Source organism: Channa argus, chromosome 20, assembly GCF_033026475.1.
Source record: "Channa argus isolate prfri chromosome 20, Channa argus male v1.0, whole genome shotgun sequence".
Classification (NCBI taxonomy): domain Eukaryota; kingdom Metazoa; phylum Chordata; class Actinopteri; order Anabantiformes; family Channidae; genus Channa; species Channa argus.
The window spans coordinates 11,992,065-12,053,012 of record NC_090216.1 but is presented as its reverse complement, the minus strand read 5'-3'; the positions used below and the strand labels follow the sequence as shown (position 1 = coordinate 12,053,012).

Sequence of the window (60,948 nt, the reverse complement as noted above, 5' to 3'; positions counted from 1 at the left end):
GCAGTACAGTTTTTAGATCTGTTGGCAAACAGTTACTGGGGAGCCACAGAACATAACAGAAAGAAAAATCTCAAGAATTTACTCAAGTAAAAACATAAACAGGCTTATCACACAATGATGGGGTTTCCCCTAACCCCACACTGTACACTGTGCTTTAGCCATTGCAAACTCATGAGCATGTGACTCCACCTACTGGCTGTAATGGGCCATAAACATACAGCCATAAACAAAAAAGGAAATAAAGTCTCAATTACATTAGTTGATTAACCATACGTTATGTGCTTTGAATGTACAGTTAGAGTTCAACAATTAAATCTTTAAAAAAAAAAAAAAAAGAAGTGCACTCTACATTCTCTCTTTCAGGTTTTTTGCTGTTAACTAAAACACCGGACATTGTTGTACTATGTACTGAAATGTACCTTTCCTTAACACTTGATGCCCTGCACAATTAATGTCCCTCCCTGAAAACACTTGTTTTGATGATCTATCCAATAAGATAAACTAGACTGTGATAAGAAATTAAAAAAATAAAAATGGTACAATGGAATCAGTTAACACAGCAAAGATTACAGATTTTTATTTTTGCTGTTGTGGCAGTGTAAAATTAATTTCCTTCTTCAAGTAGATTGTTTGAAGCTTTAAACATACAGATAAAGACATTTCAGTTTCATTAGAAAGAAATTGATTTAAAAAACAAAAACACATATGTCACATCAGTTTTTACATGACACTAAAATTATGTATAATGCTATGGTCCAAATGCTTTTAGGGTGTTTTTAATCTTTTCCCCTACTTAGCCGCATTACTTAAAAACTTAAAGGCTTAGTGCACATTTACTATAATGTGTAGATACTGTTTTGGTGTAATTACAGTATAACAAGGATTTAGCCTCATCCATTAAATTACACTGTAATGAGCTCTGGTACAAAAACATATCAAATTTTGGGCAAAGTAAGTGGGAATAAAACAAAAATGACAAAACTCATGAGTTGATGGAACGAGATCGCAGGGCCTGATCATCCTCTTCCTCATTTTGCTCTTCCTCTCCCTGGTTGAGTGGCTCTCTGTCCGAGTCTACGTCCTCCTGCCTTGACCTCTTGGTTGTCTTGTTTAGGGTCCCACCCTGTAGAAAAACAAATATTAACCGAACACACTGTAAAGTGTGAGACATTCAGCTTATGAAAGACACACAAAAAGTATTTATAAAATATTAGTTTGTGAGACATCTGACCTGTCTGTGGTCAACAATATTGAGCAGCACTGTGGTCACGATGCAGCCGATTGTGTTGGCCAACATAAAGATCATCATCCTCTGCCAGCGCCACAATGGTATCTTAGTTTCACTGGCCAATGGAGAAACAGTAAAAGAAAGCGAAGATATACAAAATAGAGCATGAATCATCAATGTACAGCAACGTGACCCTGAAGTGACAAATTATCTACCTATTCTTAGTGCCTAAGATCTGCCCAACAATCAGATTGGACAACCCAATCCCGACCATCTGTATGGAGGTGGCCAGGCCCATGGCTGTTCCCAGAGTTGCCTGAGGGACCACAAGGGGAATAGATGGCCACATGCTTGCCTGAAATGCAGGACAGGCAGGAAGAAGTCAGATGCAATACATGCACTGGCAAAACATATGCAAACACAGTGTAATTAAATTGACATTTTGTTTTTTGGGGGGGAGGGGTTGAGTCATTAGAGAGACTGGAATCAACAGAAACGATATAAATAAATCTCGTCATAATAAAGCGACCATTGAAATAAAAATATCAACAGTCAGTTTAAACCAACTTACAGCAGCAAAAGAATAGGTGATTCCCAGCCATATGGTGGAGACCAGCGGAGGGACGAAGGTGAAGGCCAGAAGTCCAAACACAGGCAGCGTGAAGACAGCACAGGCAAATGCAAAAACGCCCCGCAAACCCACATAATCCTGGAGCACAGCCACATAAGAGAATCTCGCATGTTACACCAATTTTATTTTATATTTATTCAAATGTCAACCTTTTGGGCCAATTAGAAACAGTAAAAAAGGTGTAAGATACTTACAATAAGAATGCCGACACTGGCTGAGAGGACGAGTGAGCTGTCATAAACTGCACCTGCAATATAGGCCGCCTCCTTCTGGCTGTAATCACTGTACTTATCCTGTATGAACTTACTGCACAGCGAAAATACAGCAATGTGTCAAAATTCAATGATGCTTTTATATGAGCACAGGTCAGAAAAAGCAGAAGTCAAAATGACTCTACCTGGCATCTGCTATGAACGGGAAGATACCATTGTAGAAGAACATGATGGTAAGAACCAGCAGCCAGTATCTTAGCGACAGAAGCTTTACATCCTGAATCCTCTACACGTACACACAAAGAAACAAATGATTTAATGCACACACTCACTTCATGACACACTGCAATCTATTACATAAAGGTTATTTTAAGAATCCCATTCATACCACTTTGCGGGACTCATCTTGAATGGCTCCATCAAGACCCAGCTGCCTCATACCAACTTTGTCCAAGGCACTTACGATGATGGCAGATACAAAGCCCAACACACACAATACTGCACCTAAAAGACAAACCAGTGTCTCATAAGACAATACTTTACTTTTGTTATTTGCCATAAACCTTGAAATTAGCTTACCACCCCAGAGTGTCCACTGCATGCCATATTTTTCTTCAAATTTTTGGGTGAGAAAGAAGTTTAGGACTGAACCCAGGCGAGAGAAAGCTAGGGTCAAACCAAAGGCCAAAGCCAGCTCCTTTCCTTTGAACCAGAAGGCCGTGATGCGGTTCTGGACAACTGAAAGCAAGAGGTGAATATCATTTACTTTGGAGTAAACCCTGAAAAACACAATAGTTTTTCAATTGGAAACAGTAATATGGGACGAGTAAAATGAATCCACCACAATGTGGTCTTACTGGTCAGGGATCCATTGCCCGATCCAAACAGCAGTCGGCCTGTGAGCATTAACGGCAGCAGATAAGAAGTTCCTTTGAAGTGAGAACCCAGTGCAAACAAGGATGAGCCCAAAACACACAGGAAAGAGAATAGAAACACCCCAACTGTATAAGAGAAAAGTGTAAACAGATATCAGTTTAGTGTGATGTTTTAATGTTTTGCTTGTTTTCTGAAATTTGCAATACGACAGGAAAAAAAAAAAAAAAAAAAAAAAAAAAACTTACAGCGGTTTCCTAATTTATCTATAAGGAATCCAGCCAGGATCACCACTACTGCATTCCTGTTAATATGAGAAAAAAGCACCAACTCTATCTTTTTCCTGATTAATATCCGTACATGTACAATGGAATCAATGTGTAAGTTAGTGTCCTTACGTCCAAGCATAGATGGCATAGAGAAGATTGTACTGCTGAGGGCTCATTCCAAGTCCCTCTACACAATCCACTGTCCCATTGATCACTGTTACATTGGGACAGGTCAGGTTCTGTCAGATGACAGGAAACCAATATCTAAAGTTATTATCTTATCCAGCTACAAACAAAGGACAGACTTTGGAATTTTGACACTAAACCGCAATTGTCTTTAAGCTGGTCTGCATTCCATCTCATACTTACTCCCTGGAACTGGTCCTGCAAAACACTGGGGATGTCAAAGCAAAAATAGGAGCCAAATGTCAGCAGACAGTTGAAGAACAGTACCACGAAGCGATAATACGCTGCAAAAATAACAAAGTATAAAAAGGTTAAAGCTGAATAAGGAGTGATCCTATGGACACTCCATTAAACACAATCACTATATAGCATTGGCAGCATGTTAGTTTATATTAGTTTAATTCAAGCCTTATTTAGGTGCAATGCCTACTAAATAGGTTCGAATCTTAACATATGTGGGCACTCATGAGAAATGTTATAGCTTTATGTCTCCTGTTAGGTCTCAAATTTAACATTACTTTGAGAGAATATCTTTCATATAAAGCTCTACAGATTCCCCGTTGTCCTACTTTAAAAACAAAACAATTTCTGCTAGAAATTCAGCTTCCACCAAGAAATTAACTGGTTATACATTTATATCAACCCATTTTCGTTCTGCACAAGTACAATACCCATAACTAAAGCACAAATTTGAGTGAAAGGGAACTAAATCTAAACTCTCAGCTTGATGTTCATAACTTCATGTTGACCTCGTAAAGAAAAAAAAACACTTGGCAGAATTTAATTAGCTTAGCGGCGATGAAGTTTGATCCATTGAAAGTCTAAAAGTGTGGATAATTTCACAATAACTTTCATTAGACAGCAAACTATTAGGCATCTTCCCCTTTAGTCACATGAGCTACTTTACAACAGCGTTAAACGTGAAAGCGCTGAGCTCCTGGTCCAGTTTTGAGGAAAGGAGGGTTGCCAGACGTCTTTTAGCAAGCTAAGCATAATTTAGTTACCAGGCTGGACAATTGCTGTGATATGATAATAGTCAGACGTACCTTTCTCGGCCGGCTGCGCCATAGTGTGAAAAGGGGACTAGCAGTCTATAAAAATAAAGCTTCCAAATCACATCCTTTAGTGTTGTTTACACTAACTATCCGATGTAGCAGCAGCGTTAGCTGGGAGCGCTTGCGTCTCTTCTGCTGTCCTGACCGCAGACCTTTAAACTATATGGATAAATCTGTTGCTGTGTCATGTCTAAGCAGAGAGTTTGGAAATCTGCTGTCACAGCGAGTTCATTTCTTTTTTATTTTTGCAAAAACTTTATTGACAAAAACGATTTTCCTATTTTAATAGGAGTTACAGTTGAAACGGAAGATAATTCAAAAGTAACAAAATAGTTGAATTAATAATTTAATTTTTAAGAATTTAAAGAGCGTGATAAAGAACAATTTCTTGTTTTTTAACATAATTTGAAATATTGAAAAAAGTTGATTGGGATTTTTTAAACATATTTTCTATCCCAAATTAAGTCTATCAATATTTAGTATAATTAAAAAAGATTAAAGCAAATAAAGAAAGAAAGAAAATATTTAGGTTATTGTCTAGGTTTATTCATCCTTTAACCAATTATTGTCAAATGCACCATTAAATTGACAAATATACAGTATCCTCTGATTTCTGGTCACGTCTTTAATTGCATATTCACCTTTATTCTGATTGAAGTTAGTTTAAGTAAATGTGCTTCTAATATCCGGCCATGTATGATCATAACTTAGCTGTACATGATTCTAAATAAGACTTTAAAGTCTGGAAAATGTACTTCTAAATCTTCCAGTTCAATGTTTAATCTCCCTGTATTGACCTACAATCCAATAAAACCACCTGCAGAATTTTTCTTTCTCTCTGTCTTCTGTTGGTTTTTAAAGATACACAAAAGTACTCTTAGTTTAGAAAGCTGCGTTGTTGGAGAATAAATTGTTATATATCTAGCGCGTTTTTGAACGAATTGTCCCTCGGCGGATACCATCGCTCAACAACAATACAAACATTTGAGTCCTGCCTTTATATTTCAGATTATCCGGCGTCTCGTTTGTGCCCTCTGAAATGTCTGTTTTGCGCAGAGCTAAAACATGGGAAATATCTGAATCAGAAGACGAAATCGACGCTGAGACAAAGTTTAATGTAACGTTAAAGCGTGATGAGAGCAGGCAAAAAGCAAGAGTCAGCACAGACTTGAAAGAGGACCAGAGTTCAGAGTACAAATGCAAAACCTTGCAACCAACAAATCATAAGTCTTGTGAAACATGTACTTGTTCCCCGCGACCACATGGGTCCTGCCCGCCTAGTCCCGCAAGAAAACGCCGCACAACGGAGGAAGTAAAGGCGGACCGACAGAAAGCCAAGGAGAGGAGGGAGGTGAGGGAGAAACAGCGTGCAGCCAGGGCCCAGGAAAAAGAAGAGAGGAGACGGGAGCAGCAGAAGAGGAGAGAAGCCGCGGAAAACATTAAGACTCTCAGGCCAGAGAACTGCCTCAAATGTCTGACAGTTTGCATTCATCCAGGTAAACAGGCTCTTCAAGCTGCCTGTCTGAAATTTTACATTCCTTTGAAAATGTATAATTTATAAACAATATGGGAAAGAAGTTTAAGTTTAAAGTTTAATTTTAAGTTTAAACGTCATTCAACAAATTACACAAAGCTGTAAACTAAAAATTTGCCAGAATTTTATGAAACATTTTAATTATGGATGTATTTAGAAGTTTTAAAAATTTTGCTTTGCAAGTTGTAATAAATTTGTACTATAAAAACTTGCTAAACAGTCCGTTATATCTGTATTGGCTAAACGTTTCCGGTATTATTTTTTCTTCTAAATATATAACCTGCATTTTTTAATTTTTTATTCTAAGCTTTACTTGTCATCCACATTTGAATGTCATTTATCTTGGGTAAGAATTGAAAATAATGTCAAAAAGACCCCTATGGGCTCAGTCTGACTAACAAGTATAATTTTATTGCCTAGTCTCTAAAATTAAACAAAAGTCAACAGAATTACTCATGCAGTAGCTTATTTGGTTCATTGTTAAAAGTATGAGCCCATGAGGACTCCTAAAATCATCATAAGACCAGGGCATGACAGCCACCGGAAGCGCAACGAGCTGTAATAATGAATCTGCACAATTTTTTTTCATCTATAAACAATCTTGTTTTTTTTCTCCAGCTCTTCTGCAACAAGATGGCTCAGACATCCTGCTTGATACCCTTGCTACATTTGGGTGGAAGTTTTGCATTGAGGACCGGCAACTTCCTCACTGCATCACCTGGACCAGATATATACCAAAGGTAGCCACACCTAATTATCCTCATAACTTGATTTCAGTGCATATTGCTTCCACACCTGGAGTTTCTGGAATGCACACAGCTAGGAATGCATCTGGGTATTTTCTTTATACTGAAAATGTCTGCATCGGGAAAGTGAATATAGTGTATTCTTACTGTTTCTGGTTTGCCCAATAAATCATTACATTGTTATCTTTGATAGAGAGAAGGTGAGAAGTGTTCAGTAGAGGAGGAGCAAGTAGTTATGGTGCTGGGTCCCAGTTACTTCATGGACATGGTGATCTCAGTGAAGAAAGTAAGTGGCCTTTTATGGTGTAATAAATTAACTGTGTTTGCTGCCTACATGATGGAGCCCTTGGAGACTTACATGCAGTGTTTTATTGCCACTGCAGAACCTAGACAGTGAAAGGGAAAAGACAGATGTGGGCTCTTTCCTCGGTCCCCTTTTGGAGTGTCTTAACGGTGATACCAAAAAGATTGTCACTCTCTTAGTGACAAATTGTCAGCCAGATTACAGGTCAGTGAATCTCTCTTTGACCATGAATAACAAGAGACAAATACTTGATTAAACCCAACATTCTGACTTGATTGTTTTCTTATTGCCACCAGGAAAAATGCTTGTGGTGTGTATTTACTAGAAGAGACACTACAGAGGAAAATGGGGATGGATAATCTAGATATTGAAGAGGTCAGTTGTCTTTTGAGTTATAATTATTTTCATACCTTAACTTTGAAAAACTCTTATCCTCCTATGAGAGAAATGTGTACTGACCACACAAGATTGGTTGTCTTTCGTATTGTCTCTGTTTCTCTTAGGTCCTTGTGTACCTGCAGCTCTACAAAAATATTTCACTAGTTTTCCTCAATGGTTGGCAGGAGGTTACTAACCATGTGTGTGCCATCACCAAGGCTTTATCAAAACGCCCTTTCAAGTATGCCCCCCCTCAAGTTGTATTCACATGATGTAGAGATTCCTTTAGGCATTATCTCTAAATCCTCACAGTCCTTTTAAACTGTGCCACATGAATTGGTCTTGTCTTTCACTGACAAGATGTGCTTCTATGTCCTTGCAGACTGCTTACAGAGCAGGCAGAGCTGCCCTTCTGTGTGGATGGTTCGTGGGCCAGGGGGGTTCAGGTAGAGAAGAATGGCTCAGGGATGATCCAGGTCTGGAGCAGACAGATCCAACAGCTGAACAGAGTTAGCCCGGATGTGGCCTCCTGTGTGACTGCAGCCTACCCCTCCCCCCAGCTGCTGCTGCAGGTAGATCTGACTGCACCTTAGTGTGGTCCTGTGGAGTGTGTGTTTAAATTCACAAATTCATTAAATCCATTTTGAATCCCTTTTCTTGTTTTTAAGGCATATCAGAGCTTGGGATCAGAGGAGGAGAGGAAGGGGCTACTGGCTGGTGTATCAGTGAAAAGTGGGGGCAAAGACAGACGGATAGGACCAGAAATATCAGCCAGAATTTACCGCTGCTTCACAGCCAGGAACCCTCAGCTGGTCCTGGACTAAACTCAAGAATGTGATATATGTCACTAAGGGTGAACATGGTTTCCAAAGACTCTGTCACATAATATGTTAAATGTTGGTGTTTACAAGCTAAAAATATACCGTAAATCTCATGCTCACCTTCCAGGAAAACACTATTTATACTCATCTGTATTTTGCACAACTCAAGGAACAGAATATGTTAATGGAATATATTTAGTAACAAAGTAATAAGGCGTATATTATGCACGGTTCTCTTAATGTGTACTGTTAAAATGTGAGATGTATTGCCCATGATATTTTTTTATTGGTGTAAAAATCTGTCATACCTTTTTCTTTTTTTTTTTTCTTTTTTTATATAATACTCTGAGTAAAAAGTTCACAAAGTCTCTGTATGAAGATAAAGATGAGTAGCAAATCCTCTTTTAAGCAAGAACAAAACCACTATTCATATTCAAGTCAAATGCTTAATAGAAAACACTTACAAAAAGTAGTTTCCACTGAATGAAAAAGCAACTCCTTTCCCCCAGGAGTCCTGAGAATAACACATGTTCGCTTTTACAAGATTTCCAGTGTATTTTAGGTCAGAATCTAACAAATATTAGGCCCTCTGAAGAATGTGAACTTTTTAAAAACAAGTTAGAGCAATACTAATGGGTTCTGAGCTCCATGACAGAAAGAAAATCACACAGGTCACACATACACACATATTCCACATATTTTGTACAAGGTTGTTTCAGTAATACAAAATTGTAATAAAAAAACGAGTAACAACAACCTAATCCACTATCAAAACCCCAAATCACAAACCCAAACAGTTAAGTAAGTGAACTGAAGTAATACAGGATCCAGGATAAGTTTGCTCTTTTCTCCAGGATTTCCAGCAAGAGATGTTCATGGCAATGGTAGAACAGCTGTGTGCCACTTAAACTTACAAATCCATTTTGTGTACAGAGTCATACCCAGCGACATCTTTTGGATTGGTAGTCTTCTGACTCAGAACTACAGCTATCGTAGTCACTGTTGGGAGGAGATGGAGGGCACTGGCATGTGTAGGGCGGACTTTGAGGGGATGTCTGGCAGGTGCACTGGTACGGGTCGGTGTCAGGGAACGGACTGGTGCAGGGACTCAGGGACGCACAGGCACTCAAGGTGAATACTGGACTTGGCTTCGGGCTCGGACTGGGACTCAAAGGCGGACTAATGTCCTTATGGAGGTCCATGGGCATGTCCCTGTGCTTCTCTGAGGCAGCAATGCTGCTGCTGAGTGTAAAGACCCAGCCCAGCTGTGCAATAAGGAGGGTGCGCAGGCCACGAGGCAGCTCCAGAGTATTCAATACGTCTGAGCAACAGGGTAACATTTGGCGAAGCCGGGCACAGCAGAGGTACTGCAGAGAGGTGGGTGTGTAACAGGCACGGATCACCTTCATACTGCTCTTGGCTGCTGTGGAACAAACCATGGGGTACAATTTCTTGTTCTGAAGCCTAGTGGCAGCAACACCTGTAGCACAAAGACAGCACACAATAAAAAATCTTCTGTATTGAGAACCAGATAATCAGTATGTAAGGCTTACAGCTCCTGCTTTAATCACAGGAAAACACGCACCTATGTATTGCCGATTCTTGTAGAAGGTCAAAGTACCATGCCATGTGTCCAGGTGTACTCCTATGATGGAGCCTTGCCCAAAACGAGAGGAGAACTGTGCTTTTTCACCTTTGTGTTGGAGGAGACCTTTAATCAGATATAGAAAGGAAATTGTTATTTTTTTTTCTTGCATGGCATTACTTATTTAAGTCTCCATCCGCTTTCAGTCTTAAGGTCTATCGTAATCTGTGTACTCTGATCCTCTGACCTGTGTACGAGAGCCCCCAACTGTCTTCATCTTGGCCCAACAGGCTGCCAAAGCTGTATTTAAACTTCTCAAGGTTCACCTCTGAAGTTCCAATTCCCACCATCTAATAGAAGGCAACAAAACAGTTGTTGTTCCACCTCATCAGTAGATGTTCCCATTCCAAACAGAGGTTGAGTCCACTTTCAGATCTACTAAAATAGGTTAGGTTATTCAAGGCACTGCTACCCACCATATCAGTTCCATAGACAGGAGAGGTCATCTTGACTTCCCAGAAGTGTTGGCCATCTGCCAGCTCCTTTGTGCCACGGATGGCGGCTGTGCCACAGCTGTAGTCGGAGTGGAAGCTAACCTTCCTGTTGTCACAGCTGAGGAAGGCTCCAGAGGACTTAAAGTGCTCATCCCACACCCAGTCAAAACCTGAAATCACACCACGCATCAATTAAATTAGGTACAATTTCACAGTTTACTAGTTTCTATTTCATTTGTAATATGCCAGTGGCATCCTATTAGAAATATCTGAATATCTGCTGTGTGGTTTGTCAGAATATTAGATATAAACATTTAAGGCCCCCAGAGGAATGTATGTACTTTCTTGGTGAGACACTGAATTTTGATTGACAATTCTGATTTTATACACCTGCACTGCCATAATATTTGAATTGTAAAAAACGTTTGTCTTCAAGTTCCATCATTAAGATAAAATTTCAGTTTTGTCAAGTCTTTAAAGTATATGACCAAATACAAGAAAAAATATTTATATTTATATCAAGGAAACTTCTATTTGTCGGCGTTGTTAGCTAACACCGTGGGCATTTTAGGATAGAGACATTAACATTGAGCTTAATGCATTGTTGTTCACACTCACAGTCAGTAGCATGGCTGGAGCATTGTTATTATTTTTGTCTTTCTGTTGCTGGGATATTTTCACTTCTTTTTACTTGACTTTGTTAAACACATGAACAGAAGGAGAGAAAGGACATGAGTCCATTTACACTGTCAGCAAGATTACACAGACACCAAAACATAAAATGTATGAAATGCTGTGGAAAGACCTTTTATCAATCAGTAAGATTATAACATTAATGAAAGATTTTAGTCATAAAAAGGTAAAACTAACTCTAAAATTCACTTATTCTGGCAAAAGAAAGCTGTTAAATCTCAGTTTGGAATGACGAAAATAATACCTTTACAGAAAATCGGCACTTTGGGACAGGTTTATACTATCAGTGACTTTTGTTACAGGTCTGTGTTGTCATCTGCAATGTAAATATAATATTTGTCAAATGGTTTTATCCTCACCAAACTTAATCAAATATTTGTAATAAACTTTAATAATACTGTCAATGATTCAAAATATTTTTAAATGTGCAGCTTGAGCCAATTTATAGTCTGTCCTGCTGTGTTCATATGTTGAGTTCTTGTATCTATGTGTTTGAGCTCACCCTGATCCTCCTCCCCACAGATGCAGTCACTGATGAGGTGGAAGCCAGAGCTGAGCTCTTCCTGTCGGTCACACAGGCAGAAAGACTCTCCTATCACCGGTACTGTGCTGGGCAAGGCCACCACCTCTGAGACCGTCTGGGAGCCGGCCATGTAATCCACCACAGACTCCAAGTCAGTGATCTGGTTGACACAAACAGTACGAACAACCTCTTGTAAACCCATAGACGTGGCCATGGTCCAGGGCACTTGGCTTGGTAGCAGGAAAGGAATTAAATCCAGTGGAAAGAGCTTTGGGGTCGTATTTTAACGTTTTCGCAATTCCACTGGCAGCTGTGATGTCTTTTTGTAACAAATACCCAATGGTAGTGGCAAGAAAGGGCAACAGAAAAGAGTGATAAGTTGCCAAACGTGTGCAGGGAAACCACACTCTCACAATGTTGTACCCTACAATCCAAAGAGCCAAATGAGAGACACACCACTCATTTGCCAGTTTTAAAAATCTAAAAGCTGTTCATGGTCCCTATTGGTTAGAAAAGTCATGTGTCAGTAAGTATAATTATATCCTGTCCAAAAATACTGAGGCTCCTGTCCTTGCCTTTGGAGACCTGACCATGTCTTACACACAGCCATTCCAAACAGGCTAGTGTCCCAGTGGAAAACTACAGCCACTCAGGTAGAAATATGCCATTTCACATGCAGTCCGGGCTTCTTTTGTCTCACCTGTTTGGATCATAAAACTATGGGATTCAACAACTTCTTACCCTTTATCATCAAGAAGTGATGCTTAGGTCTCTACAAACACCAATGTCTCACCTGTGTCATCGGCTGGTCTTCATGCTCCTCTCTGTCCAATGCCTGGATCACTGCCATGGCATCTGTCTCTTGCCGTGTTTCACTCCAGGCCAAATGTCGAGCCCGGCCTTTCCTGCCTTTACTCAGTAAGGCAGCTCTGTGGAACAGCAGACCCAACACCTTATGACCAGCTGGCATATGTACAGTAAGCTGGTCTGTTGTTTCTGTCAAATAAGGTCATTGTTAAACTCTTGCCCTACTGAGGTCAGTTAAGTTTTTGACACACACACCAACATATCTGACACTTGCACACAATAGCCCACAATGCAGTGGGCTATATTCAAGGAGGGGAGAGAGAAGTAAGTTCCTATATTAAGGTGACATGCACTTTCAGAGAATCAATAACTTATAAGTGTATTTATGAAAATGGGTCAGTTAAAACAGCATAGACTCTATTCAACAGTGTGTTTTCTTTATCAGCCCTTGGACTCTGTAGAAAGCTGCAAAACATCCTTGGGTGGAAACATTTCCAGTCACCTACATACTGCTCACTGAGTGCTACCTTGCCCCGTATGTCGCAGTTGGCAGCAGGAGGTGTTTCCATGCACTAATTTAACCCTTAAACCCAACCATCTGCATTAACGCTATGTCCATAAACAGCAGACATACAAACAAAAGGCTACCTGACCTAGTGAGTACAATGTGTATAATAAACCACATCATTTGATGTCTTTATGTTTACACCTCTACTGATATAGGCTGTGGCACCTTCCTAGACAATTAACAGCCAATTTAATTTACTACTTTTGGTCGAAACTCTAAAAGTGTGACTTTAGCTACTATTGAAATGTAAGCCAGTTTGTTTCAATAGGTAAGAATTGCAGGATAACCGATTAATCACATTAAAACTGCATGTGTGCTGTCCAGAGACAGAAAAGCCGGGGGTGTTGATGGGATTCTACTGATGCCAAAATTCATTTGAATACATGCAGCTACCGTGCAGATATATTTGTTAACTTCTGTCCTCCCAATGAGCAGGAAAGATTTATTGACCAAAACAGAACTTATTAATATGTGGAATAATCTTATCTGTGTTCAACTGTGCACCACATTCCCACTTAGTCAAATGCCAAATATTTATTTTCTTGACCTGCCCTACCTACAGTATGTCTAAAGCCAACACTGAACACAGCAACAGGTACCTTTGCAACTGGTGCTTTTCAAGCAGGTGCAGGAGATGACTGACAATAATTTAGTTAGTCCGGAGCTAGTCTCACTTTAATTAGGCCTTATCCTACATACTGTAAATACATCATCTGGACAACCCAGTTGGGAGACACTACATCTGACACTAGCTTTGTCAGCCAGTCAGAGACTGTGTCAGTGATAAGAATGAGTGGGAATGATACTACACATAAAAAGTCTTTCTGTTGTAAACTTAAAGAACGTCATTACCACAGTCTACATTTTTATTCTTGTCCTTCATAAGTGCACTAACTCTATAATCATTCTAGATTATATTATAAGATACTACTTGCATGTTGGGCCAAAAAAAAAGTCCCATTATAGCAAACACAAAGGAGCAGCTATGCGTTGATCTTAGAAGCAGCTATGCTCTTACCTTACAGTAGTCTTCCTATAAACTGTCTTGCAGTGGCTCATTTGAATGTCAGTACGCCTCGAGTTACAGAAGCAGTTTGCACAGCGTTTCTCTGCTCCAGTTTTCAGCAAGTTAGACGTAAACAGTTCTTGTCCACGCCCAATCTTCTGCTTATTGGATAGCACCTGTGTGGAGGAGGGGGTTATGGTAATGTACTTACATTTATTGACAGTATGGGGTTACAGTCTGGAAAAACTCTGGCCTTTGTACAAATGATCCGATTATGTGTGGTCTGCTGACTTGAGAGCACAAGGAGTTGAGAACCCATCATGTGCTCAAAGGCTTGGTATTTACTGATATTAACTATTTAGCAGAACTAAAATAATGTGCAAATTACAAACACTTTTTCTATGATACGGTTGTATTTGTTATTTTGTTATAGTAAATACAAATTGCTTGCATCAGTACCATGGGAGTATTAAGGAAACAAGATAATATTCCCATATGTGTGTATATGTTATAACATTTTTGGTATATATAGTAAACTTCAAAGCACAGCCTACAATGAGAAGTAGGTCATTGAAATGTAGTGTGCACTAAACTCTAAATCTTAGGAGACAATATTTATTATGTAAAGAATAACAAAACATGGTTTTGTTTTTTGTACGGTTGTGTCTCATGGAGCGTCCCTGAAGCCTATTGGTCGGATTACATGAGAGGCGGGGTTTCTGTAAATCCTGCGGTGTGATTAGATAGATGATGAGTGACGAAACACGGAAGTATTTGCAATTTGTGCTTAGTGCAAGTACGAACTATGGACCAAAGTCATGGTAAGTCGGATTTGTGAAAATAATTCGTTCTCACCTTTAGCTTTTTTATTTTCAGACTTCCTGTGTATGTTAATGCTATGAAATGGCAGCTGATAGAAACCGATAGTTTTTATTATTTAAAGCCATAGACACTAACCGGGGGTTAGCAGGAGCATAAGTAAGCTAAAGTGTTTGCTCTTGGCTGTCTGAAAGGTTTTCAAACCCTAAAGACTTAACCGTTTGATTCACGCTGAAAAAAAGCTATGGCTTAATTCATAATGTTGACTATTTTCACAAGAAACTCTAACTAATGTATGTTGATCATGTCACACGAGTGAAGAAATGACTCGGGCAAAATCTGACCCGGGTACAAATTATCTGCTGTTGATGTATGAATAACAGTGTAATGCATTGGCTGAAAATCGTTTTCTTCTTTTTGTATGAGACGGGAACCTGGCTCAAGTGCGGCACGTTGTGTTGGTTCTGTCGGGAAAAGGCGGTGTGGGCAAGAGCACCATCACAACAGAGTTAGCGCTGGCTCTCAGTCATGCTGGCAAGAAGGTGAACTCATTGACCGCGTGTGTGTGTATGAGCGTGCAGCGGACCTTAATGCCTTAATTAAAACACAAAGCTACAGAGAATCCATCACAAAGACTGTAGCTGGGTATAATGCATGTGCCAATATATTAATTTAAATAATTTGTAGCAGTGTCATTTCTTTATTTTTGCTTCAACCTGACTTGTGTTACAAAAGTGTAGAAATGAGCAGCATGACAAATTGACAAAAAACTTTTTCACCAGGTTGGTATACTTGATGTTGATCTGTGTGGGCCCAGTATCCCCCGCATGCTGAGTGTAGGCCGGTCTGATGTGCACCAGTGTGACTCGGGATGGGTGCCAGTCTATACTGATGCCCAGAAGAGACTTGCCATCATGTCCATTGGCTTCCTACTGGAGGACCCAGATGAAGCAGTAGTGTGGAGGGGGCCCAAGAAAACAGGTAGGCCATTTTTAAAAAAAATACTTAACACAAAACCCTGTGCAGCATGTTTTGCATTTGACTCATTCTCAACATCCTTTCCATCTTTGCATGTCCTGCCCTGCAGCCTTGATTGGCCAGTTTGTGTCAGATGTAGCATGGGGAGAGCTGGATGTGCTACTGATTGATACACCACCAGGGACTTCTGATGAGCATTTGGCAGTACTGGAGAACCTCAAGAAGCACAGAGTAGATGGTGCCGTTTTGGTGACCACACCACAGGTACATACGACGTACAGATCCAACTGTATATATTTGAATAAATAAGTCAAAATGAAAGCATATTGTTGTGATGTATGGGAAGGTTTACAGTGACAATTACCTGGCCACCTGGAATCTGCCCAGCCAGAACAAGTAAAATTGGTCTTGTGTTGGCTACAGGCAGTATCTACAGGAGATGTAAGAAGAGAGATCACCTTCTGTAAGAAGACAGGTGTACACATACTGGGCATCATAGAGAACATGAGTGGCTTTGTTTGTCCACACTGCTCTGTGAGTAAACTTTCAAAGAACTATTTTCATAATTCAGATGTTAAATGCCAACTCATCCTAATGTAAGTTTAGCTTTAGTAATGTTTATCAATATGACTGGAAAAAGTTGATGAAATTAATGTTAGCTTACAAATCAGCTGTTTAAATATGAACTTTATTGAAAATTTACCAAAAATAAACATTTTGTCAATGGCATTAAATAACTATTTTCTTTTAAAGGAATGCAGCAATATATTCTCCAAGGGTGGTGGTGAAGAGTTAGCCAAACTAACCGGATCGGTGTTCCTAGGTGAGCTCAGTTAGACTGAATTAAATGTAATCTTAGCTTGCAGCCACAAGGTGTCACAACTCTCTGATGCATATTATTCTTTACCCTCAATTTATGATTTCGTTAGTGTTGTACACCCATCGTGCTACCACAATGGCTGACTCAGAGTTCAGTATAGCAGTGCTATTAAAATGTTTTAGTTAAGGTATGACACATATTAAAGGGTAAGTTCACCAATCAACTTGCTTTCTATGTCTTTAGTTTAGGATGTAAATGTACATTAATGCCTTTAACCTTACCTTTGATTGCCCTATATTAAAAAGATTTCTCTACTTCTAGCTGAAAAAAGCTGTCTAGCTGTCCAGATGACATCACCCGGTTTTTCATCATTAGTTAAGATCAAGTCATCTGGGAGAACCCTGAAAAAGCAGGATGACTGATTACAAACTCCATAGTATGAGAACCAGATCACATCATCTGAAATGAAGGTTCCTCCAAGTGAAGTAATTTGGAGGCACTTTTCAGCTAGAAGTAGAGATTTTGATCTAGGGGTGTTTAATGGTATTATTGTACACCTACTACCCAAACTAGAACCCAAAAAAATTAAGTTCAAAATCAGTGAAGACCTCCTTTAATCAGTGTCTTGATCATACAAATTACACAGTATTTTTCAGTGAAAAATGCTTACTGTGCAAATCGATCTTGAGTATTGCTGCTACTACTGTTTGCCCTGTATCAGTGACAAGTCAGCAGTATGTTGTGTAGCTTTAGTCAGTAAAGGAAATAACCCTGTGTGACAGTTGTCTGTTGGATATGATACTGCAGTTTTTCTATTGTTAATCAATTTCTGCATCACGAGTCTACTTTTTGGCCTAAGGTAGCTGTGAATCATTTCTCATACAATGTTGTGAAAACAAGCCTGAGTAATTTCAGAAATCAACATTTTCTTCTCTGTTCCAGGTTCTGTGCCCTTGGATCCTCTACTCAGCAGCAGTATTGAGGAGGGCAAGGATTTCACACAGGCATTTCCTGACAGCGCCACCTTTAGTGCAATCAGCAGCATTTCTAAGACTCTGCTCAACAGCCTCCGGACACCTTGAGCCACTCACATTTTGCTCATTTTTTTTTTTAATATATAGTATAATGCTGAATCATTATCCATTATGCAAAGTTCTTTGTTGCATTTTTGTCCTGTACAGTTACAAATAAACTATTTACTGGATTATCTTATTTTATACTATTCCATCAGTATAATAAAGGCCTTGTGTGCTCTTATCTTTAAAAGCTGAAGTTGCAGTTATAGAGGCGTTAACCACAATATGGAGATAACCAGCTCTCACCATAGCCAAACAGGAAAGATGACAATTATAAAAACAGTCAAGTTGGTTTGTTGTTTTACAACAATTTAGGGACGTGTTGGTAAAAAACAAAAATACACTATTGAAAATGCTACATTGTGTTTAGAAGCCAGTCAAATATAATTTGCAATCTTCTTTAATTTGGTTGTGAACATTCACGTCGAAATCAGGACAACGTCAATACCATTGCTAATACAGGATTGTAGATTGGTGCTTCAGTAAATGAGTCAGCAACAATTCAATTTTCAGAAGAAAATCCAAATCATTAGACCAGTTATGTTTAGGCCAAAAGTTGAACAGTCTTACTGGATATCTGCTGCATACTTCAAAACATTAAGTAGTCTTACTCTGTTTAGAAGGAATCAAAAATGAAATGAACATTTTAATACATCTTCTAAAACTAGTCTGCTCCCCAGCTTTATATCCAATGGCAACAAAATGCTGAAACCATGCAGAATTTTAATGCCTGGAATGTTGGAAAGAAATATACAGTCACAGATGATAGAGAGGAAGGCTGTGTGAATAAGATGGAGATGAAATTTTAAATTACACTTGTGACACCCAAAACGGGGCACACACACCTTTAATGCAAACAACAGTACAACAGGAAAAACACTGAAGTTTGAGAATGTTTGCGTGATGATTAGAATACAACTACACATACACAAAACTCCCACTCCACCAGCCACATACTAAAGGCAATCCTTACTTATAAACCAACAATTACATCCAGATAAATTCCAACCACTTATCACAATTTACCCACAGTGCATTAAATCTATATAGATATTTATAAGTCTGTATACATGTATAATATACCCTGGGGAATTAAGAGATTGCTTTGTCTGAATAACAGTTCAATTAACAATTTCTTATAAATAAAATCAGTGGAAGATAATCCTGAATCCATACACATTTCTTGTTACAAATAGATCAAGATTAACGCAGAAATTGTGTCAACCCCAAAATTGATATTGGAGAAAATGGCGTGTGGCCCTTTGGTCACCTATAAGACCAGAGGCTGAGCTGCCTCTGTTGGCCTTAAGGCCTGAAAAAAGTGGAGGGAAAAAGGGATCTTCATCATACAACTTTTGAAACGCGCACTTGCACACAGACACACACAAAAGACAAATCACTACGTTGTGCATTTACAAGTTGACTATTAAACTGGGACGACTGTACACATTGTTCAGATAAGACCATATTTATGCAGCCATTTTAAATCATTTTCCCCACTTTCACGTCTTTCATCTTGTGTGGCTGAAATTTTACAATTCCCCCCTCCCATTTTAGACGTATTCTCCAGCAGCAACATAAAGGACAAATCTTGTAGTGGAGATGTTTGGATGTTTATTTCGTGGAGAGAATGAGGGCAACAATGAGCCCGTAGAGACCCAGGACCTCAGCAAAAATCAAGATGAGGATCATGCCCACAAAAAGCCTTGGCTGTTGAGCTGTACCCCTCACACCTGCGTCACCCACGATGCCAATTGCGAAGCCTGCTGCCAGCCCACTCAGGCCCACGCTCAGCCCAGCTCCCAGATGGAGGAAACTCCTGTAAACATACACACTTTGATCAACTCAAACAGAGGAACATCAGAATCTAACAAAAACCAGGAGGCAACTACAGATACAGCTACAAATGTATTGGCCAGCTGCAGCTCCTCAATTATTGTCAAGGATGAGTACCACCAGCTGTGTTCTTCAGATGCAACAGGAGCCCAGTAGTGTGACGAGGAAGTAGAAAAAAGTTAAACTTGATTTATGCAAATGCCCTTTGATGCAGTTCATCTACAGGTGAGCAAGAGTCAATGGAGAACATTTTCTTCCCCCGCAGTTGGAAGCAGAAATTCTATTTACTACCACAATAGGGAATTTATACAAGTTAAAAAGAAAAAAGCTAATCACCTCGGTTTTCTCAATGTTAACTGTGTGTTTAACATGACTTATTAGGATCATGTTGGGTCAAGTGAAAACTGAAGAAAGTAGAATTATAAACTAAAAAAGAGGAAAAGGTGATCCCCATGGTTTCCAGATCTTTAACAATGTGTGCTTAACATGCAATGTGCATTAGGGGGGACAGAATAAATAGATAATGACTTTCACAAAGACAAGTTTAGCCAACACCATGTTTAGCGTGGCAGAGGGTCGGAAAACAACTGTCTAGTGGAAGCAGAGTGTATAAATCACACGCTCCACACAACACTTCCCCCTGAACTAAAGCTTTACAGGAGGCAATCGACGGGCAAATACATTGTAGCTGTGTGTAAACATCTGTCACAACTAAATGTAGATCTCATATTCTTAAATGCAAATAGCCATGACAAGGGTGTAATACGGTGTTATAATGCCTCTCCAGAACTGTTTTTCTTAAAACTATTAAAGTCATGATTGCATTGGGGGACATATTCCTTCATTGTTGAAACCGCAGGCCATTTTTAACATCGAAACAATGTCATGAGCACATGCGGTGATGTGACAAGACTGAAATTTCAGTTTGTGAACCGTTTAACCACATTACATAACATTAACATTACATTGTGATGAACATTACATTGTGATGAACACATTCAGTTAAACAGTATGCAGTATTTTAATTGTTTATCAATCATGCATATAGTATGTTTATGTTGGAAGTTCAGCAGGGCTTTAAACATGGATAAAACTAGAAAAATATTTATTGGTTCCAACAATATACCACCAGTGCTGCTGTTTAGTTCAGAAATGAATAGTGGAGTGGCTATTTCACTAATACTTTAGGACCAAATAAGTCAGGTTTTCCTAAATTTTGTCTTTGAAAAACAACTTGTCTGAAAAGAAATTGAGATTGATGTAAATGTGTAAAAATATGACATGTCAACTGAACTCACTTGTAAAGGGTGACAGTCTCTGAGATGTTGTTGGCAATCAACACTGCTACTACTAGGCCGTAGATAGCTATGATACCCGCCATGACTACTGGGATGATTGACTTCATGATGAGCTCTGGCCTCATCACAGACATGGCAGCAATCCCTGTACCACTCTTGGCTGTGCCATAGGCTGCTCCCAAGGCTGGAAGGAAAGAAAGAGGATGGTGTTAAAGCAATAAACACGCACTTGGGCTGTGCAATATGACAATATACCGTATAATGTAATGTAACTTTTGTCAAGTATATAGTTCAAATTGTAATAAGAATCAACTTTCCCATGTAGTAATTTCCAGTAATATTAAAGATAAAGCTCTATTGTGATATATACACACCATCATTGTTATATGAAGTTTTGGTCATATCACACAACCCAACATGAATACAATACAGGTTACATTAGTCAAGAACCAGAGTGCATAGCTGAATAATGAAGCAGAAGTGAAATAAGAGATGGAGCAACAAAACGACAAGTGTTACAATTTCAGTTCCCTTTGAAAATCCAACATGGCTTCACTCGGGGAATTTAGCCTATGCTTATAAAAGGACATAGCCTTGACACAGTGCGTTTTAACCCCTTAAGACTGGCCCTGTAAGCAGCCGTACAGTTGAAAACCTTTCTGAATGACAATGCCCCATTAGGCTTTACCACAGAGGGAACTGCTGAGGTTGCTCAAGAACCTGGATGACACATCTCTGGCCTGTATAAATGAAATGTTATGGGAAGGAGGAGCAGCATAAATTGCTCCACCAGCATGTGTTCAGTTGACCTGTGATGCTAAGGAGAAAGCACATTGCCCCTTAGACATCACACATAATAAAGTCTGTCGGAACAGGTAGTGTATCACGAATTAAGCGGCTAGTTTGACAAGATTTCAATATGTCGCAGGTGTGTATGGGCACCTATGTGTGCATCCGAAGCTTAAGTATGATAAAGTGAATCTGACACCTTACTGACCATAGTTTAGCATTTTAATGATACCGTTTAAGAAATCCGCATTATATGGCTGTATGACAGTGTTAAATATTTACATCGTTTATTCGACATCAGGTGGAGAGGTTTCCTGTTTTAACAGTAGATGCTGCTTTAATACCAGGTAAGCCCGTTTAATTTAGTTATTACCAGTTTACCTGTGAACAGCCAGCAAATTATACATAACAGAATAAACTCTCTTTTCCTTCCTTTAGTGCACCAATTATGCCAACGAGGACCTGGCAATGTATTTTTCTTGGCTGTCCATATGCAACAAAGTAACGTAGATTAAATCTGAAACTCTCTTGGGATCTCATCTTGGAAGACAGCCTTGCATACAGCCTGAGGTGCCCTGCCCCACGTTTTCTCTATTCTTAAAAACTGTAGTTGAACAAGCCTAGACACCATTCTGCTTACCTCTCAGTCTTAGCAGAGAGGCTTTAGGGCAAATGGCTCTACAGACAAGCAAGAAAAATCTGTGGGTCAGTCTTGAATTGTGCAATGGGCAGCTGGCTAAATCTCCAACTACTGATATTAACTGATCATGGACTGATGCCATAAATACAATCAAAACAATAAAAATCAATACTCCTGCCAAATTGAAGAGATCTGTCAGTGTAGCACTGTTTTTATATAACAAAGACCATCTTAGTTCTATTTTAAGAGCTTAGCGCCAAACTCTTTGATAATGGAAAAAAGATTTAAATGCAACAGAAATATAAGGTGCATATAATTTAGCAAATTTTAACAACCCACATCAGTTGTTAAAATTAAAAGACAAAAAAGTAGCAGTGGTAAAGACAAGCCTTATAATCGAGCTGTACCAAATTAAAAAAAAAAAAAAAAAATCACCTAAAGCCCCGTTTCTTGCGGTCATTCAACCATCCATTAAACAGTACATTACCATGAGTAACATTATTCTCCATTTGTGTTCTTTCCTTGATAAACTTGACTTTATTCGCATGTGACAGATGAGGGCTGACACAGAAACACAAGAATCCTCAAAAATTGCCATTCTACTCCGATGATTAAGGTTTGATATTTGGCCGATTGACTTCTGCAGCGATGTGGAGTTTTAATCCTAATCCCCTCGGTGTAAGTCAAAAGCTTTTATTGTTTTTTTTTCCCCTTACTGCAGAATATCTGATTTTATGGGAGGACCCTGTGACAATTTGTGATGTCAGACAAGGAGGTGACAACAATGGAGGGCCTCACATGCAAAATGTCCACACACTAGAGAGCAGATATGTCTGCTCCGAATAGTGGGCGAATGGGGAAGCACTGTTTTTAAAGAACGGGTGAAATAAATCTGGAAGGTCACATTTCCAGTCTTTCAAACCTTTTCAAACCACATTTCTTGGTGACAACCTGTTGGCCATGTTATTATGAATTCATATTTTATTATTTGCATAGGGTAGAAGTCTAGTTTATATTTTAATTGTTTTGGCAGATATAAAGAACCAACTTAGTAAGAGTAAATTATGGAATTAATGCAAATCAATCTAGTGGTACATATGAACTGTAATCTTATTGATTTTGTAATAAAAAATTTTTACAAAATAACAGAAATATCAGAAAAAAAAAAGTTATATCTGAAAGCCTGGGGAAATCAAATTTCAGCACCTAAGCACCTATGGAGCGGTGGTTCTAGTCTTTTGAGTGAGGACACCTTGTGAGTGTCACCTGTTCTGAGTTGGACAGCCCTCACATTCATCAACAGACTACAATAATGCAGTATCACCTGACACAAGATTACAGCTATTTTAACTGACAGTAAATTATAGTCCCCTGGGAATTTTTTCTGTTGTTAACAGAAAAGTTAACCTATTTACTTGGACAATAATTAAACATGTAATTTATGATTTCCTACAGCTTGAAAGTTATATAAAACTGACCTGAATGTGACTTGTGTCATAGTGATATACGCAATTTGTTAGATGTCACTCTTCCACCAGCATAGACTAGTCCCACTGGCTACCACCATCACGCTGCCCTTGCCTAAGCAATGTCAAGAATAGGGTTGGCTTTGGCATCCAAGCAAGGAGTTTCCATTTAGGACATGGCAAAATAAAATCATATGCAACTGTTTTTTTTTTCCCCCTTCTTTAACTCAGACTGTAATTCTTTATTGTGCTCTTTACACCCTCTACTTGGAGAAAATAAAACATTTTTCCAAAATACTGAATTTAATAACTTACACTATAGTCATTCACTGGTAATGTCCCTCCATTAAAAAAAAGGAGAGAAAAAATAAGTAATGCTATGATACAAAATACCACTGGCATATGATGTAGCCCTTGGCTTGGATTGAGGAAGACAAACTAGGAAATGATTGATACAACAAGCATAAGCTATTATTTAAAATACTGTTTCAAAGGTAAATTTCTTCCCACTTCACTATGCAAAAAGTTTTTTTTGTAAAAAGCTGTAATTTCTTTGAACATATTCTTTACTAACTTACTACTAACTTTTGCATTTACATAAATATTTTACAAGACTATAAAACAGACGCCACATTTAAGTGAGAGCTCATGTGACGATCACGTGACCTTTAAACTGTAAGGAAGTCACCCAGCTGATCTTTGCTTTCAACGGTCACTTGAAAAATGCATTTCAGCTAAAATACCTTGAATTAAATGACAACACCGAGTACACAGATGTAAAAATGTTTTTGCAGGAAGACAGAATAGTTCCCGCATCATGTCAAATTTAGGCATAGTACCACGGGTTAACGATCTGTTATCGAGATGAATAAAATAATGAAGTATAGTAACACATAACTTCGTATAATCGTATAGTTTTAGCACGCAGTAGCGTGGCATTTTTGCAGCAAAAGTGGGAACACTGAGCAGTAAACCTGCGAAGTACAGCAATCTAACCATCAGGTAATTGTGTGGGGGATAAAACTGACTATAATTTGACACAGATCTACTTTAAACTCGAAACCACTAAATCAAACATGTATGAGTCACCATCAGAACCTGCTTAGTCTTTTAAAGGCAAGTGTCAATAATGTTGCTACATGACTAGCCCAGGCTAACGTGTGCAGGTAGTCGTCATCAACTAGCTGGCTACATTCTCTAGCTAGCTGCCCATCACAGTGTTTGCGGTATGTTGTTAAGTCATAAAGACGAGTAGCTATTCATTTATTAACTTATTGTAACTAGATGTTATTTTACCAACAAACCCAAATCATAAGCGTGCCCTACACAGATTCAATAAACGACACATTTACACGAGCCCCGCAATGTTACGGTTAGCAAGGACAGCTGACAGCTTTAAACGGGTGAGCTTCAGAGATGCACCACGGTTGACAACTCAAAACACAATGTTGGGAATAACAAAATTCCGAAAGACATTTACAACAAACACGCATTTTTACAATGTGTAATTAAGTGAACAAACTGCTTATCGTGAAAGATGGCTGTGTGAGAATTACCGCTGAACACCATAGCCGCAGAGGCGCCCATCACTGCGAAGAAGGGAGAGTATTCGGGTGCTTGGGCCGTCGACATTGCTCCTCACACTGTATAAAATTACGCTAAATATACAAAATTAATTATTGATGTTGAATCAGAAACTTCGCGAAACCTATCGAAGGCTAGTCTTAAAAAGCTAAACCGAATATAACCAGAACCATCTAACCAACTAACTGACACTGTAAACGTTATAGTCACGACTCTTCTGATAAATACCCGGCGCAGCAGTACAAAATGGCGAAGCGGAAAGTATCACCTGACTGGGCGTACGGGTAAAACCTATCACCAATTGAGTGTGGGGGTGGAGCCAAAGGACACGAAGCCTGTTAATATGACACTTTGCCACACCGCGCATTTATTATAACAACGAGCGCGATGATACATTAGTAGTTCCATATATTAAATAAGGTCTTCCGTTTTTGTGTCCAATTAAGGGGTTTGAAAACACCCCCACCAGACATCACTTTGGTATTCTCCGCTGCGGGCTTTCCCTTTGATATCATTGACCCTTAGGAAGCAGAAGGATGAAATGATGGAGATAATAAAGAGGACGTAGAGACAGTGCTAATGGGAAAAATAAATATTTTTGTATTATCCCAATCATCAAACAAATAGTACCAAGGCAAATAGATGATGTTTTTAATCAGACTATGTGCATTATACATTTAGTATCCCAAGAGAACCAGCTGATCAAAGTGACCTCCCCAAACACTGAAACCCCCAAAGTTGCATATGCACAAATCTCTTTGCCTTTTTGCAGCAGGACTATAACATGTAGCAAAGGCTGGTTGACAGGCAGCTGTGATATTCAGCAAGTACAGTGTAAGAGAATTTGAGGCTTGACATGTATGGTTGAGCGTGTATATATGGTGGGGGCAGGGAGCTGAGAATCCCCTTTTGCACTCTGTAACTCCCAGTGAGTGCATGCTACAGAGATCCAGAAAGGGAGGTGGTGAGGGTTAAGAGAGCTAGGACATCATGGGAGAGCTGAAGCTTTTGTGTGAGTCATAGAGAGCTTTGCAGTGCCCATGCCTCCTCGTCCTCGATCCTGCTCCCTCTGCATTGCCTGGTCTAGTCAAAACTAGAATAAAAAAACCCTCCCCCACGTCACTGTAAAGCCCCTTCACTCGTGAGGCCATTTCTAAATTCACAACACAGACCTCCTTCCATTCAAGCATTTTACTTGGTTCACATCCAACCACAAGCTGGCATTATGTAATGAGAATTTACTGATGCAGGGGTGATGGGTTCTGCAGTGCTGCATTAATAACAAAAAAGGTCACAACAGAATTAGATTAGATGATTTTCACTCCCTTTTCTTCACAAATCTTTTAGTTGCACAGAGATTTAGCCTTCCCGTTCAGGTTGAATTATGATATTCCTGTCTGAGATGTTTACTGAGCACACATTTTGCAACCGGTTTATTGTTCAACATACAGTAATACGATACCCTATGTACCTAAACACTGTATCCATCCACCCTAAACATGGAATGGAAAACAGCAAAGATTAGGTGAATGCTCTTGTCCTTGAGGGCCATTATTCAGTCAGTTTATCAGTGAGTCAGTGAGTTTCATGAGAATGGGAAAAGAATAGTAACTGTTCAAGGAAGGTAAATTAAGGAACTATGAGAAATTTTCATGAGTATACAACTCCAAAAAAAAAACATTCAAGATGTTCTATAATTAATTTGATATTTTTGCGTAAGTAAAGTATAATGTAAATACTTGAATTATAATCAATTTAATTTAATTTTCACAAAATGTAAAAACAGTAAAAAAGATTTTGTTCATTTCAAAGTAAAAACAGATCTCAAAAAGGTGCTTAAGCTTGTAACATTCCTCAGAGGAGTCATGGTTGCTTTCCTTACTAGTCCACTTCTTGCACTGTATTTCAGTTTTTAAGGAGCGTTTTAACAGTTTTTACATGCTACCTTCCTTCAATTTCTTAAGCGTCATTTAGTCACTTAGAAATGTATCCAAACCCTGACTAGTAATTAACACACAGTAAGATTGACAGCTACATCCTTTATCTTTCTTTGGTTCTAATACTGTGAGGTTTGTTCTAACCAGGATACGGATCTACAAAGGGCTCTACACCATGTAAGATTTCACCAAAATTTAAATAAAGGACGTCACTTTCTTGGCATTTTACTATGTGGGCTGGTTTTAGCATGTGACCAAAAACATAACCATGTCTTTCATTCTTCTTTTCCTTTCGGCTGTTCCCTTTCAAGGGTCACCGAGGTGAATCATGTGCCTCGATCTAACCATATCGTCTGCTTCCTCTTCTCTCACACCACCTGACTTCATGTCCTCTCTCACTACATCCATAAATCTCGTCTTTGGTCTTCCTCTAGACCTCCTGCCTGGCAGCTCCAACCTCAGCATCCTTCACAATCTCTCCTCTGAACATGTCCAAACCACCTCAAACTGGCCTCTCTGACTTTCATTCTTACTGTTTTGAGTTACAAATTTTGAAACCACTCAAACAAATTGTAACGTTGAATAGAAAATGTTAAAGCTTTTAATGCTTAAACGCTAGCTTAAACTTTTACTTTCCTATATAAATAATGAAAATGATCATTCACTTTGAAGGTCAAATATTCGGTTAAAATTTTGCCTGTCAGTGTCAAATACCATATTGCTATATTAATGTGTGTATTCTGTGAATCAAATTAAACAATATTTGTTGGGACTTCCTTAATCTACACCTTAATCTTCTGTCCAAAGCACCTTGTAATCTGAGGGGTGGTCATATTGGATGGAGCGGTCAAGGAGAGTCTCATCTCAGCATAGGGTTAAACAGTCCTTATGGTTCTTACTGTTTGTGTAAACAAAGTGCGTTTACACAGTAATCATCTTACTTCTTGAAACAGGAAAACACGGTTTTAAGAAGATGTGCCAGACCAACCCCCAAAGGCATAGCTAAATATAGAAGTGCATGTGTGATTAGAAAGAGAGTGAATCCTGAATGAACAGCGCAGCCTTGGCAAGACCGGCTCAATGCCACTTAATGTAAAAAAGGAATTACTCTACTCTTTGCTGTCTAAGGAACTCCACTTCTCACAGTGCATTAGGCTTAGCCATACTCACGGTAAATGAATTGGCTACACAGAGCTTTAATGTTCTGGGATCAATTGTCGTAAAAAAAAAGCATCTTAGACACATTTTATAAAATGTCTGATAAAATAGTCAAAGGCTATTGGTTTTAACAGTTTAGAAGAAATACAAATAAATAACGTACCACTTAGGCAGCAAAAAATATAGTTTCTGTAAAAGAGGTCCTACTTTTCAGTTTTAACACTAGTAATCTACAAAACGTTTTGCTATTTCAAGTACATTTTTAAGCATGTGACTCATTTCTGCTAAATACTTTCCAGTCATGCAGCTCATTGTCAGCTCCGACAAAGCAGACATCCACAAGACATCTAAACAAAAATAGTGTGCATCAAGATGGTTTTATGAGTAATTTAGGGGTGACATAGTTTTAGTAGTGTAACTATATAACAACCTAATTTTCCTTCAAAACAATTACTTTTGAATGCAATAATCGTTGGATCACTGTTTTTAGTACTAACGATTTAGTAGTAGCAATTTAAATACAAAAGCCAAGCACACCAGCTGTAACTTCTAGGTGTAGAGCAAACACAAGATGAGAGATTAGAGAATTAGATTAATGGTCAGCTGACTTTAAAAGGCATCTGGCATACTTGTGAGTGTACAGAAATGCAACACTCTTAGGAGCGACAGAGATGTAATGAATTTGGAAGAAAACAGTAAACTGGACAACAATAAAACAAAGTCACTACTGAAAGTGTATTGCTGTATTTTCACATTTAGAATACATTTGTAATTACACAGTTCATATTTCACTGGAGCACGTTTGAACAAACAGACCATAATAGGTTGTATACTTTACCAACACTACTTTGCCAAAAAGACATAATTCTGGACTTCTTTTGTCACCATCTTCACAATAACCGGAAAAGATGGAAGTAACAGGAAAATACAATAAGAGAAGAATGAACAAACAGTTTTTTTTTCTCCATTACTTGTAAACCTAGTGTTTTCCTTCAAAAAAAAAAAAAAAGCCTGTAGGATTATTCATTTGGATATGTATATACTATAGAGGGAGAAATAATGACTCATTGAAAAGAACGTATTAAGATTTCATGCAAAATGGCAACACTCAAATACAGTTTAACACATTAAATTATTTGGCAGGTCTTCCACATATTCTCAGGAAATCAACAAATGTGGAGGGAATGCGACAGGACCTAACCAAAAACCTGGTGCATCTTTACTATGCCAACGTTCTTCTTTGAACTTTTAAAAACACTTCTAACCAAATGATGACTACACTTAACTCACATTTATTGTAAACCTTACTTTAGCAACATGGCCTGATTAATAATCGACAGAGCTAGTTACAGAGTAAATTTGGCAGATTGAGCTAAACCAGAGAACATAAAGTGCTGTATTTACATTCAAAAATTCAAACATATTTGCATAATAATACATGAATACTCAGCCAAAATAAAAGCCCTCTTAATGAACTTGTATCAACCCATGTCTATAGCTGATCCTATATACTTCCTTCAACTCTATGCCATGGGGTCACAAAACGTTAACACAATACACCATAACATAAATCTGTAAATACAAAAATAAACTAAAACAATAAGTTTGGATTAAGTGCAATAATAAATATAGTTTATCATATACAAGCTTGAAGGACGGTTGTAGCGGTGTTTGCATATCTCGGTTTTATGCCTCTAACATTTTGGTGGGATGATCACAATTTTCTACATTAATAAATATGCATGAATATGTAAATGCAACAATTGGCCACAACATTAAAACCAACAACATTAATGTTGGATGATCAGTGTATGTGTTTATGAGAATATTTTTCTACATATACAACATTATGAGGCCATGGTGTCCTGGAAGCCCCACACCTCCAGCAGTGAAACCTGGAAACTCTCTGCACACAGGGGTGGGTTGTCAAAGGTGGTGCACCTGCCAGTCTGGCCATGGTTCAACTCAGAGTCAATGTAGAGAGCATTGCCGTCACCTCCCCCTGAAGAGACACAAGAGCACAGAGTCTACATCAACATCTTCCCGCAAAATATGTGCAAAGATACATCAACATGAAGTGTTTAATGTGTTAAAAACCAAAAACCTTAATTATCAAGTTGAATGTTCCCATTTTTGTTTTTAGATGGAAAATACAATAAATCAAATACCCCTGTATCTATGCATCACAAAATAATCTACCTTTGCCCAGTTACCTTTGACAGAAATGGAAAACACACACTGAGATATTGCAGTAGTCCACATACCCACTATGAAGGACTCAAAGTTCCCAGCCATGAACATTGATGTATTCTTGGAGTTGAGGTTAAAGTGGCGGGCGGAGAGGAAGGGCGAAAGATCTTTTCCACGTTTGTCTTGTAGCAGTAAGCTATTGTTGTCAGCGTTTTTGCCCTCAGAGCAGGCAGTTTCATCCTGGAACTCGGTCTTGATGGAGGATGCTAACTCAGGGTGGCGGATCACCACCCACTCATAGCGCTCCATCTCTGGCTTCATCTGATAAGGGAAACACAGGAGTGACTTCTACTCTAAAGCCGTAATAATCAGTTACACATGGGGCATCACATTAAAGTAGCACATACGTATTTACAAGAAAAGATTTCATGGGAGAACTTGATGAAAGTAAGAATGATAAGGCTAATACATTTCTTATTACTGTAGACTGATGACATTTGGATTTAAGTTCAAAAGATGCGCAAGACAAACGTTCTGAATGTCTGCCTATATTCGATGGCATTTATACCTTGAAACATAAAACAGTATAAAATCTAACCATTTAAGGTGACCTAAAGTTTAGGTGACAAAATTATTGGCACAGACAGTTTTAAAGTGATAAATAAAATTAAATAGATCTTTTTATTTGGTTGCAAATCCGTTATTTGTATTAATCCTGAAACTCACAGACAAATAAATAGTTTGATGTAGTTGTCCAGGCTTTTACTAAAGCCTCCGTCATTTTTTATTTTGAAGGTTTCTCCTTTTAATCTCATCTTCAGCAGGTAAGAGATAAGAGGTAAGAGCCTGTTTCAGCAGCTCCTGTTAGTGGAAATGTCCCCACTCTGGGACGAATAAAGGTTTCTTATCCTAAAGTGCATATTCAGTTGTGTTGGCTAGTGAGTGAGCTGGTCGGTGTAAAGCCTCAAATTTTGTCCCCTGTAATGGAGATTTGTGGAAGTGGCAGTGTGGTAAGCCTGAGCCATGACACTACCTTCACGGTGCTTCACACAGGATCATGTATAGTCTTTTGTGTATCGTTCCTTATTACATTTTCAGGAGATCTAAGTTTTTGTAGTAGCTAAGCTATTTAGAGCCATTTATTTTTGAACGCAGTCATTCAATCTCACACTTGAGTAACCAGAAACTGTCAGTCACATTTTCTAATACATTTGCTCACCTAAAATTTGGGCCATGTGATAAAAAAAAAAAACTTGGCACCTTTTGTAACATATTAATGTATGAATAGCATCAACTGAAAACTGAAATTATAAACTGCATCTCATATGCACCTCTTGGAAGGGAATGTGTATTCCATTAATTCCATGTTTCCATCTCTAATCCTAAACTGTACATCTGATGGAAACCAGTTTTTAATGTCTCATGTGTTTCAGGTGTGGTGTCAGGTGAAGTCCTGGTCAGATACTACAGGATTAAGTTACAGGAGTTTCCGATAAGCATTAGTGTGTGAGATGATTGCGTTTTCTGGTGTGCAGGCTCAGACAGGACACAACTGCGCAACAAGGCAGACAGTCAAGTAAATAATTAATACACAAGGTATTAGAGACCCATGCTGCTATGCTATTTCTGGCCTGGGTGTTGCTACACTTGTTGATAGACAAATATCAATACCACAAGTTCGGTAAGTATTCCCATGGAAGCCCAGTATTAATGTAAAATGATACTTTGAAAGATCAGGCCCCCCATTGGGAAACAGGCCATGTTCTTATCTCCTAGAACTTATAGCTGACCCAATTCTCTAGCTGTTATCTACTATATTGTCTCAATCTTATGCCATCACATGCAAACAATCCTTGATATTTTGTTATTTTTGCAAAGGAAGACAAGACAATTGCTGAACTCTGACCTCTAAGGCAGGCTATAACAGGAAAGCTTGGGATTCCAAAAGAGGCCAGTGACATCAAGGACAATTAAGTGGACAGTACCCCCAGGTGGCTATAGCGGGTACTGCTTACAGTGGAAACATTTCTCCCTGTATTTAATCTATGGACATTTTAAGAAGCTTCTTAATCATGAGAGATACGAGAGGTCTTGCTAAAAGAGAGAAATTTACTAAAAATAAACTCACCTTGAAGACAAAACACTCCCCTGTTCCAAAGAAACTCAATTTGTTGCCATCTCTCTTCCGCTCCTCCCAATCTGTGGATAAAAAGGCACCACAAACCTGATGGGGAAAACAAAGAAATTTAAACAGGTAGGATTAATCAGTTTGACTATTTCACATGACTTTTGTAAAATACTTCCTACTAGTGGAGGATTGCCATTTGTAAACTGCCAATGTTTTTGTTGGGATTCCTCTGTTAGCCCACAATCCAATCATATGATACCACTGTAATCATGACCTTTAAAGACCAAGTCACAGCTTATGACAAAGAAAGTCACTGTTCATTTTTAAAATCAGAATGCTGCTCTAGACCTTAAATAAAAAAGTAGGTCAGTACATAAGTTGTTTATGGGATCGGCTGCCTTTTAAAAAGATGTCGCACACACTCCATAAGCAAGTTCCAATGATTTTACTAACTTCAACCATCCATTTCTTTTTTTTTTTTTTACTGAAAGAGCCACACCAACAGATACCAAAATCTAAACAGAAAATATGTAAACTTTCCATTTGCAACTTGGTTGTATTGAGCTTAAAATACAGTTTGTGGTATGCTATGGTGCCCAAGTAGACGCCAGTTTCTACCATATCTACACTCTTGTAATGAATTACAGTGCTGATAAAACCTGGCACGTGACACCTAAAATCAATTCACATCTGTTTAGTTACATTCAACTCTAAATAGAATTATGGCACCATTTTAAAAAGTAATCTTAAGGACCATGAGCTATTTCATCATTGTTCAGCAGGCTGACCATTTCTTCTTCAAATTTCATGGTCTGACAATTCTCAAATTTGATGACACAGTCAGTTGTGTGTAATAGATGGGAAGCTCTGTTAGCATAAATTCTGTTGGCCAAACATGTCTGCAGTGGGCAAGAGTGAGAATTTACTACCCGTTTCCTCATCTGATTCATGGTCAAACGCAACAGAAACAAGAACTGTATGAGACAGGAACACGTTTGACAAACGTTCACCGAATGGCTACAGCAAGATGTGTCACTGTAGGTGGTGTGTGATCCAGAAATCACTTGTTAAGTCCATCACAGAAGTAACATTCTTCCAGATAATCTTTCATTCATATCAATAATTTAAGGTAAGTGATAAACTTATTCTTTTTTAAACATAAAAAAAAAAAAAGCCGTTTGACCTATGATATTTAGATCAACTTGATTCTGTAGGTCTAGAGATACCAAATATTAAATATATAGAATCTGTACCTGTGACACATAAAACTGGATGTGGATATAACTTTTTTCAAGACGACTTACCGGTCCGAGCTGCATTCACCCTAAAAATACAGTATTTGATGCTATATGCATTCTTTATACTTTGAAAAATATGATTTGAAAACATGTTAATGCGTATGCATCACTTACATCTCCATCTGTGGTCCGAATGAGCAGCAAAGTGGGTTCATGACCTTCACAATGTGAGTAGAACCTGGAGAAAATTTAAACAAGCTGAATTGTTTGCAACTTACCTAATACTGACTAATAATGTAGTGAATAAAAAGGTTACAAAAAGCAACATTGTTTTCTCAATTACTTTATTAAAACCTTATTAGTGCCTTTCAAATATAGAAAAAAAACTGACGCAGATAAAATAAATGCTACTGTAAACATAATGACTGACACGCTTAATTTTCTTTGTTCCTTTTTTGCACTATAAGCAAGCAAAAAAAAACAAATCTTAATATAAACTAATATCATATAAAATAGGTTTTAGCCAATAACTTTAAGTCAAACCTATAATGCATGTAAAAACGTGACTACTGTATTAAAGTCATCACTGGACAGTGTACCTGTTTAAACTGCAACCGTGAGTGGAGGTCGTGAAGAGGAGTTGTGGTTGGCACAGAGCAAAGCGTTCAGGAATCCATGACCAGATGTCCCGCATCTCTTTGGCATTTACTATCTCCGAGGAGAAGGTCTCAGGGTTAAGCGCCAGCTGCACGTTCGTCCTGGAGATGTCGCAGAAATACGGACACAGGCAGAGATAAAGAGGTGCAGCATGAGAGACAGAACAGAGAGCTGGTGATGCATAAACCCTTCAAATTCATTTAAAACAAGAGATTGTGTGAAAGTAAGCAACTGAATTTACAGAGAAAGCGACACATAAATGTTATATGATAACTTTGCAACAGTAACGTCATAGCTATTGGGAAAGGAATTATCACAGACAAAAAAAAAATGCTAAAGGAAGAGAATAGCATAAATAAAAGAACCCACCTAGGACTTTTAAAGAACCAATGTAGTGAACACAGGAATGTAGTGTAGATATAACAGAAGTTGGTGGAAGGAAGAGGTGTTGCACAAACCGAACAAAAAGGAAACATAATGTGAGACATGGATGCAAGAACATTCACCTTTCCCCAGAGCATGCCAGAGTGAAAAGCTTAGAAGACCCACATTTTTTCAATGGGAGCATATTAAACTGCTTCAGTAATTCATCTGTCACATATTATGCAGTGTACATTTGTGAAAATCTGAATTTCACAAAGTTGGTCTATTACTTTTTTACCTATGCATTTTGTGCATACTTTTACAGTTTAGAAGCTGTGTCTTTTAACTGGGCTCAAGAAAGTCCAGTAATTATGAACTGACATTTCTTTGATTGTGTGATCAGCATAATACAGTGAAAACTAATGCCCCTCACTGATGCTACACATGTAGCTGCATTGCCAAATAAGTTCAATAGATGCAGCCTATTGTCTGTTTTGGTAACAGGAGGCACACACAAAAAAAATCATAATATTGACTGTACCGCTTCTGTTTGACAGTGATTCCCTTCTGCTGCAGGGACTTTTCATTTGTGAGCTGTAGTAGGCTGATCTCCTTACGGCTAAACAGACGGATGGAAAAGGCCTTCTCCAGGAGCTTGTCGGGTGTAACGATGGAGGCGATGTTCCTGACAAAAGCCTGAATGTCTGCCTTGACTTTCCCTGAGTCTTGCTGCTGCTGATTGCCCTGCCCCCCCTGGGCACCTGCTTTATGCTTGCGATAGAACTTGAGCAAGGCTATAGCCACACGATAGAGAATCTTGAAACCCTCCACCAGGTAGACATCCAGGACCCTGACCACATGGCTGAAAGGCAGGTCACCAAGAACCCAGCGCTGCCAGTCTGCATAGACTTCAAGCACATCTTGGGCTGTGGCTACAATCAATTTATGGGCAGCTGTGCAGTATTTGTTGGCTAGGTCACCAAATGTTATGCAGCTAGATTCATAAGCCAGGAAAGTCTGATCTATCAGTCGCTTGCCGGGTTCATTGCAGGCCAGCATGCGGCTGACATGCTCAAAACACTGGGCTTCGTCAACAGCAAAGTGTAGGAGAAAAGAAGTAAGAGCCGGAAGTGATGGGCAGTAGGAGATGTCAGGAAACTGTCCAGCCAGGCAGTTGATTATACGATGGACAGAACCTACTGCATCAGCCTTTAGGCAGTACTGAGGTACAAGAGTTCCATCCACAAACTCTGGCAGTGGGATTTGGGAGGAGGGCTTCTTAGTGGCTGCAGTTCCCATAATGTCACGATATACTTCTGCATCTGGGGTAACTGTACGGCAGGGAATGGCTTTGATGAGCTGCTGGTAAACTTGAGCCCGTAGACTGTGGTTTTTGGCCCAGTAACCCTGTCGAGCCATCTGTTTGAACTCTTTCAGTTCTTTACAGTCTACCTTGGTGGGCCCACTGCTTTTCGCCAGATCCCCCATCTGGTTCCAGTCGACAAAGCTACCATAGTCTCCATCAGCCATCGTGCTAGAAACTTGCTGGACCAAATGAGAAGAGAAGAGGGAAACTCCAGACCAAACCTTTTGTCCACCACACACACACACACACACACTAGATAATTATCCCCCTTTTTTTTAAATGTCCATGATGGTTACTGAAAAAAAACAAACAAACAAAAAAAGAGAGTGAGTATATATTGTCACAATTTTATCAAAACAGTTTGAGTATAAATTACCAAGAAGCATTAAATTAAGTGAATTCCTACAAACCTAAGGGTTTTACATTATTGGCTAGTTTTGAGACTAAGTATATGAATTAGTAAAGGATAATAAAGACTAGAGATAAACACAAAATGGCACAAACATATGATTGTGTTGTAAAACAATGTTACCCAGTGTTAAATAAATTAAATTTATGTTCTGGTAAACATAGTCAGATGACGAAAAGTACATCACGACGATCATAAATCCAACAGTGAAAATCCACTAAATTTCTAGCTTTAATGGAAGGCACTGCAAGGCAGTTTTAGTGATGCCACATGACAGTCACAAAACAACTCCAGCAGACCTTTGATGCTCAAATTTAGAATGGCAAAAGCAAAGTTTGATGTTAAAGCGATTACACTGCAATCTCTGGTGATGAGGGAAAATACAACCTTGTAGAATTATAACAGTTCACTTTTTAAAACTGTCATCCAATGATTGAGCCATGTTCCACCAATGTTTAGCCAAATTTAAAATGAAGATAAATGTCCAAAGATTATTAGCAACATACAGAAGAATGGTGTCAACTCATCAAATAATTGTGTCCCATTTTGCAAGGCAAGAACATGATCCAAAGATCACTGGCAATATACTGAAAATGACGGTCATAAAATCACATTCTTTCACACTGCCTTCCAACAAATCACATGGAGATGAATAACAACACGTTGCTGCATGTTATGCTTAGTCTGTAGGGACAGTGACTGTCCTACTTAAAGGGTATGTTTACCTAAATGTTGTCATTTTAGATTTGAAATTAGATGTAACCAACCAAATTCAAATTTCAATCCATTTACCATTGAACCTAAATGAGACTATTAGTTGCTTTCAAGTAAGTATCACACAACTAGCATGGCTACTATTAGTTCAACTGTATAAACCTTTAACCTTAGTGCTGAAAATTTAAACTGGGTCAACCTATCTTATGACAACTTAACTTGCTACAGGCAGTAAGATAGGGAGAGATGGGAGAGTATTTCTAGGTTAGCTGAGTATTAAGGTTGTCTGGCCCATCACTCCGAGGCCATACCATCATATATGCTGGGCCCCATGACAGCTGATACCAATATTAATTGTAATGGGGGGGTTAAACCTGTGCAGTCTGTCAAAAGGTCTGAAGACACACCTCATTTCTTCTTTCCTCTTCTAACATCAATAATTCCATGTTTCCTTCTAAATTGTGAAATAATCCAGTGGCCACTAAGCATTTATCCCCAGTATATCTTCAGACCTTTCAGAAATTTCTCTAAACACTGTATGCGATTCAGTGGTTGCAATATCGTCTCAGATGCTAAAAAGTGAGAATACAAAAGACATAAACTAACGTTGTATCCTCCCTTGTTCTTGCAGTTTCAGAATCGCAACATCTGTGGGTACAGTTGTGCCAATATACTCTGGAGAGCAGCTTCAAATGAACGCAAACTATGTCTCCATTATCTGTATTAAAAACCCTATGGACGCCAGCTTGTTAGCCAGCCGGGCTGAGATTATGTAAAACGTTAGGGGAACGCGGATCAGAGTACTGTAGTTAACATTATCTCTGGAGTAAATCTGAGGCACCTTTTTCCACTCACACTTGCCAAGTTAGCATAGCCACCGTTAGCTAACCGTAAGCCGCTCCTGTCAATGCACGTCAGAAGCTAAACAACTCTTAAGCGGGCACATACTACTAGCCGTGCGATAGCATAACACGAAATCAATGTTGACCCACAACAAAACAACTGACTAAATAATGCTGGTAACGCTGCAGCACCTGCTAGCGTGAACGTTACCAGCCGCGCATGAATTTGATCCGCAGGAGGCTGTGTGTCTTGGAGAGATTTCAGATAGCGACTTAGGAGAGAAACACAAAAATTAAATGCATCTACTCCACAACGCCAAAGTCGCTTACGCAAATGAAAAGGTGTCAACCATTAAAGAGAGGATATCCCTACCTGGATGCGAGACGTCTTGAGACGTGCAGCGGCGGCGTTCATATTAATTTGTCTCGAGCATGCGCAGTGCCGCCAAACCCCGGACACTACGCGGCGCTTAAACAAGTTGCTGGAGCTACACAAACTGGGGCTCAGGTGGGGGCTGAGTCAATGTCCACCGTACTCTCTGCTTAATTAGCAAGATTAAACATTAACAAGAGGGGAAGAACTTGTTTTCTCTTTAGAAACTGTGTCAGGAGTCACAATGACATTAGAGGCTACACATAGCCCTTCTGTGCTCTACATATCAAAATGAACTTATATTGCCTAGAATATAAATAACCACAAAATCACGTAAAATATGCTGACTGAAAATGTCACAGGTAATACCAAAAGATATCAAAAGCACCAAAGATGTGCAAATAAACATTTTGCACCAAAAAAGTCATTTAGTAGTAATCAGTTACTAGCATGTTCAAGTTTCATGGCACAGTACCACAGTATCTCATTTGCCTTATTTACTTGATCTATCAAAAGCATGAGGGCACAGAGACAGGACAGGAAGTACCCTAGCAGGGGTAACAAACTCTGTCTTTGTCCTGTACTCAAAAGCAACCGCTAAAACGCAAATGGCCAACTCATGACAGTTATTACTGATAATTAAATTGTGGGCTTATTATTGCCTTCTAGAACAGCTCAGGGTCTTGTTCCTCATAAACATAGCTGATTTCATGTCCTCATTTAGAAAAAGCTTCTTAGTGGCACTATAATAAAGTCAAAAGTAGGCCCTACCTTTAAAAAATATGAGCTCCTACTGTAATAATATTTGTAGCACTTTTTAACTTTCTGTATTTAATTTTTATTTATTTTTTATTTTTCTATTCCTCTGTTCCTTAATGTATACTCTTTGTATATCTTAGTCTGCACCATACGCTTTCAGGCACCATTTGCTGAAGAGTGAGTATGTTTCCCATCCAAACAATCTTAAATTCCTGCACATTTCAGTACCAAATACTTTATCTTCTGCAAGCTACTGATTGTGCTTTGTGTCACTTGAGGATGCATGAGTTACTCATAGTGAAAGTGGCGTCCACAGCTTGTGTTGACCTATTTGGCACAGAAGTGTGTTGAAATGAAGAAAACAGGAATCTCACATGAGGTTTTTAGAGGATTTGTATGATGATTTCTTATTTCCCTTGAAAACACATGAAACATAAGTACACTTATGTACTTATGTCCTTCAGGCCGGCAGTATAATTTTGATTTACTTGTACTATTTAGATATTGTGTTACAAAATATAAACAACTAATAGGATGATCACTTACAATGAACATGTAAAATGTACTCCAACTTTATCAGCTATAACATTAGTTATGTACTAATTAAGGTATTTATAAATCTGTTTCAGTACTAACACTAATTAAAGGGGACTTGAATTGTTATAATATAACAATATAACAATATAACTATAATTTTTTAAATGCAAAATTTCATTCTTGCCTTAAATCTGTACATTAATAAAATTTAACAAGGCCAGAATATTTCTTGGACTAAACCTGTACATTTATGTCATCACCAGTGTTCAGCAATGTTTAAAATGCATTCATGATATATTATTGCATACACTTAATACACTGCATCCAGAAAGTATTCACAGAGTTTTTAACTTTTCCCACACTTTGTTATGTTACAGCCTTTTTTCAAAAGGGATCAAATTCATTATTTTCCTCAAGGTTTTACAAACAATACACCACAATGACAACATAAGAGAAGTTTGTTTGAAATCTGAATAAAAAAATAAAAACCTCTTGTTACCTTTGCTTAGATTAGTTTTTAGGAGGTAAGCTACTTGTACTTTTAATTTAGTATATTATATTTGTACTTTCTAGTATTGGATTTTTGTACTGCTGGCACATCTGCTGAAGCACTTAAATCAAGCCAATAGCTGCTTATGCAATTCAGCCAAATAGTATGTGTGTTAACAAATGTGTGTTTGTGTGTGATTGTTAAAGAAGTTGAGATAAAATATGAAAATAGGTGAGTGAGCATAAGTGATCATCAGTATTGTTGTGCATTTGTATGTGTGTGGGAGACAGAGAGCAATGCAGAAACAGATGGATGTACAGCCAGTAAGCTTTTAGGTCCTAGCTTATGGAGGTTTACACTCATCCAGTTCTTCTACACACACATATGTAGAAATGCAAACACAGAATAAAACATTACATCCCACTCCAACTTCATGTACACACATACACAACATTGCACACACACAATTTTTAAACACGGATTTGTGAGCTTGATGGAAAACACGATGAATCTTAAACAGTTTTTTAGACTTTAGAAGCATATAGAGATGAAAAAATTATTTTTTGTTATTGCTCAGACAAACTACAGAACATATACTGTATAATAAAATAGAAAAAAATGTACATTTATTAATGAAGATGTTAATACACTTTTAAAATAATGTCTGATTGCAGACGTTAGAAGTCTGCTCCACAACAGGTGGATAAGCCATAAAGTGTAAAAGTAGCTAGAAGAAATAACTTATTTTGTATCCATATTTGTCAAACAAGGTTTAATGAGTGTTTTCTATAGATATTTCATTTGCTGTCAATCCTTGCAAAAACTGCACTCACCAAGTTTCTCTGACATGGAAGAGCTGGTTTCAGCCAGTCAAGGTTCAGTGGCTACTTATGTATTATAAGAAAAAACTGTGTAAAATATGGCCAACAGCTTACTGTGTTTATGACCTATCACATAAGCAATAAATACACAACCTGTTCATATACCTGTATGACTCACTGTCCAAAAAATAATTTTTCAAATGACATATGCAACATTCTATGAGATGTTACAGTAATTAGGTTGCAAGCTTTGTGTCACTGCAATCTGTAGTCCTCCTAATTACATTTTTGTTCCCATATTTTTTTTTTCCAGTAAACTTTAGCTGTTATTTGTTTATTTTCTTTCAATCATGCCTGAACCACAGGGTAAAGTTATTCTCCTAAAGGCAGACTTATCAGAAATATGTGAACTTCTTATCCAAGTTTTCAGTAGCGCAACCTGTTGCAAAAACAAACAAACAAACAAACACAGATTTGGTAATTGGATGATTTTTGTGTAAAGTTTTATGATCATGCTTTAATGAATAATTACAGTATAATGACTAAAATATTAACTATCGATATTTAGATCTTCTCTATTGTATTGGGAAATCTTAAAAATACTAATTAAAAAAATAATTAAAAAAAAGAAATGCATTCCAACCTGGCTGAAATATAATAATTGAATTTTAACAAACTAATAATTTTGTTACATATTAGTAAGTCAGAATAATTTCTTCACCTAATTATTTCCAGTGAGCATTCCCTTGAACCACATATTGTCATTGTCATTAAACTTGTATTTTATTATGTCTGTAGTGGTATTTAATCCCAAAGCTGTGCACCATTTGAGCTATTTAAATGAGGACCTGCTTGAGTATCAAATCACAACTAAGATAAATAAGGAGTCTAGCCAGAGAGGCTGAAAGAAACCGTCACCCAATAGCGTGGTCTCTATTGTATCAGTGAAAGGCCCAAGCAACACTCTGGGTATTGTTTCCTGTGAAGGGGAGTCAGGTTACCTTGACAACCACAGGATGGCTACCCATAGGCCCTGAGTCAAAGAAAAGGCACTTCCAGAGAAGGAGGGAAAGAGACTGAAAAGACACAAAAAGGAGGCAAGAAGCATTTCAGCCCCAGCTTTATTTCCTCATTTTAGATTAGGTGTTTTGCAAACAGGCCTCATGGTTGCCACTAGGTTGGGACGGAGCCCCTAGGAGGTGAGGATGTGTGCATGTGTGTGTATATTCATGTGTGGTTGTCCATGTAGTAGCTTGTCTTGTATGCAAAACTGTTGATCACTGTGTCAGCTTTGCACTGACACACGACAGCAGTTTAAAAAGCATTTAACATAAACACAAAGACCACAGCCTAATGTACAGCAATTCTTTGAAATCTATTTATGGTAGACATTTTTGATGCAATTCGTGTGAGAAGTGAGACAACTGAGAATGGAATTGAAATAGAACATTAGTGCTTGATCCCAGAAATTGCAGTTGAAATTGTATGAAGGAGTGCTAAATACTGCCACTGTCTGTGTTTTGACAGTAAGATCAAACACCCTGCACAACAGATGGCAATGCGTGTTTCTCTGCGGCCTCGCAGGTAAGATTTAGCATGGGTGGCCTTTCACAGTTGCTGTTAGACTTGCTGACAAGTCACAAAATAATGCCTAACTCATTATATTAATTAATTACGTCTTTTATGAGTTTAATATCCCCAACATGTGGTATAGGACTTCAGGGCAACTATCACATAATCTGTTTAAACGCTGTGCTACGTTTGATATACTATACCCATAACCAAATACTATACATATGATGTTGTCCTTATTCATATTCTGCTTCAACTTTGCTTAAAAGTATAGAATGGAAATAATTTTACTTGCTCTGAATCCAGAGCCTTAATAACACGAGGATGTGTCCCAGTCAAACTGTAGCTTGGAGCTCATGTGAACAGTGAGCAGGCATATATTATAATGACACACTACACTTCTAATATTTGCTTTAATATTTGCTTAAACTCATGGAACAATTTAGTTGCCCACATTCTTGGTGTATTTGGCTCCAAGGTAGAGGTAGGTAGAGACAGTCTGTACACTTCTACTGCATTAGCTCTGCTCCTAAAATCAAATCTATGAGGTTGAAAGACGTCTTACCAAGGTTTAATAATTGATGATTTAAAAAACATATTTATAGTTACATAAATAGAAGAAGAAGAAAAAAACACACACAATTAAATATGTCTGCTTTGAAATAAAAGCCCATTTAGACAGGGGGTGTCATGGGGTACCTAAAGAGCTGAGAACCTTTGATGTGCTAGTTACTTAAGCAATTCTGGTTTCTCTGTCTATTGTGCCCTCTAGTGGTTTGCTGGTGCTCTGTCTGTGCTTGTCAGTATTTGCCCTGCTGCTACAGAGTCTCTGGGTACCACCTGAAACGACCAAGAATGAACCTGCTGGGAGGTCACCTGAGGAACATGGTAACACTGCCGCTCTCTTTCTCTCTGTAATTCTCTCTTTCTCAAGCATGCACACACAGGCACGCACAGACACAGACACACACACGCACACAAACATTTGGTGGCATGACAATGGCATTCATATTTTGGATGAAGATGTTTCAAATATCAGCTCTTTAAAAGTTAAATTTCAGGGGTCCATGATGAAAATTTAACTAGCTGATATTTGAGACATCTTCCTCCATTCCAAGGAAAAAGCTTTTTTAGCAAAAATCCAATGGTTCATTCTAGCCACAGGCCAAAAGCTGCTCCATGCTTTGAAAGACCCACCACGAGTTGTGTACAAATACCCACCCAGCAGAGGTTGTGTTAGAGATATTACCACATCGAGGAAACTGCTGGTCGGCACACACAGTTAAACTAACATTTATTACAATATATGGTCATGCCATTGTATGTTATACAGTATTTTAGTTGATTCTTTATTTTTGGACAAAAAGTGTAACACACAAAATAATACAAGTATATTTTCAACTTTGTCATATGACATGCAAGTAATGGGTGTGTTCACGTGTACACACAACATTTAATAGGCTGGACATACACACCTTTACAAACACTGAAATATTGATATAATAGTGTCCCAAACAACAAGTTGTTACAGGACCCCTCCTCTTCCCTCCAATTTGTTGAATGCCTCTGTGCCTAAAGGACCCCAGGGCTTGGGTAGTGACATGGTCATATTCACCTGAGCAAACAGGGATAAATTGACATAACCAGTCTGTAGGATTTTACTGTGTCACAGGTTAAACTCTCCACAAGGAGAACCCTATTTTGACCTCAAATCAACCCTACCACTATGCCAGCACCCCATTAAATAGTAAAAAAAAAACCACATTGTATGAGGTGCTTCTAAGCACAAGTGTACACACAGCTCTTTTTAACAGTCTTCCCTGCTTCATGCAAATGTTTCAATCAAGATAGCCTTTCTGTGTCAAAATTGCTTTTTCAAAAACATTAACTGTTTATGCATGTGTGGTGTGGTAAGTGTTAGCAAATAATATTATTGTATAATACGCCTCACTCACATGTTGTCTTGGCGTATGCTTTAGAGGGTCTTGCAAATATTAGAAGTAGGTATAGTTTAATATTGGTTAAAGCAGTTTCCCTTGTAGAGGTTGAAAGGACACAAAGAGAAATGTTGGGAACTATTGGGTAAATGGAAGCACCACACCTGATGTGACTGTGTGTAAATGTTGTGCAGTGACTAGCTTGACTGTATTTAGTGGAACAAGTTCAAATCATTTTATATCGACTTTTCCACTGCATTGAGGGTCAGTAATTTGAGCTTGGCATTGCTGCCAACCATGAAGGTGTCTGTGTCAGCATATCCAAAACATCTGCACACACTGTATCTATACGAGTATGTGTGTGTTCTTGCACTGATACGTCTATAAATGTCCAGTTACGCTTTCATAAATATTTGCTCTTAATAATTATACCCTTTTAGCATTTTAATATGTCATAAAAACGTTCTTGTGGAAAATGTAGCTCTGTAAAAATGATTAGATGCCATTACCCCCTACAAGGAATATGGAAAATACAAATGACTATATTCATGGCTTCATTTGTAGCAGCATGAGTTTAGAAAATCATATTACAAACCTCTGCTAATTTATGACACAAAAGATTTCTTATTTCAGGACATGATTTGCTATGACACAACACACAGTACTACTACTTAAGGGGAAAGCATATAATGTTTCATGTGCGTGTCATAAAATGTTGTGTGTCCTTTATGTTGTAGGTCAGCGTGGTCTTGAATTTCGTAAATTGGCTCTACGATTGGAGGTTTTGAATACTCAGGTGCAGAGGTTGAGCCGAGAGAGAGATGTAACCCAGCTGACAAGAAGTCATCTCAGTCTGCTACAGCAAAGGTTTCGACTGCACCTCTTGACTTACTATAAACAGAATTCACTTAATATCTGAATCTCATCGTAACAAACCCACATATAGTATTTTGTATCTGCCTATAGGGTGCAGTTTGATGTGGGTTTCTGCTTGTTTTCCAGTTTCAGAAAGGAGCACCAAAGTCTGGTCCAGGTGGTAGAGATGGAGCTTAAGAAAGTGTCCCAAAAGCTTGATCAGCTCAGCCATGATCAGCACCATAAGCATCTGTCTCATACACTATCACCACATGATGACCACAGACCACACACAGGTAAAGCCCAGACCTTTACCACATTTAATTTGTCTTAATTGACATGTTTTATTTTGGTGGGATTTAGATTTATTTTACCTCCTCAGAATTCATTTGTCTTGGACAATCAGAATCATAATTTAAGAATAAGTACAAAGTTATTGTATCATTGTTGTTTTATTTTTTTTCTGGACAAGAGAATCTGTTTTTCTGAGATCTTATTGAGATCTGAGATCTCACAGCATTATTTCTATGATGCTCCACAATATTAAGAAAATTAAAAGGATGGTAAATCTACTTTCTGTGTGTACATGCTGTAGTTTGCTTTTTCTTTGGATAAGATTAATAAGGCAGGTATATCAAGTTATTATATAGTGTGCAGATCTTTAGATTAACTTTTAATCATTTAAGTAATTTATTGAAAATATTCTGGCTACACCAAATAAACACGACTCCCCTCTCCTAGTATGTTGCCTGCTAAAATAATTGTCCAGTTGTGGTTGCCTGCACTGGTAGTGTAATACTCTGAGCCAAATGCATGGTTCATAGACTCAGTAGAGGTTAACCACACAGTGAAATTAACAAGCTGTGATAATGGAGAGCATGAATGGGGGGAGTGGGTGCACATGGTTATGGGTGATGAAGTCCTTGAATAGAAGCTTAACAAGTCCCACATTACATCTACTCTACGACCCTCCAGAGGGTGTCAGGTGAGAGTGGGGTTACACAGCCTGGTTGGCACATAAGGGGTTATGTGTGTGCATTGGGACAGAAGGGATGAGTGGGTGCTTGCTTTGTTCCTTCCCTGAAATAAAATATTTATGAATGTTGGGCAACATACACCATACTATGTATTCTACAGCATATGTAATTGTACACACTTGTCACACACATATATTAAGTACACACATGCCACCCGCATGCACACAAACACACACTTCCCCATCACCAGCCTGTTGGCCTCTTACCCTCTTCGTCTCACATTACCTCACACCCATAAAATACGACTGAATTACCCAGGTGTCCTTTCACCAACGTGTCTGCTCATACTTGTTTTTGCAGGGGAAGAACTTTTTTCTCTTTTGCTACGCTCCTATAGCATCACTGTTTTTAGGCTTTAACACCTAAGCTATGCCTACAGGGTTTCTGATCTTTTTTCCCCTCTCTTTTCCTTTTTACTAAGTTGTTTTACACAGTTAAAGACTGTGTACTTTGGCGAGGGGTAGCATTGTAAAAGGGAAGGTTTGGTAGGAGGCAGGTGGATCAAGTGCGTGTGTGTTCATTGCAGTTGATTGACATTGGCTAAAGATGTTAGGAGGCTTACGGTAAAGGGCCTCTGAGAACACTGCCTCTACTCTAACTTTAAATGCATGACAGCAATATACATTGTGCTGATGGCTGCTATTCATTGTGCACACTTCAGTTAGGAGGTTGTATATCAAAGTTATTATTCGCTGTTCTTTATTACCCAAGCTGAGTTAACTTTACAATGTACTATTTGTTACTAAAAGCTTGTATTGTGGAATAATGATGTATTCAAAATGGCCACGTGTACAAAAACTATGCGACAGGTAATATCTTACCCACAGGGCCCAGTGAGAAATGTGAGGTGCCAATAGATCCTGCGTATCCAGTGTGTGCAGAAAAAGTGGAGGTGAGGAGCTTGAAATATGTGGTCACATTACCTGTCATGGCTGCGTGTGCACTCTTACTCTGTAGCTGTGTGAACGTCCGTGCCTTAACTTATATTGAATGATTAATTACTGAACATGGCTGAAAGTCTGTGTCATTGCTTTTGGTTATCGTTATTTCAGTTTTAACATCTGTGTCTCTGGCAGTTCCTGCAGGCCCGTTGGCAGTCAGACTCCTGTTATGCTTTTTATGGGGTGGATGGTACCACCTGCTCCATATTGACTTACCTCAGCCAAATAGAGGATTTTTGTCCCCCACGTTCTGGAAGGAACCACTCTACACTGCCATGGCATGCGAAGCCTCACTCCAATCCAGAGAGGGTACATACATATGAGGTCTATACTGTTGTGGGTTACTGAAATAGGAATGTCTGAGGTTCTTTATTAGGTGAAGATCTACCATAGTTAAACACTACACTACTATGATTTCTAATTATGTGCTAGATTGCACAGTTTCACATTACAATTATCCACAGGCTGAGATACGTACAACCCTGAGCCAACTGTATGAGATAATAAGCAACAAGAGCAGTCCTGCAATGAGATTCATCCGGTCTAGAGTGGAAAGGATGTCCCAGTGGTGGATTCAAGCTGGTCTGAGGATGAGGCAGAGCAGCAACAAGACAAGCTTGACTCAGATGAGGGTATATTTATATTAAATATATTATATTTTGTCACACAGGATTTTCAAGACAATTGGTGCAATAATGCTAAAAAATACATTTACCTCTTTTACACTTGTAGCTTTAATGAACACACTTCCTTTAAAATATTTCTTTGGACTTTTTGGATTTTTTTGGCATCATAGCACACACTGCATCATAGCACACACTAACTCGCTTTTAGGAAAGTAAAGAATCCTTTCTGTAGGTGTTGCTTTATCCCGGTGCACTGGCTGGAAGTGTTGGCCAGCATTTTGAAGCCATGGTGGAGAGAGGGGGTCCTCTAGGGGAGCTGGTTCAGTGGGCTGACCTCAGTGCCTGTCTGACAATTATAGGCCAGAACCTAATCTTCAGCACCTCACAGCATCACCTTCACAGGTAAAAACCACCAGTTTTTCTCATCGGACACAAAATTATTATTATTTTTTGCCAAGAACTGTTTACATTTGTAAACAAAATTAATTTAGTACTTTAATTACTACCCATGTAGGTTGTTTGTCTCTAGTGCTGTCCTTTCTTTAATCTAAGATGAAGTTGTTGTAATTGGTTCAGTCTGATAGGTGCTGCTCCTGGCCGAGGCAGTTGTCCAATCCAGAGGCCCCTGACCTTTGACCTCATCTATACCGACTACCATGGCCTTGCTCACCTTCAAGGAGCCATGGGACTAGCTTTCCAGCATTACAAGTACCAGTGCATTCCCTAGTCTTTATAATTTATTCGGTCAGAGAATCTTCTTCAAATCAAGATGTCATGGTATAAGCTCTGAACACAATGTTTAATATCTCAGTAGATTAGATAGTAGTGTCTGATGTTTCTTCTAAAAGCTGGTGGTGATGACCATCTGACCCTTTCAATTATTGTGATAACACTATTTTAACTTTGATGTGTCAAAAATGATACTATGGATCTTTTGTGTTCTTTGACCTTGGGTTCTGTGAAAAATCACAAATCTCATAAAGAGTAATATCATTACAGATATTATACAGAAAGCATTTGTTTGTTGGTTGAATTGATTGAATTGGTTAAAAAAGTACATGTCACAGAGGGATAACTTTTGTGACAGACCTTAAAAACATATCATCCTAGGTGCCGCTTTAGAATCCTGGACTCTTTTGGCACCGAACCAGCCTTTAACTTGGGGAGTTATGCAAGCACCCATGGATATAAAACACTGTGGGGCAGCTGGGGTCTCCAACCTCTGCAGTACATGACTATGTTCCGTAAGTATGTGTGTGTGTGTGTGTGTGTGTGTGTGTGTGTGTGTGTGCGTGTATTTGCATGTGCATACACATTTTATACTGGCAGCATGTTCATCATGTAATGTCCTTATAGAGGAAAACCTGTTACTCACTGTCACTTTGAAACCACACCTGTGACACACTGCACATACACACACAGACACACAGACACACACAGACACACACACACATTTAAAGGTCGTCACGGTGAGAGGATTAATAGTTGAGGTTAAATAAACTTTATGTCTGGACAGAGCTTTCATTCTAACACCTCTTCCTGTCATCTTTCCCACCCTGTTGGGAGATGGAGACAAGCTGGATGTGCTGGGCTGAGAGCCACTCTTCATCCTCCAGCTTGGAGAGCTGTTTATTTATCCTGCTCAGGAGGAAAGATGGATTTTAGGTGGGGATAGAGAATTGGGAGAAAAAGACAGCAAAACAGAAACAAAGACACAGGAAGACGAACAGGAAGAAATTAGCTTGAGAAAAGTATGGGTGAGTGTTTGTGTGTCTGTTCAGAAAAATGGGAGATGAGGTTTATCGACTGGACTGAAAACATTTTCTTCAAAACTTAACTCTTCTGATGTTGATCATATCAGTATGTTATTACATATCTCTGCTAATCTGATGGGTGAGTGTGTGAAATGCCAAATCTAGACAGGTGCTACAGACAAGTAGGGACCCGGAAGCCAAGAAATAAATTCTATTCTGATGTAAGATGACTGGAGGGAGGTTTGGCACACATCTTTTAAACAAGTACCTTTGGATAAAAGATAATGACACATACACATATACAAATGTCCACACACATACACCTTTGCTGGCAAATTCCTAGATAAGTAAATACTCATCTCTCACACCTTCTTCAGTGCATTAAAGGCCAGCAGGGTGGCAGATGCCTATCCAAACAGGCAGATGTTAACCTCCCGAATATGTAGAATTCTTCTTTCCCTTAACAGCTGATTTACAGATAAACTGCCCAGCATGCTTTTTCTCATTAACGCTATTTTTTTTTATCACACCTGCTGTTCATCTGTCTTGGTTGAAAACTACTTTTAAGACTCTTATTGTTTGGACAGTAGAGTGGTTAATTCTGGGTTGGAAGTTTTCAGTCTTTCACATTGAAAAACCATGGTGCAATTTATTATTATTTTATTTTTTGTGTCATCCAACTGCTCTGTGTTGTGTCATAGCCCACACTCCTGATAACTCTTTTCTGGGCTTTGTGAGTCAAGAGGCAATTAAAGAGGAGGAGCTGGAGCCAGAGATCTACAGGAAAGACAGGATAGCAGTTGTCTATGGCAAACAGGAATACATGTGGCAGGTAATGTTAAAAATGGCACTAGATTGCCAGTAAAGTATGTAGAAAGATATTGAAATTAAAAGAAAAATGTTTGGAATCTAGCTCTAGCAATATTTTACATGATAGTGTCTTAAGCTTAGATACTGTATGTGTCCTGTGTGTGCATGCTTGTTTATGTGTGTATATTTAAAAGGGTAAATCTGAGTATTTGAACGTGATCAGTGAGGAGATGGAGATCCACGCTACAGTCTACCAGCCTCCAGGACATGCCTCTAAACTGCCCAGGTTCATCAAAAACCATGGCTTGCTGACACAGGACAACTTCCTACGACTTCTCCGTAGGGCCAAGGTCAGATAGGAGCTCAGAATTAAGCCGGAGATTCAGAATCTTTTAATTGCACTAGCTGCATCTGAAGTAGTATTTTATCGCTGAGAGCGAGTAACATGACAGGAGGAGGGGATTATGAATTTTTGACTCACACGTCTTCCTCACTGATGCTTTCCTTTCAGGTGTTTGTGGGTCTTGGGTTCCCATACGAGGGTCCAGCTCCCACTGAGGCAATAGCTCTGGGGTGTGTATTCCTTCAGCCCCGGTTTGAACCACCACACTCATCAGACAACAATGACTTCTACAAGGGCAAGCCCACTACAAGACAGGTACATAACTCCTCAAACTGACAGAAATACAGTTTGAATTTATAATAGTGTTTCTAAGTTTAGGATCTGAAAACAGTCCGTAACTTTGGATCTTAGATTTCCTCCCAGCACCCTTATACAGAGGATATCATTGGTAAACCCCATGTGTGGACTGTGGATATCAGCAACCGGACTGATGTACAGGAGGCAGTGAAAGCTATTTTAGGCACAGAGGTAATTTCAAGTGCACAAACACTTAATAAACATATTTCTTAATATACTTACACTTTACTTACTCTCCCAAATGCCAGCTACAGTAGAATGAATTCAGGTGTCTTTTGTATGTTTTTGTAGGTGAAGCCCTTCACTCCCCAGGAATTTACCTGTGAGGGAATGCTGGAGCGGGTTCACGCTTATATCACTCACCAGGTACAGAGATTTAGGGAGAGTTGGCATAATATTGTTGAATGCTTCCCCCACTGTGCTCTTAAAGTGGACTGATTTTGCAGAGTCATAGAAAATACTGAAGAGATGGAAACAAAACTCTCAAAATGAAGTAGATGCCCATAAAAACCCATATTGGATTTTGCTTTGTTCAGACCCTCATCATTGTCAGTTAACTTACTGTGTTATGTTAAATTGTTCTAGAATTTCTGCACCAAATCTGTTCCCACTTGGCCACCAGAAAGTGCTCTAAGGTTACACCTGGGTCCTCTGGGTCAGTCCTGTGTTAAAGTGTGCCGACGCTCCTCCCTTATGTGTGAGCCTGCTCTCTTTCACCACCTCAACAACCCTGCAGCATTCACCAGGTGAGAAATCCGCAGATCCATATACTCCAATGTGCTTGCATGTCCCAGGAGACAAGACGCCTGTTACCATGCTAACAAAGTAAGAGATTAAGAGATCCTCATGCGGCTTGGCAGATAGCATTGTATACAAAGTTAAATTAATTGCTAGCTTCTTTGTTGTAGACTGGGACTAGGCTGCTCCAACATAGTGCAGGAAATCAACCACCTGCTACCTGCCTACAGTCCTTGGGGTCAACACTGTGGCCTTCAGCAGGAGCCACTGCTCTTCAGTTGTGCCGGCTCTGATCCCTCACAGCGAAGACTTTGTCCCTGCAGAGCTCACATACCTGGACAGGTGGCACTGTGCTCCAACTGCTTCTGAGCATAACTGTATAAGTACTCAAGAATAATCAAGGAAAGAATATGAAAACATAATATGACAAAGACGGCACCAAAGAGTCACCTGCAGTTCACATCAAGAGTGGAGCTTAACCAAAGAAACTAAATTGTCTTACAGTGCTACTGAAAGCTTTGTGGGGTTTTTTTTTTGATGAAGGTTGAAGGTGAAAGTTTATTAATATACACATTTAAACTCAGGGAATCATTTACCAAATATGAATGATTTCCAGTACTTAAACTGTTAAATGATGAGGATTTCTGTGTCTATTGACTCACTGTGCCAAATAAAAGTCTTTTTTTGTTGCTTTTTCCTGATTCATTAAGCAAATATTCCTTACAAATATAGGCTAACTGCACTTTAGGGAAACGTTTGGGTGTTTTAACTGAACTGAGAGGTTGCACTCAGTTATTAAGTTTGCAGATCACACACAGTACAGTGCACTTAAACATAAGCATGTGAATGATTAGATAAATAAGTATCCAATCATTCATGTGCTTGCAATAATGTATCATACTGGTCAGCTTTGCACAGGATTACCGCTTATTTAGCCCCCCCGGTGCATTATTGCTGGCTGCAAATATTAGCTCAGGCCTCAGAGGAGAAAGGGTGACAGCCTAAGTGATGAGGCTCATTATCAGAGTGAATCATGGATAACCTCTGGATGCCTTTGGGAGGTCACAGCCATATGATGATGATTATACCGTCATATAAACCACCGGTTGTGAGCCGGCTTTGACTTAGGAAATCACTGCAGCTCTCTTTAAATCTCTACCCCATGCCACTGTAGGCAGAACCGTATTGTTTGTCTTTGAAATACTTATTTTGTGTAATTTCAAGCAAGAAAAAGTCACTGAAGGTAGAATTAATAATGTTTTCTTGAGGTTTTTTTAACTAGAAATTACAGATTAATATGATTTCAATTGTGACAAATGACTCCTGTTGCCCAGTATTATTCCACTGATTCGCTCATGGCTTAGAACCCCCCAAAGCAGACTTTACACCCCAGATTGACATGAGCAAGCATGGAAAGTGTATATACCGTATATGTAGTTATTTGGAAAGGTTTTATACTTAAAAATTTTAATTTCAGAAGCTTATCAAGTGTATCACATGCTTATCCCATCATCCCTGCCTGCACAAAAGCATTGAAGGAAAGTAATCATAACAACTACAGCCCAAAATCATTGTTCTGTGAGGGGCTGTACTTACATGGCACAGCTGTTAGTGAAAATGGCTCCAACAATGGCAACACGCTGCTATTTTGAATTGGATGTGAGGTTATTTCTTAAGAATAATAATAGTTTTTTAGCCCAACAAGAGACCTTTTCCACACTGATACGGTCCATGGGACCAGAACATGCTGTCACTCAGGGATCAGGACTGTGACTGCAGAGCTGGATGATGGTGTGACTGACTAATAAATAGCATTGAAATTGTCCATGAAAATAACATTTCTAATGACTTTGGTAGATTCTGGTGAAGTCGTTTGGTCCTGTCAAATGTGACTTTTGTTTCATTAGCTGACCGGTCCAAAGATGATATAAATTAACTCTTTCTGATGTTTGGAGTAGGAGAAAATAAAAGTATTTGACTCGGAGGGTCGTCTCTGAAACCTACTTTTGGAAAGTGATGTGGCATTTTTCCATTAGTCACCTTAATTCATATCACTTACATGTTATGGCATATAAACACTGTCACTCACTTCCCAGGGGGCCGATAGCAGAGGGTTCAAATTGAGGGTTCAATAACAGCTCCGGTATATGGAGCAAATGTGTAAATGTGGTCAGACAAAGGTTTTAGTGTTCTACATGGCTTGCAACTGACCTTACGCTGAATGGTGCTGTATGGACGTGCAAAACTGATATAGTCCATATGTTTGTCAGTAGTCATTTGATGCTTATATTCAGTAACATGCGAGAAGGTGTGACACAGGTCATTTGTGTAATTGATGCTAATTTAACTTTTTTAGGTTCTTTGGTTAATAGATAGTCCAGATAGATACACAGATGCCCCTGCTATGTGCTGCCGCTGTACTCTGAAATAACTATTGGACGGTGAGAAAATAAGGGATGATTGATGGAGGAGAAAAAAAAACACACCCTAGACAAACCAAGAGAAGAAACATGAACCTGCGTCGGGGTCAGCCAGAAATCATGGAATGTTCATGCTCCAGCAGAGGTTCAATAATGTTTATCTGAGTGCTTTTTAATTTTACATGAGAGACAGGAACCCTTTAGCCACACAGGCACTCTTTCTCTTATACCTTTTAACTGTAGAATGTAGTGGCAAATCAAACTCTACTGCCAAGAAAAATGGGGCATTTTTCAGAAGAAAGCAATTCAGTAAGGTTTCACTTAAATCCTACCTTTCAGTACTTGTCACATTTGTCTTTTTATATGAAAGGTTTGTTTAAAAAAAAACTCTACATCATCCATAATGGAGATTTTGCAGTTTTTATGTTTTAAACTGAGTTATTATTACCTTAATATTTTACAATTTGGAAATGACGAAGCACACAGATAGAGGAAAGTTTACATTTTCTGTAATCAGATTGATTCACCAGTTTCATGGCTCAGTAACAGCTTCAAAGTAACCTAACCAATACACAAATGTTTTTCTTTCTGACAGTTATTAGAATCTAGAGCCTGCTCAGTATCACTAAAATATTATGTAATTACAAATTCTGCCCAAATAATACAATTGTGTTGTTTATAGTCATTGCCCAAGAAGAATTAAGCCTCTTGATCTGGTAAATACAAATGTTTGACTTATTGAAGTACAGCCAAGACTTTAAATGTACTACACCCTTGGTGGATGAGATTCCAATCTTCTAAACTTTAGAATTTCGAGCTTTTGTTATGATGACAGTTTTGATTCTTTGAGGAGAGATGTTCTTCATGAATGATGACATGTTACTCCTCTACCAGAGTCACTGGTAGACCTGGCCAGGTCCGGGAAGGTGCTGGACCTGACCCAGGCTTCTTTGGGCTTCTCCGTTCTCTTCTTTTGTACTGCATCTTTATTCATGCTACATTCACAAAAGATACTGGCGTTTGACATGATCCAGGTTTCCACGAGGTGATGAACTTAGAAGAGCAATAGCAACACACACAAATTTAGGAATATGTTAAGTACATCTTTTGGGTTTGAACTGGGTTGGGGATAGGGGATTTTGTTGATTGTCCAGGTAAGAAGAATCCTTTTGTCATGGTTGGTGCGACACTAACCTCTTAATGCAGATGTGGGATAATCTATGGATTACCTCCATGTATTTTTGTAATGGCATGTGCAACTGAAAGGGGAAAGGCAATTTAAAAACATTTTATTTTATTTTCAACCAGCACCTGCAGTTTTGTCGATTTGCAACAGCCAACTTTATCCTAAAGGGGGCAGTGTGGTCAAGCTAATCCACTCAGCACTGGCCTAATTCACAGCATACCAGTTACAAACCTTGGCAACCTGCTTAGGAAATGAATGTGAGAGTTGGAAAAAAAAAGGAACATGAAGAAATAACCAAACACACACACACAAGAGAAAACAGATATTTACATATTAGAGAGAGGGAAATATTGTACACGAACAACCCCAAATGGAGACACTTTCATTTTTCTCTACAGGTAGCTCTCTATTTATTTCAACCAACACTCTTGCAAAAGTGGGGAGGGAAAAGAGCGGCTTAACTACCATAAGAAAGCAGCTGCTTTTATTGAAACCTGTTATTGGCGTGCCAAGATTACACTGAACAACAACAACCCTCCTCCCTGGAAGCCAATAAAATCCTGACAACAAACACTTGGCTTGCCTACAGCGCTGTTAGAAGCCACAGAGGTTGGCCTTAATGATACTTGGTAACTATTACAGACTATTAAAGTAAATGAATAAAAGAGGAAAAGAACATGAGAAAGAAGAGGGGAGAGGAGCAAACCTTGATTCCGACAAATGTTGTTTCCAGACATTATGTAGGTACTTGACTTATTGTTGGGCAGCCTCAATGACACTGTGTCTGTTGGCTTGAAAGAAAAAGTGTGTGTGTGCACGTGTGTGAGTGTGCGTGCACGTGTGTGGAGATAAAATAGTAAAAGTGCTCTTCCGGATGTGCTGTTACATTAATCAGTTTTCACACACACACTATAGACCAGAGAGCAGTTGTATACGCTTGAATGGCTGGGGCATAGCACAGAACCTTCCGTGATTTTCCCCGAACGTCTCTTGTCAGTATTCCAGAGATCTCACCACACCTGAGTAACTCTGAGGCAGATGTGATCCAGTCCACCCCGTGTGTGTGTGTGTGTGTGCATGTGTGTGTGTGTGTGTTTGTATGCTTCCACAACGCTGTTAATACCATTGTCTTTATGTATGTATTCAACTGACGGTACTGTGTGACCTCCAGGGGAGAGGAGAGGTCATCCAAGCAGGCAGAGATCTGAGCAATAGTGGCCACATGATACAATGAGCCTAGAGAAACATTTTCCGAAATGTAAAACATACAATGTTATTTTGCAGAATCCTTTTTTTGTCAGCTATAGAAAAGCTCTGAGTACAAGTGAAGCTTGTACCTAACTGGTGTTTCATCAATTCTCCAGGCCCCCACTCTCTTCCCTCCATCCCTCTTGAGCACGCACACTACAGAAAAGAAAGTGAGAAAACACAGAGCTACCAGCTAATGCCTGCTAGCCCCCAAAACGGCTCTTGTAATCTTTTATCCTACACCTCTAAATTGCCTTCATTTTCTGGAGGCCAATAAATTGACTCTTATTGTCCCATAAATGGCTCCTTTTGGGGTGGGATTTATAGTGAGGGGTGGCCATAGGGTGTGCAGAGGGGGTAGGGTGGGGATAAAACCCACCTTTTGATGTCCCCTTCCCTTAAGAGGCAAAGCAGACGTGCCTGCACATATGCTGCACAATGCTTTTGCCACACACCGCTATAAAGGCACATAAAAAGATAAAAACTGCACTTCTGCTTTCATTCAGAGTCATGGGATGTAACAGCCAAGCAGGGTGGTTCATGTTAAGCTGTGCCACTTCCTCAGCTGTCATTAAAGCCGCTCATGCAAGGGGGCTCTAAAAGTCATGTTTTGTTACAGCCCCTGATCCTGACCTTTTAAAAGGAGAAGGTGAGGTTTCTTTTTATTTTGTAACACGGTAGAGTAGTTGAAATAAAACAGACTGGAAATTATTTCTGGGTGGTGATGTGCGTGTTGTTTTTAATAAGTTGTTAAAAGGGAAAAGCATTTTGAAACTGTTTCAGAAACATTTCATTCAGTATATGAAGAAAACTTGCCTTCGCATATAACCAAATAATACAACACACACGGTGTATTTACAATGAATCAGCATTGCAAAACAAAACAAAAATTGTCTTCTTAATTTTACAATAATAACAGATTAAACCAAGCACCAAGACCTGTAGTGATAAATATGAACAACTTCACTGATGCCATGCTTACAGGAAAGGTGGTAAGATGGCATGAGATGTACTTGAGAAGCAGAATCAGCACGTGCCTGCTGTAAAACTCATAACTAGTTGTTAAATGGAAACACATATATATTAACACGATCACACAGTGCTTGATAAACTCAAAATATATTTGAATTTACATGAAAAGCTAAAAAAAATCTTTTTAAGAGAACAGGGCCACTGATTATCTACTCTGACTCCCAATTTCCAATTAGAGTATCTGATCTCTGAAGGTCAGCCCTAGTAGATAGAGAGGCTTGCAGGGAAGATTTTAACATAAAAAGTACCAAATTGATAGCATTAGTTAATTAAAAAACCTCCCAGTGTGTGATCGACCTAGTGTCTCAGTTTTTGGAAAAATTACTATGAAATAGCAGTTGCTATGTTTCGTGGTTATTACACAGAAACTGAACTGTTATTACACACACAGATACTGTTTTCCATGTAAATAATCTAGACACAGCCATTGTTAAAACTATCACCTTTTTCATATTATTTCTCTAATTAAATGAAGAATATGGATCTAAAGATGACAAATAAGATATGCTTATTTGGCTCTTTCACTCTTTAAGTGGTTTAACTTCTTGGGTATGTTAATATCTGGTCAGAAGCTTGCAAAAGAATAATTTTGGTGGCAGCTGATTGTTCTGCAACTCAATATCTGTGTTTGAACAACCAGGATTGCAAGTCAAAGTTGATGTCACCCTTAACGAAAGCAACTGATAAATATCCTCTACTGAGGCTGATGGCAAATGGGGAGCAGCTGGTTAAGACTCTGTCTTTTTTCTGTCTCTATATTTTTTTTAATGTCTCACTCAAACCCAGCTTTACAGTCGAAGTTTCTTTTTCCTTGCTCTCCTTATTTTTTCTGCCCATTTTTTCTGTGTTTCTCTCAGGAGCAGATGATCCATGTGATAGTGACACAGCCAGCTGTATGCCAGTTACCATGGTGATGAAAGCTGCCAGCCCAGGTGCACAGGCAGCTGGAAAAGGCTTGGAATGCATGTTTGTAAGAGAGAGAGGGGGGTGACACTGGTATCTGTGTTTGCATGCTTCTCTGTGTGTGTGTGTGTGTGTGTGTGTGTGTGTCTGTGTATGTGTGTGTGTGTGTCTGTGTGTGTGTGTGTGTGTGTGTGTGTGTGTGTGTTTGAGTGACAGAGACAGGGGGGGGGGAAGGGACCTGGGGGCTGGTGAGGACACAGGTGTGTTAGTGATGGAGGGAGCGTGGGAGAAGACTAGAAAGTAGAGGACACAGGAGAACAGTGGTGCCGGGGACAATCTGATCTTTGACCCACCACATGGTCTGGATAGATCTCAGGGTCCCTGTGCTGTGACTTGGACCCATCTTGACATCTTCCCAATGTCCAGACGTTTGTCCATCACTAAGTACTCGAGAACGTGTCCCAGCAAGTGTAATTGAGTCAAGACATGAAATCCTAGCAGGAAACATGCAGAAAGCCTAGTTAGAGCTCACATGACATCAGCTTGTTAAATTGGACTTGTTAAACAAAACAAGGTTATGGGATGAAGTGGGAAGATAATGAATGAAATCCTGACCATTCTCATAGTGTCGTAAGTTTTTCTTTGCTATTTCATTGAGAGTTGAGTCATCTTGCAAAGCACATTCCTCCTGCTGTGCACCTGTGAGACAAGCACAGATGATACAACTGCCATCTCTTCAAACAGCCTCTTTCTTTTTTCTTTCCTCTTCTTTTCCTCCCCTTCACGCTCTCTGTCTCTTCTGGGAACATTCCAGTCTACTCCTCTCCTGCACCTTCTCCTCTTCACCTCTCCCCCCCCCCCTCCTAACCCCTTTCCGTCTCCTAAGAGCGAGAGGCCGCATTGCCATCACTCACCACTTGGTGATAACTGGTACAAAGGGGGCCTTGGTGGCCCCGGCTGCGGACGCTAAACGTGCACCGCCACTGGGGAGAGAGTTGAGGAAAGTCTCCCCTTCTACCAGTTCCCTGCACTCCTCCATCGTCCCCACCTCCTTAAATGATGAAAAGTCTGTCAGTGCGGATTAGGAAGGAGCGGTGGGCGTCAGCGCAGGGAATAACGGTGATAAAAGCCGTGCCGCTGCACCTCTGTGTAGCCATCCCTCTTTCAACTTACTCACTGTTTGTCACTTTAGACCAATTTTAGGATTCATGCGAACCTTTTCATGTTGCTGACATGTTGCCAAAGTGTTGTTAAGTTCGATTTTTTTTATGTGAAGTTTAATGGGCTCCTATTTAGCCTTGCCAGTGCATTTTGATGATCAAAGAAAAGCTTTTTATTATAAATAACCAAATACTTTTTTCTCAGAGTTTCTCAGTCAGTAAAGTAAATTTTTGCAAATATTCTACATATACTTTTAGTATTAAAACAGCATGCAAAGGTTGAAATTGAAACAATTTTTTACTGACTTACAGTGTGTCGTCTCAACTGTCTGTGTCAGATGCATTTATATATTAAAAATGAACCAGATTATACATAAACCTAATTGTTGGGATGCATGTATGAGAAGATGACAAAAGCAGGCGATGGCGAGGAAGGAAGGGAGACTGGATGATGATAGCAGGAGCTACGAGGGCACAGAATAGAACTGAAGGATTCTGGGATAGGGGCAATCGGTTGGGGATGGAGAGTGGGGTGTGTGGGGGGATTATTCACAAGCTGGCACAGAAATGGTCTCGCTTCATGGTGAGAGAAAATGGGCGCCGAAGAAGGGTGGTGGGAGGGTGCAGGCTCCGAAATTGATTTCATGCCGGAGTCAGACACAGCCCCAAGGAAGGAATAAAATGTGTGTTGCGTGTCTTGGTCTGTGTGTGTATGAGGAACAGAGAGCGTAAGGCAGTCCAGTGTGAATTCTGAGGGGTACACAATGGCAGAAGGAGTGAAGGAGACATGGAGAAAGAGAGGGGCTGACCTGCATCAAAGAGGCTGGA

At 39.1% G+C, this 60,948-nt stretch overlaps 7 protein-coding genes across 10 annotated transcripts; 3 read left to right on the top strand and 4 right to left on the bottom strand.

Moving 5' to 3' along the window:
* Positions 1–561: 561 nt before the first annotated feature.
* On the bottom strand, positions 562–4,626 carry mfsd1l (major facilitator superfamily domain containing 1-like). 2 transcript variants are annotated; one of them, XM_067489058.1, is made up of 13 exons: positions 4,446–4,626; positions 3,583–3,683; positions 3,343–3,452; positions 3,193–3,248; positions 2,929–3,072; positions 2,651–2,809; positions 2,460–2,575; positions 2,257–2,357; positions 2,054–2,165; positions 1,800–1,937; positions 1,444–1,583; positions 1,232–1,343; positions 562–1,123 (listed from the first exon to the last, which is right to left on the bottom strand). In XM_067489058.1, exons 1-13 carry the CDS (start codon positions 4,465–4,467, stop codon positions 983–985), a joined length of 1,452 nt encoding a protein of 483 aa, XP_067345159.1. In that variant the 5' UTR covers positions 4,468–4,626; the 3' UTR covers positions 562–982. The 2 variants fall into 2 exon arrangements, with proteins under 2 accessions (XP_067345159.1, XP_067345160.1); XM_067489059.1 differs by having other exon boundaries at positions 3,583–3,607; positions 4,446–4,622.
* A 659-nt stretch (positions 4,627–5,285) lies between these two features.
* Positions 5,286–8,644, top strand: LOC137105560 (probable crossover junction endonuclease EME2). Its single transcript, XM_067487938.1, has 8 exons — positions 5,286–5,950; positions 6,607–6,728; positions 6,928–7,020; positions 7,118–7,242; positions 7,335–7,413; positions 7,542–7,657; positions 7,799–7,988; positions 8,085–8,644. Exons 1-8 carry the CDS (start codon positions 5,494–5,496, stop codon positions 8,238–8,240), a joined length of 1,338 nt encoding a protein of 445 aa, XP_067344039.1. The 5' UTR covers positions 5,286–5,493; the 3' UTR covers positions 8,241–8,644.
* Positions 8,645–8,849: 205 nt separating this feature from the next.
* Positions 8,850–14,097, bottom strand: spsb3b (splA/ryanodine receptor domain and SOCS box containing 3b). Of its 3 annotated transcripts, none has more exons than XM_067487941.1 (7): positions 13,926–14,097; positions 12,326–12,461; positions 11,512–11,692; positions 10,299–10,486; positions 10,070–10,172; positions 9,823–9,948; positions 8,850–9,717 (listed from the first exon to the last, which is right to left on the bottom strand). In XM_067487941.1, exons 1-7 carry the CDS (start codon positions 13,964–13,966, stop codon positions 9,173–9,175), a joined length of 1,320 nt encoding a protein of 439 aa, XP_067344042.1. In that variant the 5' UTR covers positions 13,967–14,097; the 3' UTR covers positions 8,850–9,172. The 3 variants fall into 3 exon arrangements, with proteins under 3 accessions (XP_067344042.1, XP_067344040.1, XP_067344041.1); XM_067487939.1 differs by having other exon boundaries at positions 12,326–12,528; positions 13,926–14,042; XM_067487940.1 differs by lacking the exon at positions 13,926–14,097 and having other exon boundaries at positions 11,512–11,851; positions 12,326–12,459.
* Positions 14,098–14,589: 492 nt separating this feature from the next.
* Positions 14,590–17,734, top strand: nubp2 (nucleotide binding protein 2 (MinD homolog, E. coli)). Its single transcript, XM_067487943.1, has 7 exons — positions 14,590–14,734; positions 15,159–15,274; positions 15,515–15,713; positions 15,820–15,974; positions 16,134–16,244; positions 16,464–16,533; positions 17,473–17,734. Exons 1-7 carry the CDS (start codon positions 14,719–14,721, stop codon positions 17,610–17,612), a joined length of 807 nt encoding a protein of 268 aa, XP_067344044.1. The 5' UTR covers positions 14,590–14,718; the 3' UTR covers positions 17,613–17,734.
* Positions 17,735–18,309: 575 nt separating this feature from the next.
* atp6v0cb (ATPase H+ transporting V0 subunit cb) lies at positions 18,310–25,476 on the bottom strand. Its single transcript, XM_067487944.1, has 3 exons — positions 25,192–25,476; positions 20,741–20,924; positions 18,310–19,425 (listed from the first exon to the last, which is right to left on the bottom strand). The coding sequence occupies exons 1-3, from the start codon at positions 25,265–25,267 to the stop codon at positions 19,221–19,223; spliced, it is 465 nt and encodes a 154-aa protein (XP_067344045.1). The 5' UTR covers positions 25,268–25,476; the 3' UTR covers positions 18,310–19,220.
* A 3,563-nt stretch (positions 25,477–29,039) lies between these two features.
* tbc1d24 (TBC1 domain family, member 24) lies at positions 29,040–38,746 on the bottom strand. Its single transcript, XM_067488563.1, has 7 exons — positions 38,595–38,746; positions 35,432–36,551; positions 34,470–34,628; positions 34,045–34,108; positions 32,633–32,728; positions 30,579–30,825; positions 29,040–30,316 (listed from the first exon to the last, which is right to left on the bottom strand). The coding sequence occupies exons 2-7, from the start codon at positions 36,418–36,420 to the stop codon at positions 30,162–30,164; spliced, it is 1,710 nt and encodes a 569-aa protein (XP_067344664.1). The 5' UTR covers positions 36,421–36,551; positions 38,595–38,746; the 3' UTR covers positions 29,040–30,161.
* A 3,522-nt stretch (positions 38,747–42,268) lies between these two features.
* LOC137105861 (alpha-1,6-mannosylglycoprotein 6-beta-N-acetylglucosaminyltransferase B-like) lies at positions 42,269–52,861 on the top strand. The gene is made up of 18 exons (XM_067488562.1): positions 42,269–42,400; positions 42,729–42,785; positions 43,546–43,661; positions 45,448–45,577; positions 45,713–45,861; positions 47,430–47,494; positions 47,679–47,852; positions 48,008–48,175; positions 48,402–48,571; positions 48,746–48,877; positions 49,280–49,413; positions 50,625–50,755; positions 50,928–51,083; positions 51,245–51,391; positions 51,488–51,604; positions 51,725–51,799; positions 52,019–52,179; positions 52,342–52,861. The coding sequence occupies exons 2-18, from the start codon at positions 42,754–42,756 to the stop codon at positions 52,538–52,540; spliced, it is 2,256 nt and encodes a 751-aa protein (XP_067344663.1). The 5' UTR covers positions 42,269–42,400; positions 42,729–42,753; the 3' UTR covers positions 52,541–52,861.
* Positions 52,862–60,948: the final 8,087 nt, after the last annotated feature.

Excerpts from the sequence above, each read along its gene's own strand:
- mfsd1l (XM_067489058.1), bottom strand. The coding sequence starts at position 4,467 with ATGGCGCAGCCGGCCGAGAAAG. Across the intron at positions 3,684-4,445 it reads GGCGCAGCCGGCCGAGAAAG|CGTATTATCGCTTCGTGGTA; the intron begins GTACGTCTGACT and ends TTATTTTTGCAG. Across the intron at positions 2,576-2,650 it reads GCAGTGGACACTCTGGGGTG|GTGCAGTATTGTGTGTGTTG; the intron begins GTAAGCTAATTT and ends TTTGTCTTTTAG.
- LOC137105560 (XM_067487938.1), top strand. The coding sequence starts at position 5,494 with ATGTCTGTTTTGCGCAGAGCTAAAACATGGGAAATATCTGAATCAGAA. Across the intron at positions 7,658-7,798 it reads TTATCAAAACGCCCTTTCAA|ACTGCTTACAGAGCAGGCAG; the intron begins GTATGCCCCCCC and ends ATGTCCTTGCAG. Across the intron at positions 7,989-8,084 it reads CCCCCCAGCTGCTGCTGCAG|GCATATCAGAGCTTGGGATC; the intron begins GTAGATCTGACT and ends CTTGTTTTTAAG.
- spsb3b (XM_067487941.1), bottom strand. The coding sequence starts at position 13,966 with ATGAGCCACTGCAAGACAGTTTATAGGAAGACTACTGTAAG. Across the intron at positions 12,462-13,925 it reads TATAGGAAGACTACTGTAAG|AGCTGCCTTACTGAGTAAAG; the intron begins GTAAGAGCATAG and ends GCTGTTCCACAG. Across the intron at positions 11,693-12,325 it reads AAGACCAGCCGATGACACAG|ATCACTGACTTGGAGTCTGT; the intron begins GTGAGACATTGG and ends TGTGTCAACCAG.
- nubp2 (XM_067487943.1), top strand. Across the intron at positions 15,714-15,819 it reads GAGGGGGCCCAAGAAAACAG|CCTTGATTGGCCAGTTTGTG; the intron begins GTAGGCCATTTT and ends CCTGCCCTGCAG. Across the intron at positions 15,975-16,133 it reads TTTTGGTGACCACACCACAG|GCAGTATCTACAGGAGATGT; the intron begins GTACATACGACG and ends TGTTGGCTACAG.
- atp6v0cb (XM_067487944.1), bottom strand. The coding sequence starts at position 25,267 with ATGTCGACGGCCCAAGCACCCGAATACTCTCCCTTCTTCGCAGTGATG. Across the intron at positions 20,925-25,191 it reads TGCGGCTATGGTGTTCAGCG|CCTTGGGAGCAGCCTATGGC; the intron begins GTAATTCTCACA and ends CTTTCCTTCCAG. Across the intron at positions 19,426-20,740 it reads GAGACTGTCACCCTTTACAA|GAGTTTCCTCCATCTGGGAG; the intron begins GTGAGTTCAGTT and ends GTATGTTTACAG.
- tbc1d24 (XM_067488563.1), bottom strand. The coding sequence starts at position 36,420 with ATGGCTGATGGAGACTATGGTAGCTTTGTCGACTGGAACCAGATGGGG. Across the intron at positions 34,109-34,469 it reads CACGGTTGCAGTTTAAACAG|GTTCTACTCACATTGTGAAG; the intron begins GTACACTGTCCA and ends AATTTTCTCCAG. Across the intron at positions 32,729-34,044 it reads TTCGGACCACAGATGGAGAT|GTTTGTGGTGCCTTTTTATC; the intron begins GTAAGTGATGCA and ends TTTCCCCATCAG.
- LOC137105861 (XM_067488562.1), top strand. The coding sequence starts at position 42,754 with ATGGCAATGCGTGTTTCTCTGCGGCCTCGCAG. Across the intron at positions 47,853-48,007 it reads CTCACTCCAATCCAGAGAGG|GCTGAGATACGTACAACCCT; the intron begins GTACATACATAT and ends AATTATCCACAG. Across the intron at positions 50,756-50,927 it reads AACAGGAATACATGTGGCAG|GGTAAATCTGAGTATTTGAA; the intron begins GTAATGTTAAAA and ends TATATTTAAAAG.